Consider the following 69,364-nt stretch of genomic DNA (forward strand, 5'->3'; position numbering starts at 1 on the left):
ATACAATACCTGGTGTCAAAAGGCTATATAAATACAAAGCACATTAAGGTGACCTGAACGTGTCCCCGTATCAACAGTAGACATTAAAAGCATTACCCTCGAGCCACCTATTAATGAATCCCAGTTTATATGTCTACTGTCTACTAATTGTGCACTATTAAAAATATACACATCAATTGCTCGAATCCCATTGTTGCAAAGTAAAACTCTAATAAAACTCTAGTCTGACATCAACAGAGAAGACTTAGTGTATGTGCTACAAATACAGCATTAGGATTTCGAGTGGAAAGTGCACCTTGTGAACCATCAGAGGCTTATGACGCAACATATCTTCCAGTTGCTATTAGACAAGTTATAATTCTCGACCATTTTTCGGAACTGGTTTCTTGGGTCCGTGAGTAAATGCCAAATGAGATGATAGTCCTTAAGTAAGTTCCTGGCGATCCCATGTCACGCTCTTGCCCATCAGCCGGTGAACACTGAGACGGAACTCGATGAGAGCGATGTATTTTTTAAGTGCTCCGAATGTACTTCTAACAAGCGTGCGATTCACTTCGTGAGTAAACCGCAGCTGCAGCTGATTCAAACAGTCGAGCCAACTTTCTCTATCACAATATGCGTTTTGTAGTTAGTCGAGTTACCTTTTGTGTGGCGCAAGCACGGGTCGTTAGAGTCCAGCTGCCAGCTTATAGAGTCCTGTATTGACACAGACGTCAATACATCTCGATGTCATGCAACACACAAAGTCTGTCGCATACAGGTGGGTTAACACATGTACCATACCTTTTGTGTGGCGCATGCACGGGTCGTTAGCGTCCAGCTCCCGGCTTACAGAGAGTCCTGTATTGACACAGACGTCAATACATCTCGATGTCATGCAACACACAAAGACTGTCGCATACAGGTGGGTTAACACACATGTACGATGTGTGCGATGTCGCGCCGGTTTACAATGGGACACGACGATGATCATTGTTAACCAAACTCTTGTTTCTCACTACAGGTGGTAGCGTTGTCTCCTGCACCTGGTCTTCGTGCACAGAGGGTGTTGTAATGTGCTCGTCATAGTCGCGATCGTTGTCACTCGAATCCGTTGTTCTCACGACAGGTGGTAGCGTTGTCTCCTGCATGTTGTCTTCGCGTGCGGCAAGCGTTGTGCTGTGCTCGTTATAATGGTTGTCTTTGTACAAAGGGGGGTGTTGAATACTCCTTCGCGAGTAGTCTAGGAGGTGGTGTGATGGGACGTATCTCAGAGGCGTTATGTGAGCGTACCACCTTGGCCTGAGCAACTGCGACTACTGAGAGTACACCCAGTACAGACAGCGAGATAATTTTTTTTCTTGGGTTTTGTACGTGTGGGTACAGCCGCTTTAATGGCAGTGAGAGCAAGTGGTCAAATGTATTTATAGGTCACTAGCAGAAACTAAGGCACGTGGTCAGAGTGTAATCGTAACCACCGTAGCTCTTGTCATAATTTAATATACATAGTAATCAGAAACGGGCATGTCAGGATAGACATCGCGAGTGATAATGCGGCCAGCTGACTGAGCGCCTCCAGGAGAGAGGCCCAAGCAAGACGCACCCCGAGGAGCGTCTTTCCACGTGTCACCACTGGGTCTGACTGAGCGCCTCCAGGTGAGAGGCCCAAGCAAGACGCGCCCCGAGGAGCGTCTTGTCACATGTCAACACTGGATCTGACTGAGCGCCTCCAGGAGAGAGGCCCAAGCAAGACGCTCCCCGAGGAGCGTCTTGCCACATGTCAACACAGGGTCTGACTAAGCGCCTCCAGGAGAGAGGCCCAAGCAAGACGCGCCCCGAGGAGCGTCTTGCCACATGTCAACACTGGGTCTGACTGAGCGCCTCCAGGAGAGAGGCCCAAGCAAGACGCGCCCCGAGGAGCGTCTTGCCACATGTCAACAATGGGTCTGACTGAGGGCCTCCAGGAGAGAGGCCCAAGCAAGATGTGCCCCGAGGAGGGTCTTGACACATGTCACCTCTGGTTCTGACTGAGCGCCTCCAGGAGAGAGGCCCAAGCAAGACGCTCCCCGAGGAGCGTCTTGTCACATGTCAACACTGGGTCTGTCTGAGCGCCTCCAGGAGAGAAGCCCAAGCAAGACGCGCCCCGAGGAGCGTCTTGACACATGTCAACAATGGGTCTGACTGAGGGCCTCCAGGAGAGAAGCCCAAGCAAGACGCGCCCCGAGGAGCGTCTTGACACATGTCAACACTCGGTCTGACAGAGGGCCTCCACGAGAGAGGCCCAAGCAAGACGCGCCCCGAGGAGTGTCTTGCCACATGTCACCACTGGGTCTGACTGAGCGCCTCCAGGAGAGATGCCCAAGCAAGACGTGCCCCGAGGAGCGTCAGGCCACATGTCACTACTCAGTCTGACTGAGCGCCTCCAGGAGAGAGGCCCAAGCAAGACGCGCCCCGAGGAGTGTCTTGCCACATGTCACCACTGGGTCTGACTGAGCGCCTCCAGGAGAGAGGCCCCAGCAAGACGCGCCCCGAGGAGCGTCTTGCCTTATGTCAGCACTCGGTCTGACTGAGCGCCTCCAGGAGAGAGGCCCAAGCAAGACGCGCCCCGAGGAGCGTCTTGCCACATGTCAACAATGGGTCTGACTGAGGGCCTCCAGGAGAGAGGCCCAAGCAAGATGCGCCCGGAGGAGCGTCTTGCCACATGTCAACACTGGGTCTGACAGAGGGCCTCCAGGAGAGAGGCCCAAGCAAGACGCGCCCCGAGGACCGTCTTGCCACATGTCACCTCTGGTTCTGACTGAGCGCCTGCAGGAGAGAGGCCCAAGCAAGACGCGCCCCGAGGAACGTCTTGTCACATGTCAACACTGGGTCTTTCTGAGCGCCTCCAGGAGAGAAGCCCAAGCAAGACGTGGCCCGAGGAGCGTCTTGCCACATGTCAGCACTCGGTCTGACTGAGCGCCTCCAGGAGAGAGGCCCAAGCAAGACGCGCCCCGAGGAGCGTCTTGCCACATGTCAACAATGGGTCTGACTGAGGGCCTCCAGGAGAGAAGCCCAAGCAACACGAGGCCCGAGGAGCGTCTTGCCACATGTCAGCACTCTGTCTGACTGAGCGCCTCCAGGAGAGAGGCCCAAGCAAGACGCGCCCCGAGGAGCGTCTTGCCACATGCCAACAATGGGTCTGACTGAGGGCCTCCAGGAGAGAAGCCCAAGCAAGACGCGCCCCGAGGAGCGTCTTGACACATGTCAACACTGGGTATGACAGAGGGCCTCCAGGAGAGAGGCCCAAGCAAGACGCGCCCCGAGGAGTGTCTTGCCACATGTCACCACTTGGTCTGACTGAGCGCCTCCAGGAGAGAGGCCCAAGCAACACGCGCCCCGAGGAGCGTCAGGCCACATGTCACTACTCAGTCTGACTGAGCGCCTCCAGGAGAGAGGCACAAGCAAGACGCGCCCCGAGGAGCGTCTTGCCACATGTCAACAATGGGTCTTACTGAGGGCCTCCAGGAGAGAAGCCCAAGCAAGACGCGCCCCGAGGAGCTTCTTGCCACATGTCAGCACTCGGTCTGACTGAGCGCCTCCAGGAGAGAGGCCAAAGCAAGATGCGCCCCGGTGGAGCGTCTTGACCCATGTCAACACTGGGTCTGACAGAGGGCCTCCATGAGAGAGGCCCAAGCAAGACGCGCCCCGAGGAGTGTCTTGCCACATGTCAACACTGGGTCTGACTGAGCGGCTCCAGGAGAGAGGCCCAAGCAAGATGTGCCCCGAGGAGGGTCTTGACACATGTCACCTCTGGTTCTGACTGAGCGCCTCCAGGAGAGAGGCCCAAGCAAGACGCTCCCCGAGGAGCGTCTTGTCACATGTCAACACTGGGTCTGTCTGAGCGCCTCCAGGAGAGAAGCCCAAGCAAGACGCGCCCCGAGGAGCGTCTTGACACATGTCAACAATGGGTCTGACTGAGGGCCTCCAGGAGAGAAGCCCAAGCAAGACGCGCCCCGAGGAGCGTCTTGACACATGTCAACACTCGGTCTGACAGAGGGCCTCCACGAGAGAGGCCCAAGCAAGACGCGCCCCGAGGAGTGTCTTGCCACATGTCACCACTGGGTCTGACTGAGCGCCTCCAGGAGAGAGGCCCAAGCAAGACGTGCCCCGAGGAGCGTCAGGCCACATGTCACTACTCAGTCTGACTGAGCGCCTCCAGGAGAGAGGCCCAAGCAAGACGCGCCCCGAGGAGTGTCTTGCCACATGTCACCACTGGGTCTGACTGAGCGCCTCCAGGAGAGAGGCCCAAGCAAGACGCGCCCCGAGGAGCGTCTTGCCACATGTCACCTCTGGTTCTGACTGAGCGCCTGCAGGAGAGAGGCCCAAGCAAGACGCGCCCCGAGGAACGTCTTGTCACATGTCAACACTGGGTCTTTCTGAGCGCCTCCAGGAGAGAAGCCCAAGCAAGACGCGGCCCGAGGAGCGTCTTGCCACATGTCAGCACTCGGTCTGACTGAGCGCCTCCAGGAGAGAGGCCCAAGCAAGACGCGCCCCGAGGAGCGTCTTGCCACATGTCAACAATGGGTCTGACTGAGGGCCTCCAGGAGAGAAGCCCAAGCAACACGAGGCCCGAGGAGCGTCTTGCCACATGTCAGCACTCTGTCTGACTGAGCGCCTCCAGGAGAGAGGCCCAAGCAAGACGCGCCCCGAGGAGCGTCTTGCCACATGCCAACAATGGGTCTGACTGAGGGCCTCCAGGAGAGAAGCCCAAGCAAGACGCGCCCCGAGGAGCGTCTTGACACATGTCAACACTGGGTATGACAGAGGGCCTCCAGGAGAGAGGCCCAAGCAAGATGCGCCCCGAGGAGTGTCTTGCCACATGTCACCACTTGGTCTGACTGAGCGCCTCCAGGAGAGAGGCCCAAGCAACACGCGCCCCGAGGAGCGTCAGGCCACATGTCACTACTCAGTCTGACTGAGCGCCTCCAGGAGAGAGGCACAAGCAAGACGCGCCCCGAGGAGCGTCTTGCCACATGTCAACAATGGGTCTTACTGAGGGCCTCCAGGAGAGAAGCCCAAGCAAGACGCGCCCCGAGGAGCTTCTTGCCACATGTCAGCACTCGGTCTGACTGAGCGCCTCCAGGAGAGAGGCCAAAGCAAGATGCGCCCCGGTGGAGCGTCTTGACCCATGTCAACACTGGGTCTGACAGAGGGCCTCCATGAGAGAGGCCCAAGCAAGACGCGCCCCGAGGAGTGTCTTGCCACATGTCAACACTGGGTCTGACTGAGCGGCTCCAGGAGAGAGGCCCAAGCAAGACGCGCCCCGAGGAGTGTCTTGCCACATGTCAACACTGGGTCTGACTGAGCGGCTCCAGGAGAGAGGCCCAAGCAAGACGCGCCCCGAGGAGCGTCTTGCCACATGTGAACAATGGTTCTTACTGAGGGCCTCAAGGGAGATAAATCCAAGCAAAACGCGCCCCGAGGAGCTTCTTGCCACATGTCAGCACTCGGTCTGACTGAGCGCCTCCAGGAGAGAGGCCAAAGCAAGACGCCCCCCGAGGAGCGTCTTGACACATGTCAACACTGGGTCTGACAGAGGGCCTCCATGAGAGAGGCCCAAGCAAGACGCACCCCGAGGAGCGTCTTGCCACATGTCACTACTCGGTCTTACTGAGCGCCTCAGGGAGAGAGGTCCAAGCAAGACGCGCCCCGAGGAGCGTCTTGCCACATGTCAACACTGGGTCTGACAGAGTGCCTCCATGAGAGAAGCCCGAGCAAGACGCGCCCCGAGGAGCGTCTTGCCACATGTCACTACTCGGTCTGTTTGAGCGCCTCCAGGAGAGAGGCCCAAGCAAGAAGTGCCCCGAGGAGCGTCTATCCACATGTCAACAATGGGTCTGACTGAGGGCCTCCAGGAGAGAAGCCCAAGCAAGACGCGCCCCGAGGAGCGTCTTGCCACATGTCAACACTGGGTCTGACTGAGCGCCTCCAGGAGAGAGGCCCAAGCAAGACACGCCCCGAGGAGCGTCTTGACACATGTCAACACTGGGTCTGACTGAGGGCCTCCATGACAGAAGCCCAAGCAAGACGCGCCCCGAGGAGAGTCTTGCCACATGTGTACACTCGGTCTGACAGAGGGCATCCAGGAGAGAGGCCCAAGCAATATGCGCCCCGAGGAGCGTCTTGCCACTTAAACCCACAACCTAGCACTGAGGACAGAGGGACTTTATTTAAATTAGTACTTAATGGAAACGATACATAATGATACATAAGAGCCATGTCACACATTCAGCCTAGGAATAGTAGCATTGTGCACTATTAAAAATATACACATCAATTGCTCGAATCCCATTGTTGCAAAGTAAAACTCTAATAAAACTCTAGTCTGACATCAACAGAGAAGACTTAGTGTATGTACTACAAATACAGCATTAGGATTTCGAGTGGACCGTGCACCTTGTGAACCATCAGAGGCTTATGACGCAACATATCTTCCAGTTGCTATTAGACTATTTATAATTCTCGACCATTTTTCGGAACTGGTTTCTTGGGTCCGTGAGTAAATGCCAAATGAGATGATAGTCCTTAAGTAAGTTCCGGGCGATCCCATGTCACGCTCTTGCCCATCAGCCGGTGAACGCTGAGACGGAACTCGATGAGAGCGATGTATTTTTTAAGTGCTCCGAATGTACTTCTAACAAGCGTGCGATTCACTTCATGAGTAAACCGCAGCTGCAGCTGATTCAAACAGTCGAGCCAAATTTCTACATCACAATATTCGTTTTCTAGTTAGTCGAGTTACCTTTTGTGTGGGGCATGCACGGGTCATTAGCGTCCAGCTCCCAGCTTAGAGAGTCCTGTATTGACACAGACGTCAATACATCTCGATGTCATGCAACACACAAAGTCTGTCGCATACAGGTGGGTTAACACATGTACGATACCTTTTGTGTGTTGCATGCACGGGTCGTTAGCGTCCAGCTCCCGGCTTATAGAGAGTCCTGTATTGACACAGACGTCAATACATCTCGATGTCATGCAACAGACAAAGTCTCTCGCATACAGGTGGGTTAACACACATGTACGATGTGTGCGATGTCGCGCCGGTTTCCAATGGGACACGACGATGATCATTGTTAACCAAACTCTTGTTTCTCACGACAGGTGGTAGCGTTTTCTCCTGCACCTGGTCTTCGTGCACAGAGGGTGTTGTAATGTGCTCGTCATAGTCGCGATCGTTGTCACTCAAATCCGTTGTTCTCACGACAGGTGGTAGCGTTGTCTCCTGCATGTTGTCTTCGCGTGCGGCAAGCGTTGTGCCGTGCTCGTTATAATGGTTGTCTTCGTACAAAGGGGGTGTTGAATGCTCCTTCGCGAGTAGTCTAGGAGGTGGTGTGATGGGACGTATCTCAGAGGCGTTATGTGAGCGTACCACCATGGCCTGAGCAAATGCGACTACTGAGAGTACACCCAGTACAGACAGCGAGATCATTTTTTTTCTTGGGTGTTGTACGTGTGGGTACAGCCGCTTTAATGGCAGTGAGAGCAAGTGGTCAAATGTATTTATAGGTCACTAGCAGAAACTAAGGCACGTGGTCAGAGTGTAATTGTAACCACTGTAGCTCTTGTCATAATTTAATATACATAGAAATCAGAAACGGGCATGTCAGGATAGACATCGCGAGTGATAATGCGGCCAGTATCTGTGTGCACTTGAGAGCACCTTGTTGTTCTACTGTGGTGCCCACGCCGCCGGGTCTGTAAATGTCATCGACCTTCTTTATATACGCATACGCTAAAGACCGTAAATTCTCTATGGATTTGAACACGTCCTTTGTTTCGCGTAACGCTTGAGCTGTCTCGAGCGTGATGTTGTGAGTGTACGCCAGTGTTTCGCGTGCACCGAGGTCCGAAAGGGCGTGCGCTACAACTATTAACCTTGGTTTGGGAGTGTGGCGAAACGCTCGCTCCGCTGTAATGGGCAGATGCAATGTTATCACCTGGTACGTTTCGTTAGTCGGGTCGTAACACACCGGTCCATGACACGGACCGTCACATTGTATGGGGCACAGTAAGGACAACACGCCGCCGACCGTGACTTCGCACTCGACCGCGGTGGTGTTGTCGATTTGCAAAGGATCACATACGCCTCTCCAGTCGCAATGAGGCACATTGTAGTCGACGCGACCGTCGGTCACCATAGCTTTCGTCAGCCAACACACTCGATTGCCCTTCGAAACATCGGCGATCAACGTGAGCGTAGACGTCGCTGTCGCTTTACTGTACACCAGGATATCCGTGTGTGAGTGCACGCTCGACGTCGATTGACAACCGGTCATGTCAGACCTGATCAGACCTTCCGAACACATGACCATTAGTTGTTGTGCGGCCGAGAGTATCGCAATCATACCGTTGAGATGTGTAGACAGCACGTACACGCCAGCCTTCCACGTTTCCAAAGTTTCCAGCAGTCTAGAGGGACTTGTCTTAGCGCGCACGGCTGTGCTGAATTTGCGTTGGGTAGACACAACGGCTTCGACTTCGCTTAGGATCTTGTGGGCTCATGTACTCGTGGTAGGCCAAGACGTGTATAGTCGAGCGTCACACACCAGCTGCTTGCACGTTGGAAATACAATCGGTAGTAACTTCTTACTCCACTCTATGTTGAACTCGTATAGTATGTATATGGGCGGTTGTGGCGGTTTGCGCATTTTCTATCAACCCTTCGCTAATATGAATCTGTGGTCTGTCTCCTGAGAGACATTATTATGATCAACCTGTTGAATAGTATAATAACAATATTCCTGTAAAAGTCATTTAGTAATGAACAACCTCAGTTCTGTGAAAGAACATCATGTCTCTGATGTGTACACTGCAGGCCTGACCGGGGTTTGCACGCAAGGGCCTGTGTGTGTGTGTGTGTGTGTGTGTGTGTGTGTGTGTGTGTGTGTGTGTGTGTGTGTGTGTGTGTGTGTGTGTGTGTGTGTGTGTGTGTGTGTGTGTGTGTGTGTGTGTGTGTGTGTGTGTGTGTGTGTGTGTGTGTGTGTGTGTGAAACAAATAAAGATAAATATAGCTAGTGCGGCCACGAGCGGTCGTGCAGGGTAGAGGCTGCGCCAAAACGCCTCTAAAACAAGCGCGTGCCCACGCCCGATCCGTGGAAGCACGTAGAACTAGCAAACGTACTAGCAGAAATCAACGATCGCACACAGGTCTTTGAGTGTGTACAGGGTTCGTCTGCGTGTGTGGCATTGGGCAATCTAGCGGCAAAAGAGTGGCCTGAAGGCAGAACCGGCCAACCCGTCGCCCTCACCATCGTTGCGCTTCGAGATGAACTATTGCTAAAGATGATCGTCCTCATCAACCACGGCGCTACCAGAGTAGCTCGTAACGAAGACCCTCTCTGCGACCTCGTGGCCAGTGTGCGCAGTGTACAGCAAATGACAAACGATGTTGCGAGCGATATATCGGAAAAACTTTGCACTGACGCGACGGTCGCCACTGCAGGTTGTGTGAGTCTCGCGCAAAGTGCCATATCAAACGTGCACAAGCTAGTGACAAGCAACTTCACCAGATCCGTAGATTCTGCATACGCTCGGATACGAATGAAAGTATCGAGAGATAACACCGACACGAGTTGCGCGACGGCGCTGGCTGCAGTCGCTACAACACTGGATTTATTAATCAACGTAATTGTGATCGTAATGGCGTTTCGAGTGTGCACCAGAAACTACAACCAGTACTACAGAAAACTGGCATGAGGGTCGCGGTCTAATGTTATGTTGGTGTCTCGCATCGACCGTCGACGGCCGTTTGCCAGCGGCTGAAAATGGCACAGTTGACGAAATGGAAACGCCGACCGTCGATAGCGCTCTCTTAAGTACCAAACGCACCATCTCAGGAGACAGACCACAGAGTCATATTAGCGGAGGGTAGATAGAAAATGCGCAAACCGCCGCAACCGCCCATATACATACTATACGAGTTCAACATAGAGTGGAGTAAGAAGTTACTACCGATTGTATTTCCAACGTGCAAGCAGCTGGTGTGTGACGCTTTACTTGAGTATCACAGAGGTTGCGATGTCCTGTGTTCCACGAGCGCATGGAAACAAGTGAACGAACTTCTACGGACCGTACTGTTGGGGTATGAGCGAGCTGTAAAATCAATACACGCTAGACACGCGGACTTTGCCGCGTTACTGGACACGCATATCGCCACAACAAAACCGGGTAAGGTGTTCGGGGCGTCACCGCGCTCGACTATACACGTCTTGGCCTACCACGAGTACATGAGCCCACAGATCCTAAGCGAGGTCGAAGCCGTTGTGTCTACACAACGCAAATTCAGCACTGCCATGAGAGCTAAGACAAGTCCCTCTAGACTGCTGGAAACTTTGGAAACGTGGAAGGCTGGCATGTACGGACTTTCTACATATCTCAACGGTATGATCGCGATACTCTCAGCCGCACAACAACTAATGGTCATGTGTTCGGAAGGTCTGATCAGGTCTAACATGACCGGTTGTCAATCGACGTCGAGCGTGCACTCACACACGGATATCCTGGCATACAGTAAAGTGACGGCGACCTCTACGCTCACATTGATCGCCGATGTTTCGAAGGGCAATCGAGTGTGTTGGCTGACGAAAGCTATGGTGACCGACGGTCGCGTCGACTACAATGTGCCTCATTGTGACTGGAGAGGCATATGTGATCCTTTGCAAATCGACAACACCACCGCGGTCGAGTGCGAAGTCACGGTCGGCGGCGTGTTGTCCTTACTGTGCCCCATACAATGTGACGGTCCGTGTCACGGACCGGTGTGTTACGACCCGACTAACGAAACGTATCAGGTGATAACATTGCATCCGCCCATTACAGCGGAGCGAGCGTTTCGCCACACTCCCAAACCAAGGTTAATAGTTGTAGCGCACGCCCTATCGGACCTCGGTGCACGCGAAACACTGGCGTACACTCACAACATCAAGCTCGAGACAGCTCAAGCGTTACGCAAAACAGAGGACGTGTTCAAATCCATAGAGAATATACGGTCTTTAGCGTATGCGTATATAAAGAAGGTCGATGACATTTACAGACCCGGCGGCGTGGGCACCACAGTAGAACAACAAGGTGCTCTCAAGCGCACACAGATACTGGCTGCATTATCACTCGCGATGTCTATCCTGACATGCCCGTTTCTGATTTCTATGTATATTAAATTATGACAAGAGCTACGGTGGTTACGATTACACTCTGACCACGTGCCTTAGTTTCTGCTAGTGACCTATAAATACATTTGCCCACTTGCTCCCACTGCCATTAAAGCGGCTGTACCCACACGTACAACACCCAAGAAAAAAATGATCTCACTGTCTGTACTGGGTGTACTCTCAGTAGTCGCAGTTGCTCAGGCCATGGTGGTACGCTCACATAACGCCTCTGAGATACGTCCCATCACACCACCTCCTAGACTACTCGCGAAGGAGTATTCAACACCCCCTTTGTACGAAGACAACCATTATAACGAGCACAGCACAACGCTTGCCTCACGCGAAGACAACATGCAGGAGACAACGCTACCACCTGTCGTGAGAAACACGGATTCGAGTGACAACGATCGCGACTATGACGAGCACATTACAGCACCCTCTGTGCACGAAGACCAGGTGCAGGAGACAACGCTACCACCTGTCGTGAGAAACAAGAGTTTGGTTAACAATGATCATCGTCGTGTCCCATTGTAAACGGGTGCGCCATCGCACACATCGTACATGTGTGTTAACCCACCTGTATGCGACAGACTTTGTGTGTTGCATGACATCGAGATGTATTGACGTCTGTGTCAATACAGGACTCTCTATAAGCCGGGAGCTGGACGCTAACGACCCTTGCATGCGCCACACAAAAGGTATCGTACATGTGTTAACCCACCTGTATGCGACAGACTTTGTGTGTTGCATGACATCGAGATGTATTGACGTCTGTGTCTATACAGGACTCTTTAAGCTGGGAGCTGGACTCTAACGACCCGTGCTTGCGCCACACAAAAGGTAACTCGACTAACTACAAAACGCATATTGTGATGTAGAAAGTTGGCTCGACTCTTTGAATCAGCTGCAGCTGCGGTTTACTCACGAAGTGAATCGCACGCTTGTTAGAAGTACATTCGGAGCACTTAAAAAATACATCGCTCTCATCGAGTTCCGTCTCAGCGTTCACCGGCTGATGGGCAAGAGCGTGACATGGGATCACAAGGAACTTACTTAAGGACTATCATCTCATTTGGCATTTACTCACGGACCCAAGAAAAAAAGTTCCGAAAAATGGTCGAGAATTATAACTTGTCTAATAGCAACTGGAAGATATGTTGCGTCATAAGCCTCTGATGGTTCACAAGGTGCACGGTCCACTCGAAATCCTAATGCTGTATTTGTAGTGCATACACTAAGTCTTCTCTGTTGATGTCAGACGAGAGTTTTATTAGAGTTTTACTTTGCAACAATGGGATTCGAGCAATTGATGTGTATATTTTTAATAGTGCACAATGCTACTATTCCTCGGCTGAATGTATGACATGGCTCTTATGTATCATTATGTATCGTTTCCATTAAGTACTAATTTAAATAAAGTCCCTCTGTCCTCAGTGCTAGGTTGTGGGTTTAATACAAAAATTTTATGATCAACCTGTTGAATAGTATAATAACAATATTCCTGTAAAAGTCATTTAGTAATGAACAACCTCAGTTCTGTGAAAGAACATCATGTCTCTAATGTGTACACTGCAGGCCTGACCGGTCTTGCTGGGGCCTCTCTCCTGGAGGCGCTCAATCAGACCCAGTGGTGACACGTGGCAAGACGCTCCTCGGGGCGCGTCTTGCTTGGGCCTCTCTCCTGGAGGCGCTCAGTCAAACCCAGTGGTGACACGTGGCAAGAAGCTCCTCGGGGCGCGTCTTGCTTGGACCTCTCTCCTGGAGGCGCTCAGTCAGACCCAGTGTTGACATGTGGCAAGACACTCCTCGGGGCGCGTCTTGCTTGGGCCTCTCTCATGGAGGCCCTCTGTCGGACCCAGTGTTGACATGTGTCAAGACGCTCCTCGGGGCGCGTCTTGCTTTGGCCTCTCTCCTGGAGGCGCTCAGTCAGACCGAGTGCTGACATGTGGCAAGAAGCTCCTCGGGGCGCGTCTTGCTTGGGCTTCTCTCCTGGAGGCCCTCTGTCAGACCCAGTGTTGACATGTGTCAAGACGCTCCACGGGGCGCGTCTTGCTTGGGCTTCTCTCCTGGAGGCCCTCAGTCAGACCCATTGTTGACATGTTGCAAGACGCTCCTCGGGTGCGTCTTGCTTGGGCCTCTCTCCTGGAGGCGCTCAGTCAGAACCAGAGGTGACATGTGGCAAGACGCTCCTCGGGGCGCGTCTTGCTTGGGCCTCTCTCCTGGAGGCCCTCTGTCAGACCCAGTGTTGACATGTGGCAAGACGCTCCTCCGGGCGCATCTTGCTTGGGCCTCTCTCCTGGAGGCCCTCAGTAAGACCCATTGTTGACATGTGGCAAGACGCTCCTCGGGGTGCGTCTTGCTTGGGCCTCTCTCAAGAAGGCCCTCAATCAGACCCAGTGTTGACATGTGGCAAGACGCTCCTCGGGGCGCGTCTTGCTTGAGCCTCTCTCCTGGAGGCGCTCAGTCAGACTGAGTAGTGACATGTGGCCTGACGCTCCTCGGGGCGCGTGTTGCTTGGGCTTCTCTCCTGGAGGCCCTCAGTAAGACCCATTGTTGACATGTGGCAAGACGCTCCTCGGGGCGCGTCTTGCTTGGGCCTCTCTCTTGGAGGCGCTCAGTCAGACTGAGTAGTGACATGTGGCCTGACGCTCCTAGGGGCGCGTGTTGCTTGGGCCTCTCTCCTGGAGGCGCTCAGTCAGACCCATTGTTGACATGTTGCAAGACGCTCCTCGGGGCGCGTGTTGCTTGGGCCTCTCTCCTGGAGGCGCTCAGTCAGACCGAGTGCTGACATGTGGAAAGACGCTCCTCGGGGCGCGTCTTGCTTGGGCTTCTCTCCTGGAGGCGCTCAGAAAGACCCAGTGTTTACATGTGGATAGACGCTCCTCAGGGCGCGTCTTGGTTGGGCCTCTCTCCTGGAAAAGCTCAGTCAGACCCAGTGTTGACATGTGGCAAGACTCTCCTCGGGGCGCGTCTTGCTTGGGCTTCTCTCATGGAGGCCCTCAGTCAGACCCAGTGTTGACATGTGTCAAGACGCTCCTCGGGGCGTGTCTTGCTTGGGCCTCTCTCCTGGAGGCGCTCAGTCAGACCCAGTGTTGACATGTGGCAAGACGCTCCTCGGGGCGCGTCTTGCTTGGGCTTCTCTCCTGGAGGCCCTCAGTCAGACCCATTGTTGACATGTGGCAAGACGCTCCTCGGGGCACGTCTTGCTTGGGCCTCTCTCCTGGAGGCGCTCAAACAGACCGAGTAGTGACATGTGGCAAGACGCTCCTCGGGGCGCGTCTTGCAGGGGCTTCTCTCATGGAGGCACTCAGTCAGATCCAGTGTTGACATGTGGCAAGACGCTCCTCGGGGCGCGTCTTGCTTGGACCTCTCTCCCTGAGGCGCTCAGTCAGACCGAGTAGTGACATGTGGCAAGACGCTCCTCTGGGCGCGTCTTGCTTGGGCTTCTCTCCTGGAGGCCCTCAGTAAGACCCATTGTTGACATGTGGCAAGACGCTCCTCGGGGCGCGTCTTGCTTGGGCCTCTCTCCTGGAGGCGCTCAGTCAGACTGAGTAGTGACATGTGGCCTGACGCTCCTCGGGGCGCGTGTTGCTTGGGCCTCTCTCCTGGAGGCGCTCAGTGAGACCAAGTGGTGACATGTGGCAAGACGCTCCTCGGGGCGCGTCTTGCTTGGGCCTCTCTCCAGAAGGCCCTCAATCAGACCCAGTGTTGACACGTGGCAAGACGCTCCTCGGGGCGCGTCTTGCTTGGGCCTCTCTCCTGGAGGCGCTCAGTCAGAATGAGTAGTGACATGTGGCCTGACGCTCCTCAGGGCGCGTGTTGCTTGGGCCTCTCTCCTGGAGGCGCTCAGTCAGACCAAGTGGTGACATGTGGCAAGACACTTCTCGGGGCGCGTCTTGCTTGGGCCTCTCTCCTGGAGGCCCTCTGTCAGACCCAGTGTTGACATGTGGCAAGACACTCCTCGGGGCGCGTCTTGCTTGGGCCTCTCTCATGGAGGCCCTCTGTCAGACCCAGTGTTGACATGTGTCAAGACGCTCCTCAGGGCGCGTCTTGCTTTGGCCTCTCTCCTGGAGGCGCTCAGTAAGACCGAGTGCTGACATGTGGCAAGACGCTCCTCGGGCCGCGTGTTGCTTGGGCTTCTCTCCTGGAGGCCCTCAGTCAGACCCATTGTTGACATGTGGCAAGACGCTCCTCGGGGCGCGTCTTGCTTGGGCCTCTCTCCTGGAGGCGCTCAGTCAGACCGAGTGCTGACATGTGGCAAGACGCTCCTCGGGGCGCGTCTTGCTTGGGCTTCTCTCCTGGAGGCGCTCAGAAAGACCCAGTGTTGACATGTGACAAGACGCTCCTCGGGGCACGTCTTGCTTGGGCCTCTCTCCTGGAGGCGCTCAGTCAGAACCAGAGGTGACATGTGGCAAGACGCTCCTCGGGGCGCGTCTTGCTTGGGCCTCTCTCCTGGAGGCCCTCTGTCAGACCCAGTGTTGGCATGTGGCAAGACGCTCCTCAGGGCGCGTCTTGGTTGGGCCTCTCTCCTGGAGGCGCTAAGTCAGACCGAGAGCTGACATAAAGCAAGACGCTCCTCGGGGCACGTCTTGCTTGGGCCTCTCTCCTGGAGGCGCTCAGTAAGACCCAGTGTTGACATGTGGCAAGATGTTCCTCGGGGCGCGTCTTGCTGGGGCTTCTCTCATGGAGGCACTCAGTCAGACCCAGTGTTGACATGTGGCAAGACGCTCCTCGGGGCACGTCTTGCTTGGGCCTCTCTCCTGGAGGCCCTCTGTCAGACCCAGTGTTGACATGTGGCAAGACGCTCCTCCGGGCGCATCTTGCTTGGGCCTCTCTCCTGGAGGCGCTCAGTCAGACCCAGTGGTGACATGTGGCAAGACACTCCTCAAGCGCGTCTTGCTTGGGCCTCTCTCCTGGAGGCCCTATGTCAGACCCAGTGTTGGCATGTGGCAAGACGCTCCTCAGGGCGCGTCTTGGTTGGGCCTCTCTCCTGGAAGCGCTCAGTCAGACCCAGTGTTGACTTGTGGCAAGACTCTCCTCGGGGCGCGTCTTGCTTGGGCTTCTCTCATGGAGGCCCTCAGTCAGACCCAGTGTTGACATGTGTCAAGACGCTCCTCGGGGCGTGTCTTGCTTGGGCCTCTCTCCTGGAGGCGCTCAGTCAGACCCAGTGTTGACATGTGGCAAGACGCTCCTCGGGGCGCGTCTTGCTTGGGCTTCTCTCCTGGAGGCCCTCAGTCAGACCCATTGTTGACATGTGGCAAGACGCTCCTCGGGGCACGTCTTGCTTGGGCCTCTCTCCTGGAGGCGCTCAAACAGACCGAGTAGTGACATGTGGCAAGACGCTCCTCGGGGCGCGTCTTGCAGGGGCTTCTCTCATGGAGGCACTCAGTCAGATCCAGTGTTGACATGTGGCAAGACGCTCCTCGGGGCGCGTCTTGCTTGGACCTCTCTCCCTGAGGCGCTCAGTCAGACCGAGTAGTGACATGTGGCAAGACGCTCCTCGGGGCGCGTCTTGCTTGGACCTCTCTCCCTGAGGCGCTCAGTCAGACCCAGTGTTGACATTTGGCAAGACACTCCTCGGGGCGCGTCTTGCTTGGGCCTCTCTCATGGAGGCCCTCTGTCAGACCCAGTGTTGACATGTGTCAAGACGCTCCTCGGGGGGCGTCTTGCTTTGGCCTCTCTCCTGGAGGCACTCAGTCAGACCGAGTGCTGACATGTGGCAAGAAGCTCCTCGGGGCGCGTCTAGCTTGGGCCTCTCTCATGGAGGCCCTCTGTCAGACCCAGTGTTGACATGTGTCAAGACGCTCCTCGGGGCGCGTCTTGCTTTGGCCTCCTGGAGGCGCTCAGTCAGACCGAGTGCTGACATGTGGCAAGAAGCTCCTCGGGGCGCGTCTTGCTTGGGCTTCTCTCCTGGAGGCCCTCAGTAAGACCCATTGTTGACATGTGGCAAGACGCTCCTCGGGGCGCGTCTTGCTTGGGCCTCTCTCCAGAAGGCCCTCAATCAGACCCAGTGTTGACACGTGGCAAGACGCTCCTCGGGGCGCGTCTTGCTTGGGCCTCTCTCCTGGAGGCGCTCAGTCAGAATGAGTAGTGACATGTGGCCTGACGCTCCTCGGGGCGCGTGTTGCTTGGGCCTCTCTCCTGGAGGCGCTCAGTCAGACCAAGTGGTGACCTGTGGCAAGACACTTCTCGGGGCGCGTCTTGCTTGGGCCTCTCTCCTGGAGGCCCTCTGTCAGACCCAGTGTTGACATGTGGCAAGACACTCCTCGGGGCGCGTCTTGCTTGGGCCTCTCTCATGGAGGCCCTCTGTCAGACCCAGTGTTGACATGTGTCAAGACGCTCCTCAGGGCGCGTCTTGCTTTGGCCTCTCTCCTGGAGGCGCTCAGTCAGACCGAGTGCTGTCATGTGGCAAGACGCTCCTCGGGCCGCGTGTTGCTTGGGCTTCTCTCCTGGAGGCCCTCAGTCAGACCCATTGTTGACATGTGGCAAGACGCTCCTCGGGGCGCGTCTTGCTTGGGCCTCTCTCCTGGAGGCGCTCAGTCAGACCGAGTGCTGACATGTGGCAAGACGCTCCTCGGGGCGCGTCTTGCTTGGGCTTCTCTCCTGGAGGCGCTCAGAAAGACCCAGTGTTGACATGTGACAAGACGCTCCTCGGGGCACGTCTTGCTTGGGCCTCTCTCCTGGAGGCGCTCAGACAGAACCAGAGGTGACATGTGGCAAGACGCTCCTCGGGGCGCGTCTTGCTTGGGCCTCTCTCCTGGAGGCCCTCTGTCAGACCCAGTGTTGACATGTGGCAAGACGCTCCTCCGGGCGCATCTTGCTTGGGCCTCTCTCCTGGAGGCGCTCAGTCAGACCCAGTGGTGACATGTGGCAAGACACTCCTCGAGCGCGTCTTGCTTGGGCCTCTCTCCTGGAGGCCCTCTGTCAGACCCAGTGTTGGCATGTGGCAAGACGCTCCTCAGGGCGCGTCTTGGTTGGGCCTCTCTCCTGGAAGCGCTCAGTCAGACCCAGTGTTGACATGTGGCAAGACTCTCCTCGGGGCGCGTCTTGCTTGGGCTTCTCTCATGGAGGCCCTCAGTCAGACCCAGTGTTGACATGTGTCAAGACGCTCCTCGGGGCGTGTCTTGCTTGGGCCTCTCTCCTGGAGGCGCTCAGTCAGACCCAGTGTTGACATGTGGCAAGACGCTCCTCGGGGCGCGTCTTGCTTGGGCTTCTCTCCTGGAGGCCCTCAGTCAGACCCATTGTTGACATGTGGCAAGACGCTCCTCGGGGCACGTCTTGCTTGGGCCTCTCTCCTGGAGGCGCTCAAACAGACCGAGTAGTGACATGTGGCAAGACGCTCCTCGGGGCGCGTCTTGCAGGGGCTTCTCTCATGGAGGCACTCAGTCAGATCCAGTGTTGACATGTGGCAAGACACTCCTCGGGGCGCGTCTTGCTTGGACCTCTCTCCCTGAGGCGCTCAGTCAGACCGAGTAGTGACATGTGGCAAGACGCTCCTCGGGGCGCGTCTTGCTTGGACCTCTCTCCCTGAGGCGCTCAGTCAGACCCAGTGTTGACATTTGGCAAGACACTCCTCGGGGCGCGTCTTGCTTGGGCCTCTCTCATGGAGGCCCTCTGTCAGACCCAGTGTTGACATGTGTCAAGACGCTCCTCGGGGGGCGTCTTGCTTTGGCCTCTCTCCTGGAGGCGCTCAGTCAGACTGAGTGCTGACATGTGGCAAGAAGCTCCTCGGGGCGCGTCTAGCTTGGGCCTCTCTCATGGACGCCCTCTGTCAGACCCAGTGTTGACATGTGTCAAGACGCTCCTCGGGGCGCGTCTTGCTTTGGCCTCTCTCCTGGAGGCGCTCAGTCAGACCGAGTGCTGACATGTGGCAAGAAGCTCCTCGGGGCGCGTCTTGCTTGGGCTTCTCTCCTGGAGGCCCTCAGTAAGACCCATTGTTGACATGTGGCAAGACGCTCCTCGGGGCGCGTCTTGCTTGGGCCTCTCTCCTGGAGGCGCTCAGTCAGACTGAGTAGTGACATGTGGCCTGACGCTCCTCGGGGCGCGTGTTGCTTGGGCCTCTCTCCTGGAGGCGCTCAGTCAGACCAAGTGGTGACATGTGGCAAGACGCTCCTCGGGGCGCGTCTTGCTTGGGCCTCTCTCCAGAAGGCCCTCAATCAGACCCAGTGTTGACACGTGGCAAGACGCTCCTCGGGGCGCGTCTTGCTTGGGCCTCTCTCCTGGAGGCGCTCAGTCAGAATGAGTAGTGACATGTGGCCTGACACTCCTCGGGGCGCGTGTTGCTTGGGCCTCTCTCCTGGAGGTGCTCAGTCAGACCAAGTGGTGACATGTGGCAAGACACTTCTCGGGGCGCGTCTTGCTTGGGCCTCTCTCCTGGAGGCCCTCTGTCAGACCCAGTGTTGACATGTGGCAAGACACTCCTCGGGGCGCGTCTTGCTTGGGCCTCTCTCATGGAGGCCCTCTGTAAGACCCAGTGTTGACATGTGTCAAGACGCTTCTCAGGGCGCGTCTTGCTTTGGCCTCTCTCCTGGAGGCGCTCAGTCAGACCGAGTGCTGACATGTGGCAAGACGCTCCTCGGGCCGCGTGTTGCTTGGGCTTCTCTCCTGGAGGCCCTCAGTCAGACCCATTGTTTACATGTGGCAAGACACTCCTCGGGGCGCGTCTTGCTTGGGCCTCTCTCCTGGAGGCGCTCAGTCAGACCGAGTGCTGACATGTGGAGAGACGGTCCTCGGGGCGCGTCTTGCTTGGGCTTCTCTCCTGGAGGCGCTCAGAAAGACCCAGTGTTGACACGTGGCAAGACGCTCCTCGAGGCGCGTCTTGCTTGGGCCTCTCTCCTGGAGGCGCTCAGTCAGAATGAGTAGTGACATGTGGCCTGACGCTCCTCGGGGCGCGTGTTGCTTGGGCCTCTCTCCTGGAGGCGCTCAGTCAGACCAAGTGGTGACATGTGGCAAGACACTTCTCGGCGCGCGTCTTGCTTGGGCCTCTCTCCTGGAGGCCCTCTGTCAGACCCAGTGTTGACATGTGGCAAGACACTCCTCGGGGCGCGTCTTGCTTGGGCCTCTCTCATGGAGGCCCTCTGTAAGACCCAGTGTTGACATGTGTCAAGACGCTCCTCAGGGCGCGTCTTATTTTGGCCTCTCTCCTGGAGGCGCTCAGTCAAACCGAGTGCTGACATGTGGCAAGACGCTCCTCGGGCCGCGTGTTGCTTGGGCTTCTCTCCTGGAGGCCCTCAGTCAGACCCATTGTTTACATGTGGCAAGACACTCCTCGGGGCGCGTCTTGCTTGGGCCTCTCTCCTGGAGGCGCTCAGTCAGACCGAGTGCTGACATGTGGCAAGACGGTCCTCGGGGCGCGTCTTGCTTGGGCTTCTCTCCTGGAGGCGCTCAGAAAGACCCAGTGTTGACATGTGACAAGACGCTCCTCGGGGCACGTCTTGCTTGGGCATCTCTCCTGGAGGCGCTCAGTCAGAACCAGAGGTGACATGTGGCAAGACGCTCCTCGGGGCGCGTCTTGCTTGGGCCTCTCTCCTGGAGGCCCTCTGTCAGACCCAGTGTTGACATGTGGCAAGACGCTCCTCCGGGCGCATCTTGCTTGGGCCTCTCTCCTGGAGGCCCTCAGTCAGACCCATTGTTGACATGTGGCAAGACGCTCCTCGGGGCGCGTCTTGCTTGGTTCTCTCTCCTGGAGGCGCTCAGTCAGACCGAGTGCTGACATAAGGCAAGACGCTCCTCGGGGCGCGTCTTGCTGGGGCCTCTCTCCTGGAGGCGTTCAGTCAGACCCAGTGCTGACATGTGGCAAGACGCTTCTCGGGGCGCGTCTTACTTGGGCCTCTCTCCTGGAGGCGCTCAGTCAGACTGAGTAGTGACACGTGGCCTGACGCTCCTCGAGGCGCGTCTTGCTTGGGCATCTCTCCTGGAGGCGCTCAGTCAGACCCAGTGGTGACATGTGGCAAGACACTCCTCGGGGCGCGTCCTGCTTGGGCCTCTCTCCTGGAGGCCCTCTGTCAGACCCAGTGTTGACATGTGTCAAGACGCTCCTCGGGGCGCGTCTTGCTTGGGCTTCTCTCCTGGAGGCCCTCAGTCAGACCCATTGTTGACATGTGGCAAAACACTCCTCGGGCGCGTCTTGCTTGGGCTTCTCTCCTGGAGGCGCTCAGACAGACCCAGTGGTGACATGTGGCAAGACACTCCTCGGGGCGCGTCTTGCTTGGGCCTCTCTCCTGGAGGCCCTCTGTCAGACCCAGTGTTGACATGTGTCAAGACGCTCCTCCGGGCGCATCTTGCTTGGGCCTCTCTCCTGGAGGCCCTCAGTCAGACCAAGTGGTGACATGTGGCAAGACGCTCCTCGGGGCGCGTCTTGCTTGGGCCTCTCTCCAGAAGGCCCTCAATCAGACCCAGTGTTGACACGTGGCAAGACGCTCCTCGGGGCGCGTCTTGCTTGGGCCTCTCTCCTGGAGGCGCTCAGTCAGAATGAGTAGTGACATGTGGCCTGACGCTCCTCGGGGCGCGTCTTGCTTGGGCCTCTCTCCTGGAGGCCCTCTGTCAGACCCAGTGTTGACATGTGGCAAGACACTCCTCGGGGCGCGTCTTGCTTGGGCCTCTCTCATGGAGGCCCTCTGTCAGACCCATTGTTGACATGTGTCAAGACGCTCCTCAGGGCGCGTCTTGCTTTGGCCTCTCTCCTGGAGGCGCTCAGTCAGACCGAGTGCTGACATAAGGCAAGACACTCCTCGGGGCGCTTCTTGCTGGGGCCTCTCTCCTGGAGGCGCTCAGTCAGACCCAGTGCTGACATGTGGCAAGACGCTCCTCAGGGCGCGTCTTGCTTTGGCCTCTCTCCTGGAGGCGCTCAGTCAGACCCAGTGTTGACATGTGGCAAGACGCTCCTCGGGGCGCGTCTTGCTTGGGCCTCTCTCATGGAGGCCCTCTGTCAGACCCAGTGTTGACATGTGTCAAGACGCTCCTCGGGGCGCGTCTTGCTTTGGCCTCTCTCCTGGAGGCGCTCAGTCAGACCGAGTGCTGACATGTGCTAAGAAGCTCCTCGGGGCGCGTCTTGCTTGGGCTTCTCTCCTGGAGGCCCTCAGTAAGACCCATTGTTGACATGTGGCAAGACGCTCCTCGGGGCGCGTCTTGCTTGGGCTTCTCTCCTGGAGGCCCTCAGTAAGACCCATTGTTGACATGTGGCAAGACGCTCCTCGGGGCGCGTCTTGCTTGGGCCTCTCTCCTGGAGGCGCTCAGTCAGACCAAGTGGTGACATGTGGCAAGACGCTCCTCGGGGCGCGTCTTGCTTGGGCCTCTCTCCAGAAGGCCCTCAATCAGACCCAGTGTTGACACGTGGCAAGACGCTCCTCGGGGCGCGTCTTGCTTGGGCCTCTCTCCTGGAGGCGCTCAGTCAGAATGAGTAGTGACATGTGGCCTGACGCTCCTCGGGGCGCGTCTTGCTTGGGCCTCTCTCCTGGAGGCCCTCTGTCAGACCCAGTGTTGACATGTGGCAAGACACTCCTCGGGGCGCGTCTTGCTTGGGCCTCTCTCATGGAGGCCCTCTGTCAGACCCAGTGTTGACATGTGTCAAGACGCTCCTCAGGGCGCGTCTTGCTTTGGCCTCTCTCCTGGAGGCGCTCAGTCAGACCGAGTGCTGACATGTGGCAAGACGCTTCTAGGGCCGCGTGTTGCTTGGGCTTCTCTCCTGGAGGCCCTCAGTCAGACCCATTGTTGACATGTGGCAAAACGCTCCTCGGGGCCCATCTTGCTTGGGCCTCTCTCCTGGAGGCCCTCAGTCAGACCCATTGTTGACATGTGGCAAGACGCTCCTCGGGGCGCGTCTTGCTTGGGCCTCTCTCCTGGAGGCGCTCAGTCAGACCGAGTGCTGACAAAAGGCAAGACGCTCCTCGGGGCGCGTCTTGCTTGGGCCTCTCTCCTGGAGGCGCTCAGTCAGACCGAGTGCTGACATGTGGCAAGAAGCTCCTCGGGGCGTGTTTTGCTTGGGCTTCTCTCCTGGAGGCCCTCAGTCAGACCCATTGTTGACATGTGGCAAGACGCTCCTCGGGGCGCGTCTTGCTTGGGCCTCTCTCCTGGAGGCGCTCAGTCAGACCAAGTGGTGACATGTGGCAAAACGCTCCTCGGGGCGCGTCTTGCTTGGGCCTCTCTCCAGAAGGCCCTCAATCAGACCCAGTGTTGACACGTGGCAAGACGCTCCTCGGGGCGCGTCTTGCTTGGGCCTCTCTCCTGGAGGTGCTCAGTCAGACCGAGTGCTGACATGTGGCAAGAAGCTCCTCGGGGCGTGTCTTGCTTGAGCTTCTCTCCTGGAGGCCCTCAGTAAGACCCATTGTTGACATGTGGCAAGACGCTCCTCGGGGCGCGTCTTGCTTGGGCCTCTCTCCTGGAGGCGCTCAGTCAGACCAAGTGGTGACATGTGGCAAGACGCTCCTCGGGGCGCGTCTTGCTTGGGCCTCTCTCCAGAAGGCCCTCAATCAGACCCAGTGTTGACACGTGGCAAGACGCTCCTCGGGGCGCGTCTTGCTTGGGCCTCTCTCCTGGAGGCGCTCAGTCAGAATGAGTAGTGACATGTGGCCTGACGCTCCTCGGGGCGCGTCTTGCTTGGGCCTCTCTCCTGGAGGCCCTCTGTCAGACCCAGTGTTGACATGTGGCAAGACACTCCTCGGGGCGCGTCTTGCTTGGGCCTCTCTCATGGAGGCCCTCTGTCAGACCCAGTGTTGACATGTGTCAAGACGCTCCTCAGGGCGCGTCTTGCTTTGGCCTCTCTCCTGGAGGCGCTCAGTCAGACCGAGTGCTGACATGTGGCAAGACGCTCCTCGGGCCGCGTGTTGCTTGGGCTTCTCTCCTGGAGGCCCTCAGTCAGACCCATTGTTGACATGTGGCAAGACGCTCCTCGGGGCCCATCTTGCTTGGGCCTCTCTCCTGGAGGCCCTCAGTCAGACCCATTGTTGACATGTGGCAAGACGCTCCTCGGGGCGCGTCTTGCTTGGGCCTCTCTCCTGGAGGCGCTCAGTCAGACCGAGTGCTGACAAAAGGCAAGACGCTCCTCGGGGCGCGTCTTGCTGGGGCCTCTCTCCTGGAGGAGCTCAGTCAGAACCAGAGGTGACATCTGGCAAGACGCTCCGCGGGGCGCGTCTTGCTTGGGCCTCTCTCCTGGAGGCCCTCTGTCAGACCCAGTGTTGACATGTGGCAAGACGCTCCTCCGGGCGCATCTTGCTTGGGCCTCTCTCCTGGAGGCCCTCAGTCAGATCCATTGTTGACATGTGGCAAGACGCTCCTCGGGGCGCGTCTTGCTTGGGCCTCTCTCCTGGAGGCGCTCAGTCAGACCGAGTGCTGACATAAGGCAAGACGCTCCTCGGGGCGCGTCTTGCTGGGGCCTCTCTCCTGGAGGCGCTCAGTCAGACCCAGTGCTGACATGTGGCAAGACGCTCCTCGGGGCGCGTCTTGCTTGGGCCTCTCTCCTGGAGGCGCTCAGTCAGACCGAGTGCTGACATGTGGCAAGACACTCCTCGGGGCGCGTCTTGCTTGGGCTTCTCTCCTGGAGGCCCTCAGTAAGACCCATTGTTGACATGTGGCAAGACCCTCCTCGGGGCGCGTCTTGCTTGGGCCTCTCTCCTGGAGGCGCTCAGTCAGACTGAGTAGTGACATGTGGCCTGACGCTCCTCGGGGCGCGTGTTGCTTGGGCCTCTCTAATGGAGGTGGTCAGTCAGACCAAGTGGTGACATGTGGCAAGACGCTCCTCGGGGCGCGTCTTGCTTGGGCCTCTCTCCAGAAGGCCCTCAATCAGACCCAGTGTTGACACGTGGCAAGACGCTCCTCGGGGCGCGTCTTGCTTGGGCCTCTCTCCTGGAGGCGCTCAGTCAGAATGAGTAGTGACATGTGGCCTGACGCTCCTCCGGGCGCATCTTGCTTGGGCCTCTCTCCTGGAGGCGCTCAGTCAGACTCAGTGTTGACATGTGGCAAGACGCTCCTCGGGGCGCGTCTTGCTTGGGCATTCTCTCCTGGAGGCGCTCAGACAGACCCAGTGTTGACATGTGACAAGACGCTCCTCGGGGCGCGTCTTGCTTGGGCCTCTCTCCTGGAGGCGCTCAGTCAGAACCAGAGGATACATGTGGCAAGACGCTCCTCGGGGCGCGTCCTGCTTGGGCCTCTCTCCTGGAGGCCCTCTGTCAGTCCCAGTGTTGACATGTGGCAAGACGCTGCTCCGGGCGAATCTTGCTTGGGCCTCTCTCCTGGAGGCCCTCAGTCAGACCCATTGTTGACATGTGGCAAGACGCTCCTCGGGGCGCGTCTTGCTTGGGCCTCTCTCCTAGAGGCGCTCAGTCAGACCGAGTGCTGACATAAGGCAAGACGCTCCTCGGGGCGCGTCTTGCTGGGGCCTCTCTCCTGGAGGCCCTCTGTCAGACCCAGTGCTGACATGTGGCAAGACACTCCTCGGGCGCGTCTTGCTTGGGCTTCTCTCCTGGAGGCGCTCAGACGGACCCAGTGTTGACATGTGACAAGACGCTCCTCGGGGCGCGTCTTGCTTGGGCCTCTCTCCTGGAGGCCCTCTGTCAGACCCAGTGTTTACATGTGGCAAGACGCTCCTCCGGGCGCATCTTGCTTGGGCCTCTCTCCTGGAGGCCCTCAGTCAGACCCATTGTTGACATGTGGCAAGACGCTCCTCGGGGCGCGTCTTGCTTGGGCCTCTCTCCTGGAGGCGCTCAGTCAGACCGAGTGCTGACATAAGGCAAGACACTCCTCGGGGCGCGTCTTGCTGGGGCCTCTCTCCTGGAGGCGATCAGTCAGACCCAGTGCTGACATGTGGCAAGACGCTCCTCGGGGCGCGTCTTGCTTTGGCCTCTCTCCTGGAGGCGCTCAGTCAGACCCAGTGTTGACATGTGGCAAGACGCTCCTCGGGGCGCGTCTTGCTTGGGCTTCTCTCCTGGAGGCCCTCAGTAAGACCCATTGTTGACATGTGGCAAGACGCTCCTCGGGGCGCGTGTTGCTTGGGCCTCTCTCCTGGAGGCGCTCAGTCAGACCAAGTGGTGACATGTGGCAAGACGCTCCTCGGGGCGCGTCTTGCTTGGGCCTCTCTCCAGAAGGCCCTCAATCAGACCCAGTGTTGACACGTGGCAAGACGCTCCTCGGGGCGCGTCTTGCTTGGGCCTCTCTCCTGGAGGCGCTCAGTCAGAATGAGTAGTGACATGTGGCCTGACGCTCCTCGGGGCGCGTCTTGCTTGGGCCTCTCTCCTGGAGGCCCTCTGTCAGACCCAGTGTTGACATGTGGCAAGACACTCCTCGGGGCGCGTCTTGCTTGGGCCTCTCTCATGGAGGCCCTCTGTCAGACCCAGTGTTGACATGTGTCAAGACGCTCCTCAGGGCGCGTCTTGCTTTGGCCTCTCTCCTGGAGGCGCTCAGTCAGACCGAGTGCTGACATGTGGCAAGACGCTCCTCGGGCCGCGTGTTGCTTGGGCTTCTCTCCTGGAGGCCCTCAGTCAGACCCATTGTTGACATGTGGCAAGACGCTCCTCGGGGCCCATCTTGCTTGGGCCTCTCTCCTGGAGGCCCTCAGTCAGACCCATTGTTGACATGTGGCAAGACGCTCCTCGGGGCGCGTCTTGCTTGGGCCTCTCTCCTGGAGGCGCTCAGTCAGACCGAGTGCTGACAAAAGGCAAGACGCTCCTCGGGGCGCGTCTTGCTGGGGCCTCTCTCCTGGAGGAGCTCAGTCAGAACCAGAGGTGACATGTGGCAAGACGCTCCTCCGGGCGCATCTTGCTTGGGCCTCTCTCCTGGAGGCCCTCAGTCAGATCCATTGTTGACATGTGGCAAGACGCTCCTCGGGGCGCGTCTTGCTTGGGCCTCTCTCCTGGAGGCGCTCAGTCAGACCGAGTGCTGACATAAGGCAAGACGCTCCTCGGGGCGCGTCTTGCTGGGGCCTCTCTCCTGGAGGCGCTCAGTCAGACCCAGTGCTGACATGTGGCAAGACGCTCCTCGGGGCGCGTCTTGCTTGGGCCTCTCTCCTGGAGGCGCTCAGTCAGACCGAGTGCTGACATGTGGCAAGACACTCCTCGGGGCGCGTCTTGCTTGGGCTTCTCTCCTGGAGGCCCTCAGTAAGACCCATTGTTGACATGTGGCAAGACCCTCCTCGGGGCGCGTCTTGCTTGGGCCTCTCTCCTGGAGGCGCTCAGTCAGACTGAGTAGTGACATGTGGCCTGACGCTCCTCGGGGCGCGTGTTGCTTGGGCCTCTCTAATGGAGGTGGTCAGTCAGACCAAGTGGTGACATGTGGCAAGACGCTCCTCGGGGCGCGTCTTGCTTGGGCCTCTCTCCAGAAGGCCCTCAATCAGACCCAGTGTTGACACGTGGCAAGACGCTCCTCGGGGCGCGTCTTGCTTGGGCCTCTCTCCTGGAGGCGCTCAGTCAGAATGAGTAGTGACATGTGGCCTGACGCTCCTCCGGGCGCATCTTGCTTGGGCCTCTCTCCTGGAGGCGCTCAGTCAGACTCAGTGTTGACATGTGGCAAGACGCTCCTCGGGGCGCGTCTTGCTTGGGCATTCTCTCCTGGAGGCGCTCAGACAGACCCAGTGTTGACATGTGACAAGACGCTCCTCGGGGCGCGTCTTGCTTGGGCCTCTCTCCTGGAGGCGCTCAGTCAGAACCAGAGGATACATGTGGCAAGACGCTCCTCGGGGCGCGTCCTGCTTGGGCCTCTCTCTGGAGGCCCTCTGTCAGTCCCAGTGTTGACATGTGGCAAGACGCTGCTCCGGGCGAATCTTGCTTGGGCCTCTCTCCTGGAGGCCCTCAGTCAGACCCATTGTTGACATGTGGCAAGACGCTCCTCGGGGCGCGTCTTGCTTGGGCCTCTCTCCTAGAGGCGCTCAGTCAGACCGAGTGCTGACATAAGGCAAGACGCTCCTCGGGGCGCGTCTTGCTGGGGCCTCTCTCCTGGAGGCCCTCTGTCAGACCCAGTGCTGACATGTGGCAAGACACTCCTCGGGCGCGTCTTGCTTGGGCTTCTCTCCTGGAGGCGCTCAGACGGACCCAGTGTTGACATGTGACAAGACGCTCCTCGGGGCGCGTCTTGCTTGGGCCTCTCTCCTGGAGGCCCTCTGTCAGACCCAGTGTTTACATGTGGCAAGACGCTCCTCCGGGCGCATCTTGCTTGGGCCTCTCTCCTGGAGGCCCTCAGTCAGACCCATTGTTGACATGTGGCAAGACGCTCCTCGGGGCGCGTCTTGCTTGGGCCTCTCTCCTGGAGGCGCTCAGTCAGACCGAGTGCTGACATAAGGCAAGACACTCCTCGGGGCGCGTCTTGCTGGGGCCTCTCTCCTGGAGGCGATCAGTCAGACCCAGTGCTGACATGTGGCAAGACGCTCCTCGGGGCGCGTCTTGCTTTGGCCTCTCTCCTGGAGGCGCTCAGTCAGACCCAGTGTTGACATGTGGCAAGACGCTCCTCGGGGCGCGTCTTGCTTGGGCTTCTCTCCTGGAGGCCCTCAGTAAGACCCATTGTTGACATGTGGCAAGACGCTCCTCGGGGCGCGTGTTGCTTGGGCCTCTCTCCTGGAGGCGCTCAGTCAGACCAAGTGGTGACATGTGGCAAGACGCTCCTCGGGGCGCGTCTTGCTTGGGCCTCTCTCCAGAAGGCCCTCAATCAGACCCAGTGTTGACACGTGGCAAGACGCTCCTCGGGGCGCGTCTTGCTTGGGCCTCTCTCCTGGAGGCGCTCAGTCAGAATGAGTAGTGACATGTGGCCTGACGCTCCTCGGGGCGCGTCTTGCTTGGGCCTCTCTCCTGGAGGCCCTCTGTCAGACCCAGTGTTGACATGTGGCAAGACACTCCTCGGGGCGCGTCTTGCTTGGGCCTCTCTCATGGAGGCCCTCTGTCAGACCCAGTGTTGACATGTGTCAAGACGCTCCTCAGGGCGCGTCTTGCTTTGGCCTCTCTCCTGGAGGCGCTCAGTCAGACCGAGTGCTGACATGTGGCAAGACGCTCCTCGGGCCGCGTGTTGCTTGGGCTTCTCTCCTGGAGGCCCTCAGTCAGACCCATTGTTGACATGTGGCAAGACGCTCCTCGGGGCCCATCTTGCTTGGGCCTCTCTCCTGGAGGCCCTCAGTCAGACCCATTGTTGACATGTGGCAAGACGCTCCTCAGGGCGCGTCTTGCTTTGGCCTCTCTCCTGGAGGCGCTCAGTCAGACCGAGTGCTGACATAAGGCAAGACACTCCTCGGGGCGCTTCTTGCTGGGGCCTCTCTCCTGGAGGCGCTCAGTCAGACCCAGTGCTGACATGTGGCAAGACGCTCCTCAGGGCGCGTCTTGCTTTGGCCTCTCTCCTGGAGGCGCTCAGTCAGACCCAGTGTTGACATGTGGCAAGACGCTCCTCGGGGCGCGTCTTGCTTGGGCCTCTCTCATGGAGGCCCTCTGTCAGACCCAGTGTTGACATGTGTCAAGACGCTCCTCGGGGCGCGTCTTGCTTTGGCCTCTCTCCTGGAGGCGCTCAGTCAGACCGAGTGCTGACATGTGCTAAGAAGCTCCTCGGGGCGCGTCTTGCTTGGGCTTCTCTCCTGGAGGCCCTCAGTAAGACCCATTGTTGACATGTGGCAAGACGCTCCTCGGGGCGCGTCTTGCTTGGGCTTCTCTCCTGGAGGCCCTCAGTAAGACCCATTGTTGACATGTGGCAAGACGCTCCTCGGGGCGCGTCTTGCTTGGGCCTCTCTCCTGGAGGCGCTCAGTCAGACCAAGTGGTGACATGTGGCAAGACGCTCCTCGGGGCGCGTCTTGCTTGGGCCTCTCTCCAGAAGGCCCTCAATCAGACCCAGTGTTGACACGTGGCAAGACGCTCCTCGGGGCGCGTCTTGCTTGGGCCTCTCTCCTGGAGGCGCTCAGTCAGAATGAGTAGTGACATGTGGCCTGACGCTCCTCGGGGCGCGTCTTGCTTGGGCCTCTCTCCTGGAGGCCCTCTGTCAGACCCAGTGTTGACATGTGGCAAGACACTCCTCGGGGCGCGTCTTGCTTGGGCCTCTCTCATGGAGGCCCTCTGTCAGACCCAGTGTTGACATGTGTCAAGACGCTCCTCAGGGCGCGTCTTGCTTTGGCCTCTCTCCTGGAGGCGCTCAGTCAGACCGAGTGCTGACATGTGGCAAGACGCTTCTAGGGCCGCGTGTTGCTTGGGCTTCTCTCCTGGAGGCCCTCAGTCAGACCCATTGTTGACATGTGGCAAAACGCTCCTCGGGGCCCATCTTGCTTGGGCCTCTCTCCTGGAGGCCCTCAGTCAGACCCATTGTTGACATGTGGCAAGACGCTCCTCGGGGCGCGTCTTGCTTGGGCCTCTCTCCTGGAGGCGCTCAGTCAGACCGAGTGCTGACAAAAGGCAAGACGCTCCTCGGGGCGCGTCTTGCTTGGGCCTCTCTCCTGGAGGCGCTCAGTCAGACCGAGTGCTGACATGTGGCAAGAAGCTCCTCGGGGCGTGTTTTGCTTGGGCTTCTCTCCTGGAGGCCCTCAGTCAGACCCATTGTTGACATGTGGCAAGACGCTCCTCGGGGCGCGTCTTGCTTGGGCCTCTCTCCTGGAGGCGCTCAGTCAGACCAAGTGGTGACATGTGGCAAAACGCTCCTCGGGGCGCGTCTTGCTTGGGCCTCTCTCCAGAAGGCCCTCAATCAGACCCAGTGTTGACACGTGGCAAGACGCTCCTCGGGGCGCGTCTTGCTTGGGCCTCTCTCCTGGAGGTGCTCAGTCAGACCGAGTGCTGACATGTGGCAAGAAGCTCCTCGGGGCGTGTCTTGCTTGAGCTTCTCTCCTGGAGGCCCTCAGTAAGACCCATTGTTGACATGTGGCAAGACGCTCCTCGGGGCGCGTCTTGCTTGGGCCTCTCTCCTGGAGGCGCTCAGTCAGACCAAGTGGTGACATGTGGCAAGACGCTCCTCGGGGCGCGTCTTGCTTGGGCCTCTCTCCAGAAGGCCCTCAATCAGACCCAGTGTTGACACGTGGCAAGACGCTCCTCGGGGCGCGTCTTGCTTGGGCCTCTCTCCTGGAGGCGCTCAGTCAGAATGAGTAGTGACATGTGGCCTGACGCTCCTCGGGGCGCGTCTTGCTTGGGCCTCTCTCCTGGAGGCCCTCTGTCAGACCCAGTGTTGACATGTGGCAAGACACTCCTCGGGGCGCGTCTTGCTTGGGCCTCTCTCATGGAGGCCCTCTGTCAGACCCAGTGTTGACATGTGTCAAGACGCTCCTCAGGGCGCGTCTTGCTTTGGCCTCTCTCCTGGAGGCGCTCAGTCAGACCGAGTGCTGACATGTGGCAAGACGCTCCTCGGGCCGCGTGTTGCTTGGGCTTCTCTCCTGGAGGCCCTCAGTCAGACCCATTGTTGACATGTGGCAAGACGCTCCTCGGGGCCCATCTTGCTTGGGCCTCTCTCCTGGAGGCCCTCAGTCAGACCCATTGTTGACATGTGGCAAGACGCTCCTCGGGGCGCGTCTTGCTTGGGCCTCTCTCCTGGAGGCGCTCAGTCAGACCGAGTGCTGACAAAAGGCAAGACGCTCCTCGGGGCGCGTCTTGCTGGGGCCTCTCTCCTGGAGGAGCTCAGTCAGAACCAGAGGTGACATCTGGCAAGACGCTCCTCGGGGCGCGTCTTGCTTGGGCCTCTCTCCTGGAGGCCCTCTGTCAGACCCAGTGTTGACATGTGGCAAGACGCTCCTCCGGGCGCATCTTGCTTGGGCCTCTCTCCTGGAGGCCCTCAGTCAGATCCATTGTTGACATGTGGCAAGACGCTCCTCGGGGCGCGTCTTGCTTGGGCCTCTCTCCTGGAGGCGCTCAGTCAGACCGAGTGCTGACATAAGGCAAGACGCTCCTCGGGGCGCGTCTTGCTGGGGCCTCTCTCCTGGAGGCGCTCAGTCAGACCCAGTGCTGACATGTGGCAAGACGCTCCTCGGGGCGCGTCTTGCTTGGGCCTCTCTCCTGGAGGCGCTCAGTCAGACCGAGTGCTGACATGTGGCAAGACACTCCTCGGGGCGCGTCTTGCTTGGGCTTCTCTCCTGGAGGCCCTCAGTAAGACCCATTGTTGACATGTGGCAAGACCCTCCTCGGGGCGCGTCTTGCTTGGGCCTCTCTCCTGGAGGCGCTCAGTCAGACTGAGTAGTGACATGTGGCCTGACGCTCCTCGGGGCGCGTGTTGCTTGGGCCTCTCTAATGGAGGTGGTCAGTCAGACCAAGTGGTGACATGTGGCAAGACGCTCCTCGGGGCGCGTCTTGCTTGGGCCTCTCTCCAGAAGGCCCTCAATCAGACCCAGTGTTGACACGTGGCAAGACGCTCCTCGGGGCGCGTCTTGCTTGGGCCTCTCTCCTGGAGGCGCTCAGTCAGAATGAGTAGTGACATGTGGCCTGACGCTCCTCCGGGCGCATCTTGCTTGGGCCTCTCTCCTGGAGGCGCTCAGTCAGACTCAGTGTTGACATGTGGCAAGACGCTCCTCGGGGCGCGTCTTGCTTGGGCATTCTCTCCTGGAGGCGCTCAGACAGACCCAGTGTTGACATGTGACAAGACGCTCCTCGGGGCGCGTCTTGCTTGGGCCTCTCTCCTGGAGGCGCTCAGTCAGAACCAGAGGATACATGTGGCAAGACGCTCCTCGGGGCGCGTCCTGCTTGGGCCTCTCTCCTGGAGGCCCTCTGTCAGTCCCAGTGTTGACATGTGGCAAGACGCTGCTCCGGGCGAATCTTGCTTGGGCCTCTCTCCTGGAGGCCCTCAGTCAGACCCATTGTTGACATGTGGCAAGACGCTCCTCGGGGCGCGTCTTGCTTGGGCCTCTCTCCTAGAGGCGCTCAGTCAGACCGAGTGCTGACATAAGGCAAGACGCTCCTCGGGGCGCGTCTTGCTGGGGCCTCTCTCCTGGAGGCCCTCTGTCAGACCCAGTGCTGACATGTGGCAAGACACTCCTCGGGCGCGTCTTGCTTGGGCTTCTCTCCTGGAGGCGCTCAGACGGACCCAGTGTTGACATGTGACAAGACGCTCCTCGGGGCGCGTCTTGCTTGGGCCTCTCTCCTGGAGGCCCTCTGTCAGACCCAGTGTTTACATGTGGCAAGACGCTCCTCCGGGCGCATCTTGCTTGGGCCTCTCTCCTGGAGGCCCTCAGTCAGACCCATTGTTGACATGTGGCAAGACGCTCCTCGGGGCGCGTCTTGCTTGGGCCTCTCTCCTGGAGGCGCTCAGTCAGACCGAGTGCTGACATAAGGCAAGACACTCCTCGGGGCGCGTCTTGCTGGGGCCTCTCTCCTGGAGGCGATCAGTCAGACCCAGTGCTGACATGTGGCAAGACGCTCCTCGGGGCGCGTCTTGCTTTGGCCTCTCTCCTGGAGGCGCTCAGTCAGACCCAGTGTTGACATGTGGCAAGACGCTCCTCGGGGCGCGTCTTGCTTGGGCTTCTCTCCTGGAGGCCCTCAGTAAGACCCATTGTTGACATGTGGCAAGACGCTCCTCGGGGCGCGTGTTGCTTGGGCCTCTCTCCTGGAGGCGCTCAGTCAGACCAAGTGGTGACATGTGGCAAGACGCTCCTCGGGGCGCGTCTTGCTTGGGCCTCTCTCCAGAAGGCCCTCAATCAGACCCAGTGTTGACACGTGGCAAGACGCTCCTCGGGGCGCGTCTTGCTTGGGCCTCTCTCCTGGAGGCGCTCAGTCAGAATGAGTAGTGACATGTGGCCTGACGCTCCTCGGGGCGCGTCTTGCTTGGGCCTCTCTCCTGGAGGCCCTCTGTCAGACCCAGTGTTGACATGTGGCAAGACACTCCTCGGGGCGCGTCTTGCTTGGGCCTCTCTCATGGAGGCCCTCTGTCAGACCCAGTGTTGACATGTGTCAAGACGCTCCTCAGGGCGCGTCTTGCTTTGGCCTCTCTCCTGGAGGCGCTCAGTCAGACCGAGTGCTGACATGTGGCAAGACGCTCCTCGGGCCGCGTGTTGCTTGGGCTTCTCTCCTGGAGGCCCTCAGTCAGACCCATTGTTGACATGTGGCAAGACGCTCCTCGGGGCCCATCTTGCTTGGGCCTCTCTCCTGGAGGCCCTCAGTCAGACCCATTGTTGACATGTGGCAAGACGCTCCTCGGGGCGCGTCTTGCTTGGGCCTCTCTCCTGGAGGCGCTCAGTCAGACCGAGTGCTGACAAAAGGCAAGACGCTCCTCGGGGCGCGTCTTGCTGGGGCCTCTCTCCTGGAGGAGCTCAGTCAGAACCAGAGGTGACATGTGGCAAGACGCTCCTCCGGGCGCATCTTGCTTGGGCCTCTCTCCTGGAGGCCCTCAGTCAGATCCATTGTTGACATGTGGCAAGACGCTCCTCGGGGCGCGTCTTGCTTGGGCCTCTCTCCTGGAGGCGCTCAGTCAGACCGAGTGCTGACATAAGGCAAGACGCTCCTCGGGGCGCGTCTTGCTGGGGCCTCTCTCCTGGAGGCGCTCAGTCAGACCCAGTGCTGACATGTGGCAAGACGCTCCTCGGGGCGCGTCTTGCTTGGGCCTCTCTCCTGGAGGCGCTCAGTCAGACCGAGTGCTGACATGTGGCAAGACACTCCTCGGGGCGCGTCTTGCTTGGGCTTCTCTCCTGGAGGCCCTCAGTAAGACCCATTGTTGACATGTGGCAAGACCCTCCTCGGGGCGCGTCTTGCTTGGGCCTCTCTCCTGGAGGCGCTCAGTCAGACTGAGTAGTGACATGTGGCCTGACGCTCCTCGGGGCGCGTGTTGCTTGGGCCTCTCTAATGGAGGTGGTCAGTCAGACCAAGTGGTGACATGTGGCAAGACGCTCCTCGGGGCGCGTCTTGCTTGGGCCTCTCTCCAGAAGGCCCTCAATCAGACCCAGTGTTGACACGTGGCAAGACGCTCCTCGGGGCGCGTCTTGCTTGGGCCTCTCTCCTGGAGGCGCTCAGTCAGAATGAGTAGTGACATGTGGCCTGACGCTCCTCCGGGCGCATCTTGCTTGGGCCTCTCTCCTGGAGGCGCTCAGTCAGACTCAGTGTTGACATGTGGCAAGACGCTCCTCGGGGCGCGTCTTGCTTGGGCATTCTCTCCTGGAGGCGCTCAGACAGACCCAGTGTTGACATGTGACAAGACGCTCCTCGGGGCGCGTCTTGCTTGGGCCTCTCTCCTGGAGGCGCTCAGTCAGAACCAGAGGATACATGTGGCAAGACGCTCCTCGGGGCGCGTCCTGCTTGGGCCTCTCTCCTGGAGGCCCTCTGTCAGTCCCAGTGTTGACATGTGGCAAGACGCTGCTCCGGGCGAATCTTGCTTGGGCCTCTCTCCTGGAGGCCCTCAGTCAGACCCATTGTTGACATGTGGCAAGACGCTCCTCGGGGCGCGTCTTGCTTGGGCCTCTCTCCTAGAGGCGCTCAGTCAGACCGAGTGCTGACATAAGGCAAGACGCTCCTCGGGGCGCGTCTTGCTGGGGCCTCTCTCCTGGAGGCCCTCTGTCAGACCCAGTGCTGACATGTGGCAAGACACTCCTCGGGCGCGTCTTGCTTGGGCTTCTCTCCTGGAGGCGCTCAGACGGACCCAGTGTTGACATGTGACAAGACGCTCCTCGGGGCGCGTCTTGCTTGGGCCTCTCTCCTGGAGGCCCTCTGTCAGACCCAGTGTTTACATGTGGCAAGACGCTCCTCCGGGCGCATCTTGCTTGGGCCTCTCTCCTGGAGGCCCTCAGTCAGACCCATTGTTGACATGTGGCAAGACGCTCCTCGGGGCGCGTCTTGCTTGGGCCTCTCTCCTGGAGGCGCTCAGTCAGACCGAGTGCTGACATAAGGCAAGACACTCCTCGGGGCGCGTCTTGCTGGGGCCTCTCTCCTGGAGGCGATCAGTCAGACCCAGTGCTGACATGTGGCAAGACGCTCCTCGGGGCGCGTCTTGCTTTGGCCTCTCTCCTGGAGGCGCTCAGTCAGACCCAGTGTTGACATGTGGCAAGACGCTCCTCGGGGCGCGTCTTGCTTGGGCTTCTCTCCTGGAGGCCCTCAGTAAGACCCATTGTTGACATGTGGCAAGACGCTCCTCGGGGCGCGTGTTGCTTGGGCCTCTCTCCTGGAGGCGCTCAGTCAGACCAAGTGGTGACATGTGGCAAGACGCTCCTCGGGGCGCGTCTTGCTTGGGCCTCTCTCCAGAAGGCCCTCAATCAGACCCAGTGTTGACACGTGGCAAGACGCTCCTCGGGGCGCGTCTTGCTTGGGCCTCTCTCCTGGAGGCGCTCAGTCAGAATGAGTAGTGACATGTGGCCTGACGCTCCTCGGGGCGCGTCTTGCTTGGGCCTCTCTCCTGGAGGCCCTCTGTCAGACCCAGTGTTGACATGTGGCAAGACACTCCTCGGGGCGCGTCTTGCTTGGGCCTCTCTCATGGAGGCCCTCTGTCAGACCCAGTGTTGACATGTGTCAAGACGCTCCTCAGGGCGCGTCTTGCTTTGGCCTCTCTCCTGGAGGCGCTCAGTCAGACCGAGTGCTGACATGTGGCAAGACGCTCCTCGGGCCGCGTGTTGCTTGGGCTTCTCTCCTGGAGGCCCTCAGTCAGACCCATTGTTGACATGTGGCAAGACGCTCCTCGGGGCCCATCTTGCTTGGGCCTCTCTCCTGGAGGCCCTCAGTCAGACCCATTGTTGACATGTGGCAAGACGCTCCTCGGGGCGCGTCTTGCTTGGGCCTCTCTCCTGGAGGCGCTCAGTCAGACCGAGTGCTGACAAAAGGCAAGACGCTCCTCGGGGCGCGTCTTGCTGGGGCCTCTCTCCTGGAGGAGCTCAGTCAGAACCAGAGGTGACATGTGGCAAGACGCTCCTCCGGGCGCATCTTGCTTGGGCCTCTCTCCTGGAGGCCCTCAGTCAGATCCATTGTTGACATGTGGCAAGACGCTCCTCGGGGCGCGTCTTGCTTGGGCCTCTCTCCTGGAGGCGCTCAGTCAGACCGAGTGCTGACATAAGGCAAGACGCTCCTCGGGGCGCGTCTTGCTGGGGCCTCTCTCCTGGAGGCGCTCAGTCAGACCCAGTGCTGACATGTGGCAAGACGCTCCTCGGGGCGCGTCTTGCTTGGGCCTCTCTCCTGGAGGCGCTCAGTCAGACCCAGTGTTGACATGTGGCAAGACGCTCCTCGGGGCGCGTCTTGCTTTGGCCTCTCTCCTGGAGGCGCTCAGTCAGACCGAGTGCTGACATGTGGCAAGACACTCCTCGGGGCGCGTCTTGCTTGGGCTTCTCTCCTGGAGGCCCTCAGTAAGACCCATTGTTGACATGTGGCAAGACCCTCCTCGGGGCGCATCTTGCTTGGGCCTCTCTCCTGGAGGCGCTCAGTCAGACTGAGTAGTGACATGTGGCCTGACGCTCCTCGGGGCGCGTGTTGCTTGGGCCTCTCTAATGGAGGTGGTCAGTCAGACCAAGTGGTGACATGTGGCAAGACGCTCCTCGGGGCGCGTCTTGCTTGGGCCTCTCTCCAGAAGGCCCTCAATCAGACCCAGTGTTGACACGTGGCAAGACGCTCCTCGGGGCGCGTCTTGCTTGGGCCTCTCTCCTGGAGGCGCTCAGTCAGAATGAGTAGTGACATGTGGCCTGACGCTCCTCCGGGCGCATCTACCTTGGGCCTCTCTCCTGGAGGCGCTCAGTCAGACCCAGTGTTGACATGTGGCAAGACGCTCCTCGGGGCGCGTCTTGCTTGGGCATTCTCTCCTGGAGGCGCTCAGACAGACCCAGTGTTGACATGTGACAAGACGCTCCTCGGGGCGCGTCTTGCTTGGGCCTCTCTCCTGGAGGCACTCAGTCAGAACCAGAGGTGACATGTGGCAAGACGCTCCTCGGGGCGCGTCCTGCTTGGGCCTCTCTCCTGGAGGCCCTCTGTCAGACCCAGTGTTGACATGTGGCAAGACGCTGCTCCGGGCGAATCTTGCTTGGGCCTCTCTCCTGGAGGCCCTCAGTCAGACCCATTGTTGACATGTGGCAAGACGCTCCTCGGGGCGCGTCTTGCTTGGGCCTCTCTCCTAGAGGCGCTCAGTCAGACCGAGTGCTGACATAAGGCAAGACGCTCCTCGGGGCGCGTCTTGCTGGGGCCTCTCTCGTGGAGGCGCTCAGTCAGACCCAGTGCTGACATTTGGCAAGACGCTCCTCGGGGCGCATCTTGCTTGGGCCTCTCTCCTGGAGGCCCTCAGTCAGACCCATTGTTGACATGTGGCAAGACGCTCCTCGGGGCGCGTCTTGCTTGGGCCTCTCTCCTGGAGGCGCTCAGTCAGACCGAGTGCTGACATAAGGCAAGACACTCCTCGGGGCGCGTCTTGCTGGGGCCTCTCTCCTGGAGGCGCTCAGTCAGACCCAGTGCTGACATGTGGCAAGACACTCCTCGGGCGCGTCTTGCTTGGGCTTCTCTCCTGGAGGCGCTCAGACGGACCCAGTGTTGACATGTGACAAGACGCTCCTCGGGGCGCGTCTTGCTTGGGCCTCTCTCCTGGAGGCCCTCTGTCAGACCCAGTGTTTACATGTGGCAAGACGCTCCTCCGGGCGCATCTTGCTTGGGCCTCTCTCCTGGAGGCCCTCAGTCAGACCCATTGTTGACATGTGGCAAGACGCTCCTCGGGGCGCGTCTTGCTTGGGCCTCTCTCCTGGAGGCGCTCAGTCAGACCGAGTGCTGACATAAGGCAAGACACTCCTCGGGGCGCGTCTTGCTGGGGCCTCTCTCCTGGAGGCGATCAGTCAGACCCAGTGCTGACATGTGGCAAGACGCTCCTCGGGGCGCGTCTTGCTTTGGCCTCTCTCCTGGAGGCGCTCAGTCAGACCCAGTGTTGACATGTGGCAAGACGCTCCTCGGGGCGCGTCTTGCTTGGGCCTCTCTCATGGAGGCCCTCTGTCAGACCCAGTGTTGACATGTGTCAAGACGCTCCTCGGGGCGCGTCTTGCTTTGGCCTCTCTCCTGGAGGCGCTCAGTCAGACCGAGTGCTGACATGTGGCAAGAAGCTCCTCGGGGCGCGTCTTGCTTGGGCTTCTCTCCTGGAGGCCCTCAGTAAGACCCATTGTTGACATGTGGCAAGACGCTCCTCGGGGCGCATCTTGCTTGGGCCTCTCTCCTGGAGGCGCTCAGTCAGACCAAGTGGTGACATGTGGCAAAACGCTCCTCGGGGCGCGTCTTGCTTGGGCCTCTCTCCAGAAGGCCCTCAATCAGACCCAGTGTTGACACGTGGCAAGACGCTCCTCGGGGCGCGTCTTGCTTGGGCCTCTCTGCTGGAGGCGCTCAGTCAGACCGAGTGCTGACATGTGGCAAGAAGCTCCTCGGGGCGTGTCTTGCTTGGGCTTCTCTCCTGGAGGCCCTCAGTAAGACCCATTGTTGACATGTGGCAAGACGCTCCTCGGGGCGCGTCTTGCTTGGGCCTCTCTCCTGGAGGCGCTCAGTCAGAATGAGTAGTGACATGTGAACTGACGCACCTCGGGGCGTGTCTTGCTTGGGCCTCTCTCCTGGAGGCCCTCTGTCAGACCCAGTGTTGACATGTGGCAAGACACTCCTCGGGGCGCGTCTTGCTTGGGCCTCTCTCATGGAGGCCCTCTGTCAGACCCAGTGTTGACATGTGTCAAGACGCTCCTCAGGGCGCGTCTTGCTTTGGCCTCTCTCCTGGAGGCGCTCAGTCAGACCGAGTGCTGACATGTGGCAAGACGCTCCTCGGGCCGCGTGTTGCTTGGGCTTCTCTCCTGGAGGCCCTCAGTCAGACCCATTGTTGACATGTGGCAAAACGCTCCTCGGGGCCCATCTTGCTTGGGCCTCTCTCCTGGAGGCCCTCAGTCAGACCCATTGTTGACATGTGGCAAGACGCTCCTCGGGGCGCGTCTTGCTTGGGCCTCTCTCCTGGAGGCGCTCAGTCAGACCGAGTGCTGACAAAAGGCAAGACGCTCCTCGGGGCGCGTCTTGCTTGGGCCTCTCTCCTGGAGGCGCTCAGTCAGACCGAGTGCTGACATGTGGCAAGACGCTCCTCGGGGCGCGTCTTGCTTGGGCCTCTCTCCTGGAGGCGCTCAGTCAGACCAAGTGGTGACAAGTGGCAAAACGCTCCTCGGGGCGCGTCTTGCTTGGGCCTCTCTCCAGAAGGCCCTCAATCAGACCCAGTGTTGACACGTGGCAAGACGCTCCTCGGGGCGCGTCTTCCTTGGGCCTCTCTCCTGGAGGCGCTCAGTCAGACCGAGTGCTGACATGTGGCAGGAAGCTCATCGGGGCGTGTCTTGCTTGGGCTTCTCTCCTGGAGGCCCTCAGTAAGACCCATTGTTGACATGTGGCAAGACGCTCCTCGGGGCGCGTCTTGCTTGGGCCTCTCTCCTGGAGGCGTTCAGTCAGACCAAGTGGTGACATGTGGCAAGACGCTCCTCGGGGTGCGTCTTGCTTGGGCCTCTCTCCTGGAGGCGCTCAGTCAGAATGAGTAGTGACATGTGGCCTGACGCTCCTCGGGGCGCGTCTTGCTTGGGCCTCTCTCCTGGAGGCCCTCTGTCAGACCCAGTGTTGACATGTGGCAAGACACTCCTCGGGGCGCGTCTTGCTTGGGCCTCTCTCATGGAGGCCCTCTGTCAGACCCAGTGTTGACATGTGTCAAGACGCTCCTCAGGGCGCGTCTTGCTTTGGCCTCTCTCCTGGAGGCGCTCAGTCAGACCGAGTGCTGACATGTGGCAAGACGCTCCTCGGGCCGTGTGTTGCTTGGGCTTCTCTCCTGGAGGCCCTCAGTCAGACCCATTGTTGACATGTGGCAAGACGCTCCTCGGGGCCCATCTTGCTTGGGCCTCTCTCCTGGAGGCCCTCAGTCAGACCCATTGTTGACATGTGGCAAGACGCTCCTCGGGGCGCGTCTTGCTTGGGCCTCTCTCCTGGAGGCGCTCAGTCAGACCGAGTGCTGACAAAAGGCAAGACGCTCCTCTGGGCGCGTCTTGCTGGGGCCTCTCTCCTGGAGGAGCTCAGTCAGAACCAGAGGTGACATGTGGCAAGACGCTCCTCGGGGCGCGTCTTGCTTGGGCCTCTCTCCTGGAGGCCCTCTGTCAGACCCAGTGTTGACATGTGGCAAGACGCTCCTCCGGGCCCATCTTGCTTGGGCCTCTCTCCTGGAGGCCCTCAGTCAGACCCATTGTTGACATGTGGCAAGACGCTCCTCGGGGCGCGTCTTGCTGGGGCCTCTCTCCTGGAGGCGCTCAGTCAGACCCAGTGCTGACATGTGGCAAGACGCTCCTTGGGGCGCGTCTTGCTTGGGCCTCTCTCCTGGAGGCGCTCAGTCAGACCCAGTGTTGACATGTGGCAAGACGCTCCTCGGGGCGCGTCTTGCTTTGGCCTCTCTCCTGGAGGCGCTCAGTCAGACCGAGTGCTGACATGTGGCAAGACACTCCTCGGGGCGCGTCTTGCTTGGGCTTCTCTCCTGGAGGCCCTCAGTAAGACCCATTGTTGACATGTGGCAAGACGCTCCTCGGGGCGCGTCTTGCTTGGGCCTCTCTCCTGGAGGCGCTCAGTCAGACTGAGTAGTGACATGTGGCCTGACGCTCCTCGGGGCGCGTGTTGCTTGGGCCTCTCTAATGGAGGTGGTCAGTCAGACCAAGTGGTGACATGTGGCAAGACGCTCCTCGGGGCGCGTCTTGCTTGGGCCTCTCTCCAGAAGGCCCTCAATCAGACCCAGTGTTGACACGTGGCAAGACGCTCCTCGGGGCGCGTCTTGCTTGGGCCTCTCTCCTGGAGGCGCTCAGTCAGAATGAGTAGTGACATGTGGCCTGACGCTCCTCCGGGCGCATCTTGCTTGGGCCTCTCTCCTGGAGGCGCTCAGTCAGACCCAGTTTTGACATGTGGCAAGACGCTCCTCGGGGCGCGTCTTGCTTTGGCATTCTCTCCTGGAGGCGCTCAGACAGACCCAGTGTTGACATGTGACAAGACGCTCCTCGGGGCGCGTCTTGCTTGGGCCTCTCTCCTGGAGGCGCTCAGTCAGAACCAGAGGTGACATGTGGCAAGACGCTCCTCGGGGCGCGTCTTGCTTGGGCCTCTCTCCTGGAGGCCCTCTGTCAGACCCAGTGTTGACATGTGGCAAGACGCTGCTCCGGGCGCATCTTGCTTGGGCCTCTCTCCTGGAGGCCCTCAGTCAGACCCATTGTTGACATGTGGCAAGACGCTCCTCGGGGCGCGTCTTGCTTGGGCCTCTCTCCTGGAGGCGCTCAGTCAGACCGAGTGCTGACATAAGGCAAGAAGCTCCTCGGGGCGCGTCTTGCTGGGGCCTCTCTCGTGGAGGCGCTCAGTCAGACCCAGTGCTGACATATGGCAAGATGCTCCTCGGGGCGCGTCTTGCTTGGGCCTCTCTCCTGGAGGCGCTAAGTCAGACCCAGTGTTGACATGTGGCAAGACGCTCCTCGGGGCGCGTATTGCTTGGGCCTCTCTCCTGAATGCCCTCTGTCAGACCGAGTGTTGACATGTGGCAAGACGCTCCTCTGGGCGAGTCTTGCTTGGGCTTTTCTCCTGGAGGCCCTCAGTCAGACCCATTGTTGACATGTGGCAAGATGCTCCTCGGGGCGCGTCTTGCTTGGGCTTCTCTCCTGGAGGCGCTCAGTCAGAAACAGAGGTGACATGTGGCAAGACGCTCCTCGGGGCGCGTCTTGCTTGGGCCTCTCTCCTGGAGGCCCTCTGTCAGACCCAGTGTTGACATGTGGCAAGACGCTCCTCGGGGCGCATCTTGCTTGGGCCTCTCTCCTGAAGGCCCTCAGTCAGACCCATTGTTGACATGTGGCAAGACGCTCCTCGGGGCGCGTCTTGCTTGGGCCTCTCTCCTGGAGGCGCTCAGTCAGACCGAGTGCTGACATAAGGCAAGACGCTCCTCGGGGCGCGTCTTGCTGGGGCCTCTCTCGTGGAGGCGCTCAGTCAGACCCAGTGCTGACATGTGGCAAGACGCTCCTCGGGGCGCGTCTTGCTTGGGCCTCTCACCTGGAGGCGCTCAGTCAGACCCAGTGTTGACATGTGGCAAGACTCTCCTCGGGGCGCGTCTTGCTTGGGCTTCTCTCATGGAGGCCCTCAGTCCGACCCAGTGTTGACATGTGTCAAGACGCTCCTCGGGGCGTGTCTTTCTTGGGCCTCTGTCCTGGAGGCGCTCAGTCAGTCCCAGTGTTGACATGTGGCAAGACGCTCCTCTGGGCGAGTCTTGCTTGGGCTTCTCTCCTGGAGGCCCTCAGTCAGACCCATTGTTGACATGTGGCAAGACGCTCCTCGGGGCACGTCTTGCTTGGGCCTCTCTCCTGGAGGCGCTCAGTCACACCGAGTAGTGACATGTGGCAAGACGCTCCTCGGGGCGCGTCTTGCTTGGACCTCCCTCCTGGAGGTGCTCAGTCAGACCGAGTAGTGACATTCGGCAAGACGCTCCTCGGGGCGCGTCTTGCTTGGACCTCTCTACTGGAGGCGATCAGTTAGACCGAGTAGTGACATGTGGCAAGACGCTCCTCGTGCGCGTCTTGCTTGGGCCTCTCTCCTGGAGGCGCTCAGTCAGACCGAGTGCTGACATAAGGCAAGACGCTCCTAGGGGCGCGTCTTGCTGGGGCCTCTCTCCTGGAGGTGCTCAATCAGACCCAGTGGTGACACGTGGCAAGACGCTCCTCTGGGCTCATCTTGCTTGGGCCTCTCTCCTGGAGGAGCTAAGTCAGACCCAGTGTTGACACGTGGCAAAACGCTCCTCGGGGCGCGTCTTGCTTGGGCCTCTCTCCTGGAGGCGCTCAGTCAGACACAGTGTTGACATGTGGCAAGACACTCCTCGGGGCGCGTCTTGCTTTGGCTTCTCTCCTGGAGGCCCTCAGTCAGACCCATTGTTGACATGTGGCAAAACGCTCCTCGGGGCGTGTATTGCTTGGGCCTCTCTCCTGGATGCCCTCTGTCAGACCCAGTGTTGACATGTGGCAAGACTCCCCTCGGGGCGCGACTTGCTTGGGCTTCTCTAATGGTGGCCCTCAGTCAGACCCAGTGTTGACATGTGTCAAGACTTTCCTCGGGGCGTGTCTTGCTTGGGCCTCTCTCCTGGAGGCGCTCAGTCAGACCCAGTGTTGACATGTGGCAAGACGCTCCTCGTGGCGCTTCTTGCTTGGGCTTCTCTCCTGGAGGCCCTCAGTCAGACCCATTGTTGACATGTGGCAAGACGCTCCTCGGGCACGTCTTGCTTGGGCCTCTCTCCTGGAGGCGCTCAGTCAGACCGAGTAGTGACATGTGGCAAGACGCTCCTCGGGGCGCGTGTTGCTTGGACCTCTCTCCTGGAGGCGCTCAGTCAGACCAAGTAGTGACTTGTGGCTAGACGCTCCTCGGGGTGCGTCTTGCTTGGGCCTCTCTCCTGGAGGCGCTCAATCAGACCCAGTGTTGACATGTGGCAAGACGCTCCTCGGGGCGCGTCTTGCTTGGGCTTCTCTCCTGGAGGCCCTCAGTCAGACCCATTGTTGACATGTGGCAAGAAGCTCCTCGGGGCGCTTCTTGCTTGGGCCTCTCTCCTGGAGGCGCTCAGTCAGAACCAGAGGTGACATGTGGCAAGACGCTCCTCGGGCGCGTCTTGCTTGGGCTTCTCTCCTGGAGGCGCTCAGACAGACCCAGTGTTGACATGTGACAAGACGCTCCTCGGGGCGCGTCTTGCTTGGGCCTCTCTCCTGGAGGCCCTCTGTCAGACCCAGTGTTGACATGTGGCAAGACGCTCCTCCGGGCGCATCTTGCTTGGGCCTCTCTCCTGGAGGCCCTCAGTCAGACCCATTGTTGACATGTGGCAAGACGCTCCTCGGGGCGCGTCTTGCTTGGGCCTCTCTCCTGGAGGCGCTCAGTCAGACCGAGTGCTGACATAAGGCAAGACACTCCTCGGGGCGCGTCTTGCTGGGGCCTCTCTGCTGGAGGCGATCAGTCAGACCCAGTGCTGACATGTGGCAAGACGCTCCTCGGGGCGCGTCTTGCTTTGGCCTCTCTCCTGGAGGCGCTCAGTCAGACCCAGTGTTGACATGTGGCAAGACGCTCCTCGGGCCGCGTCTTGCTTGGGCCTCTCTCATGGAGGCCCTCTGTCAGACCCAGTGTTGACATGTGTCAAGACGCTCCTCGGGGCGCGTCTTGCTTTGGCCTCTCTCCTGGAGGCGCTCAGTCAGACCGAGTGCTGACATGTGGCAAGAAGCTCCTCGGGGCGCGTCTTGCTTGGGCTTCTCTCCTGGAGGCCCTCAGTAAGACCCATTGTTGACATGTGGCAAGACGCTCCTCGGGGCGCATCTTGCTTGGGCCTCTCTCCTGGAGGCGCTCAGTCAGACCAAGTGGTGACATGTGGCAAAACGCTCCTCGGGGCGCGTCTTGCTTGGGCCTCTCTCCAGAAGGCCCTCAATCAGACCCAGTGTTGACACGTGGCAAGACGCTCCTCGGGGCGCGTCTTGCTTGGGCCTCTCTGCTGGAGGCGCTCAGTCAGACCGAGTGCTGACATGTGGCAAGAAGCTCCTCGGGGCGTGTCTTGCTTGGGCTTCTCTCCTGGAGGCCCTCAGTAAGACCCATTGTTGACATGTGGCAAGACGCTCCTCGGGGCGCGTCTTGCTTGGGCCTCTCTCCTGGAGGCGCTCAGTCAGACCAAGTGGTGACATGTGGCAAGACGCTCCTCGGGGCGCGTCTTGCTTGGGCCTCTCTCCAGAAGGCCCTCAATCAGACCCAGTGTTGACACGTGGCAAGACGCTCCTCGGGGCGCGTCTTGCTTGGGCCTCTCTCCTGGAGGCGCTCAGTCAGAATGAGTAGTGACATGTGGCCTGACGCTCCTCGGGGCGTGTCTTGCTTGGGCCTCTCTCCTGGAGGCCCTCTGTCAGACCCAGTGTTGACATGTGGCAAGACACTCCTCGGGGCGCGTCTTGCTTGGGCCTCTCTCATGGAGGCCCTCTGTCAGACCCAGTGTTGACATGTGTCAAGACGCTCCTCAGGGCGCGTCTTGCTTTGGCCTCTCTCCTGGAGGCGCTCAGTCAGACCGAGTGCTGACATGTGGCAAGACGCTCCTCGGGCCGCGTGTTGCTTGGGCTTCTCTCCTGGAGGCCCTCAGTCAGACCCATTGTTGACATGTGGCAAAACGCTCCTCGGGGCCCATCTTGCTTGGGCCTCTCTCCTGGAGGCCCTCAGTCAGACCCATTGTTGACATGTGGCAAGACGCTCCTCGGGGCGCGTCTTGCTTTGGCCTCTCTCCTGGAGGCGCTCAGTCAGACCGAGTGCTGACAAAAGGCAAGACGCTCCTCGGGGCGCGTCTTGCTTGGGCCTCTCTCCTGGAGGCGCTCAGTCAGACCGAGTGCTGACATGTGGCAAGAAGCTCCTCGGGGCGTGTCTTGCTTGGGCTTCTCTCCTGGAGGCCCTCAGTCAGACCCATTGTTGACATGTGGCAAGACGCTCCTCGGGGCGCGTCTTGCTTGGGCCTCTCTCCTGGAGGGGCTCAGTCAGACCAAGTGGTGACAAGTGGCAAAACGCTCCTCGGGGCGCGTCTTGCTTGGGCCTCTCTCCAGAAGGCCCTCAATCAGACCCAGTGTTGACACGTGGCAAGACGCTCCTCGGGGCGCGTCTTGCTTGGGCCTCTCTCCTGGAGGCGCTCAGTCAGACCGAGTGCTGACATGTGGCAGGAAGCTCATCGGGGCGTGTCTTGCTTGGGCTTCTCTCCTGGAGGCCCTCAGTAAGACCCATTGTGCACATGTGGCAAGACGCTCCTCAAAGGCGTCTTGCTGGGGCCTCTCTCCTGGAGGAGCTCAGTCAGAACCAGAGGCTACATTTGGCAAGACGCTCCTCGGGGCGCGTCTTGCTTGGGCCTCTCTCCTGGAGGCCCTCTGTCAGACCCAGTGTTGACATGTGGCAAGACGCTCCTCCTGGCGCATCTTGCTTGGGCCTCTCTCCTGGAGGCCCTCAGTCAGACCCATTGTTGACATGTGGCAAGACTCTCCTCGGGGCGCGTCTTGCTGGGGCCTCTCTCCTGGAGGCGCTCAGTCAGACCCAGTGCTGACATGTGGCAAGACGCTCCTTGGGGGGCGCCTTGCTTGGGCCTCTCTCCTGGAGGCGCTCAGTCAGACCCAGTGTTGACATGTGGCAAGACACTCCTCGGGGCGCGTCTTGCTTTGGCCTCTCTCCTGGAGGCGCTCAGTCAGACCGAGTGCTGACATGTGGCAAGACACTCCTCGGGGCGCGTCTTGCTTGGGCCTCTCTCCAGAAGGCCCTCAATCAGACCCATTGTTGACATGTGGCAAGACGCTCCTCGGGGCGCGTCTTGCTTGGGCCTCTCTCCTGGAGGCGCTCAGTCAGAATGAGTAGTGACATGTGGCCTGACGCTCCTCCGGGCGCTTCTTGCTTGGGCCTCTCTCCTGGAGGCGCTCAGTCAGACCCAGTTTTGACATGTGGCCTGACGCTCCTCCGGGCGCATCTTGCTTGGGCCTCTCTCCTGGAGGCGCTCAGTCAGACCCAGTTTTGACATGTGGCAAGACGCTCCTCGGGGCGCGTCTTGCTTGGGCCTCTCTCCTGGAGGCGCTCAGTCAGAATGAGTAGTGACATGTGGCCTGACGCTCCTCCGGGCGCATCTTGCTTGGGCCTCTCTCCAGAAGGCCCTCAATCAGACCCAGTGTTGACACGTGGCAAGACGCTCCTCGGGGCGCGTCTTGCTTGGGCCTCTCTCCTGGAGGCGCTCAGTCAGAATGAGTAGTGACATGTGGCCTGACGCTCCTCCGGGCGCATCTTGCTTGGGCCTCTCTCCTGGAGGCGCTCAGACAGACCCAGTGTTGACATGTGGCAAGACGCTCCTCGGGGCGCGTCTTGCTTGGGCCTCTCTCCTGGAGGCGCTCAGTCAGACTGAGTAGTGACATGTGGCCTGACGCTCCTCGGGGCGCGTGTTGCTTGGGCCTCTCTAATGGAGGTGGTCAGTCAGACCAAGTGGTGACATGTGGCAAGACGCTCCTCGGGGCGCGTCTTGCTTGGGCCTCTCTCCAGAAGGCCCTCAATCAGACCCAGTGTTGACACGTGGCAAGACGCTCCTCGGGGCGCGTCTTGCTTGGGCCTCTCTCCTGGAGGCGCTCAGTCAGACTGAGTAGTGACATGTGGCCTGACGCTCCTCGGGGCGCGTGTTGCTTGGGCCTCTCTAATGGAGGTGGTCAGTCAGACCAAGTGGTGACATGTGGCAAGACGCTCCTCGGGGCGCGTCTTGCTTGGGCCTCTCTCCAGAAGGCCCTCAATCAGACCCAGTGTTGACACGTGGCAAGACGCTCCTCGGGGCGCGTCTTGCTTGGGCCTCTCTCCTGGAGGCGCTCAGTCAGAATGAGTAGTGACATGTGGCCTGACGCTCCTCCGGGCACATCTTGCTTGGGCCTCTCTCCTGGAGGCCCTCAGTAAGACCCATTGTTGACATGTGGCAAGACGCTCCTCTGGGCGCGTCTTGCTGGGGCCTCTCTCCTGGAGGAGCTCAGTCAGAACCAGAGGCTACATGTGGCAAGACGCTCCTCGGGGCGCGTCTTGCTTGGGCCTCTCTCCTGGAGGCCCTCTGTCAGACCCAGTGTTGACATGTGGCAAGACGCTCCTCCGGGCGCATCTTGCTTGGGCCTCTCTCCTGGAGGCCCTCAGTCAGACCCATTGTTGACATGTGGCAAGACTCTCCTCGGGGAGCGTCTTGCTGGGACCTCTCTCCTGGAGGCGCTCAGTCAGACCCAGTGCTGACATGTGGCAAGACGCTCCTTGGGGCGCGCCTTGCTTGGGCCTCTCTCCTGGAGGCGCTCAGTCAGACCCAGTGTTGACATGTGGCAAGACACTCCTCGGGGCGCGTCTTGCTTTGGCCTCTCTCCTGGAGGCGCTCAGTCAGACCGAGTGCTGACATGTGGCAAGACACTCCTCGGGGCGCGTCTTGCTTGGGCTTCTCTCCTGGAGGCCCTCAGTAAGACCCATTGTTGACATGTGGCAAGACGCTCCTCGGGGCGCGTCTTGCTTGGGCCTCTCTCCTGGAGGCGCTCAGTCAGACTGAGTAGTGACATGTGGCCTGACGCTCCTCGGGGCGCGTGTTGCTTGGGCCTCTCTAATGGAGGTGGTCAGTCAGACCAAGTGGTGACATGTGGCAAGACGCTCCTCGGGGCGCGTCTTGCTTGGGCCTCTCTCCAGAAGGCCCTCAATCAGACCCAGTGTTGACACGTGGCAAGACGCTCCTCGGGGCGCGTCTTGCTTGGGCCTCTCTCCTGGAGGAGCTCAGTCAGAATGAGTAGTGACATGTGGCCTGACGCTCCTCCGGGCGCATCTTGCTTGGGCCTCTCTCCTGGAGGCGCTCAGTCAGACCCAGTTTTGACATGTGGCAAGACGCTCCTCGGGGCGCGTCTTGCTTGGGCATTCTCTCCTGGAGGCGCTCAGACAGACCCAGTGTTGACATGTGACAAGACGCTCCTCGGGGCGCGTCTTGCTTGGGCCTCTCTCCTGGAGGCGCTCAGTCAGAACCAGAGGTGACATGTGGCAAGACGCTCCTCGGGGCACGTCTTGCTTGGGCCTCTCTCCTGGAGGCCCTCTGTCAGACCCAGTGTTGACATGTGGCAAGACGCTCCTCAGGGCGCGTCTTGCTTTGGCCTCTCTCCTGGAGGCGCTCAGTCAGACCGAGTGCTGACATGTGGCAAGACGCTCCTCGGGCCGCGTGTTGCTTGGGCTTCTCTCCTGGAGGCCCTCAGTCAGACCCATTGTTGACATGTGGCAAGACGCTCCTCGGGGCCCATCTTGCTTGGGCCTCTCTCCTGGAGGCCCTCAGTCAGACCCATTGTTGACATGTGGCAAGACGCTCCTCGGGGCGCGTCTTGCTTGGGCCTCTCTCCTGGAGGCGCTCAGTCAGACCGAGTGCTGACAAAAGGCAAGACGCTCCTCTGGGCGCGTCTTGCTGGGGCCTCTCTCCTGGAGGAGCTCAGTCAGAACCAGAGGTGACATGTGGCAAGACGCTCCTCGGGGCGCGTCTTGCTTGGGCCTCTCTCCTGGAGGCCCTCTGTCAGACCCAGTGTTGACATGTGGCAAGACGCTCCTCCGGGCGCATCTTGCTTGGGCCTGTCTCCTGGAGGCCCTCAGTCAGACCCATTGTTGACATGTGGCAAGACGCTCCTCGGGGCGCGTCTTGCTGGGGCCTCTCTCCTGGAGGCGCTCAGTCAGACCCAGTGCTGACATGTGGCAAGACGCTCCTTGGGGCGCGTCTTGCTTGGGCCTCTCTCCTGGAGGCGCTCAGTCAGACCCAGTGTTGACATGTGGCAAGACACTCCTCGGGGCGCGTCTTGCTTTGGCCTCTCTCCTGGAGGCGCTCAGTCAGACCGAGTGCTGACATGTGGCAAGACACTCCTCGGGGCGCGTCTTGCTTGGGCTTCTCTCCTGGAGGCCCTCAGTAAGACCCATTGTTGACATGTGGCAAGACGCTCCTCGGGGCGCGTCTTGCTTGGGCCTCTCTCCTGGAGGCGCTCAGTCAGACTGAGTAGTGACATGTGGCCTGACGCTCCTCGGGGCGCGTGTTGCTTGGGCCTCTCTAATGGAGGTGGTCAGTCAGACCAAGTGGTGACATGTGGCAAGACGCTCCTCGGGGCGCGTCTTGCTTGGGCCTCTCTCCAGAAGGCCCTCAATCAGACCCAGTGTTGACACGTGGCAAGACGCTCCTCGGGGCGCGTCTTGCTTGGGCCTCTCTCCTGGAGGCGCTCAGTCAGAATGAGTAGTGACATGTGGCCTGACGCTCCTCCGGCCGCATCTTGCTTGGGCCTCTCTCCTGGAGGCGCTCAGTCAGACCCAGTTTTGACATGTGGCAAGACGCTCCTCGGGGCGCGTCTTGCTTGGGCATTCTCTCCTGGAGGCGCTCAGACAGACCCAGTGTTGACATGTGACAAGACGCTCCTCGGGGCGCGTCTTGCTTGGGCCTCTCTCCTGGAGGAGCTCAGTCAGAACCAGAGGTGACATGTGGCAAGACGCTCCTCGGGGCGCGTCTTGCTTGGGCCTCTCTCCTGGAGGCCCTCTGTCAGACCCAGTGTTGACATGTGGCAAGACGCTCCTCCGGGCGCATCTTGCTTGGGCCTGTCTCCTGGAGGCCCTCAGTCAGACCCATTGTTGACATGTGGCAAGACGCTCCTCGGGGCGCGTCTTGCTGGGGCCTCTCTCCTGGAGGCGCTCAGTCAGACCCAGTGCTGACATGTGGCAAGACGCTCCTTGGGGCGCGTCTTGCTTGGGCCTCTCTCCTGGAGGCGCTCAGTCAGACCCAGTGTTGACATGTGGCAAGACACTCCTTGGGGCGCGTCTTGCTTTGGCCTCTCTCCTGGAGGCGCTCAGTCAGACCGAGTGCTGACATGTGGCAAGACACTCCTCGGGGCGCGTCTTGCTTGGGCTTCTCTCCTGGAGGCCCTCAGTAAGACCCATTGTTGACATGTGGCAAGACGCTCCTCGGGGCGCGTCTTGCTTGGGCCTCTCTCCTGGAGGCGCTCAGTCAGACTGAGTAGTGACATGTGGCCTGACGCTCCTCGGGGCGCGTGTTGCTTGGGCCTCTCTAATGGAGGTGGTCAGTCAGACCAAGTGGTGACATGTGGCAAGACGCTCCTCGGGGCGCGTCTTGCTTGGGCCTCTCTCGAAAGGCCCTCAATCAGACCCAGTGTTGACACGTGGCAAGACGCTCCTCGGGGCGCGTCTTGCTTGGGCCTCTCTCCTGGAGGCGCTCAGTCAGAATGAGTAGTGACATGTGGCCTGACGCTCCTCCGGCCGCATCTTGCTTGGGCCTCTCTCCTGGAGGCGCTCAGTCAGACCCAGTTTTGACATGTGGCAAGACGCTCCTCGGGGCGCGTCTTGCTTGGGCATTCTCTCCTGGAGGCGCTCAGACAGACCCAGTGTTGACATGTGACAAGACGCTCCTCGGGGCGCGTCTTGCTTGGGCCTCTCTCCTGGAGGCGCTCAGTCAGAACCAGAGGTGACATGTGGCAAGACGCTCCTCGGGGCGCGTCTTGCTTGGGCCTCTCTCCTGGAGGCCCTCTGTCAGACCCAGTGTTGACATGTGGCAAGACGCTGCTCCGGGCGCATCTTGCTTGGGCCTCTCTCCTGGAGGCGCTCAGTCAGACCGAGTGCTGACATAAGGCAAGAAGCTCCTCGGGGCGCGTCTTGCTGGGGCCTCTCTCGTGGAGGCGCTCAGTCAGACCCAGTGCTGACATGTGGCAAGATGCTCCTCGGGGCGCGTCTTGCTTGGGCCTCTCTCCTGGAGGCGATAAGTCAGACCCAGTGTTGACATGTGGCAAGACGCTCCTCGGGGCGCGTATTGCTTGGGCCTCTCTCCTGAATGCCCTCTGTCAGACCGAGTGTTGACATGTGGCAAGACTCTCCTCGGGGCGCGTCTTGCTTGGGCTTCTCTCATGGAGGCCCTCAGTCCGACCCAGTGTTGACATGTGTCAAGAAGCTCCTCGGGGCGTGTCTTGCTTCGGCCTCTCTCCTGGAGGCGCTCAGTCAGACCCAGTGTTGACATGTGGCAAGACGCTCCTCTGGGCGAGTCTTGCTTGGGCTTTTCTCCTGGAGGCCCTCAGTCAGACCCATTGTTGACATGTGGCAAGATGCTCCTCGGGGCGCGTCTTGCTTGGGCCTCTCTCCTGGAGGCGCTCAGTCAGAAACAGAGGTGACATGTGGCAAGACGCTCCTCGGGGCGCATCTTGCTTGGGCCTCTCTCCTGGAGGCCCTCTGTCAGACCCAGTGTTGACATGTGGCAAGACGCTCCTCCGGGCGCATCTTGCTTGGGCCTCTCTCCTGAAGGCTCTCAGTCAGACCCATTGTTGACATGTAGCAAGACGCTCCTCGGGGCGCGTCTTGCTTGGGCCTCTCTCCTGGAGGCGCTCAGTCAGACCGAGTGCTGACATAAGGCAAGACGCTCCTCGGGGCGCGTCTTGCTGGGGCCTCTCTCGTGGAGGCGCTCAGTCAGACCCAGTGCTGACATGTGGCAAGACGCTCCTCGGGGCGCGTCTTGCTTGGGCCTCTCTCCTGGAGGCGCTCAGTCAGACCCAGTGTTGACATGTGGCAAGACTCTCCTCGGGGCGCGTCTTGCTTGGGCTTCTCTCATGGATGCCCTCAGTCCGACCCAGTGTTGACATGTGTCAAGACGCTCCTCGGGGCGTGTCTTGCTTGGGCCTCTGTCCTGGAGGCCCTCTGTCAGACCCAGTGTTGACATGTGGCAAGACGCTCCTCCGGGCGCATCTTGCTTGGGCCTCTCTCCTGGAGGCCCTCAGTCAGACCCATTGTTGACATGTGGCAAGACGCTCCTCGGGGCGCGTCTTGCTGAGGCCTCTCTCCTGGAGGCGCTCAGTCAGACCCAGTGCTGACATGTGGCAAGACGCTCCTTGGGGCGCGTCTTGCTTGGGCCTCTCTCCTGGAGGCGCTCAGTCAGACCCAGTGTTGACATGTGGCAAGACACTCCTCGGGGCGCGTCTTGCTTTGGCCTCTCTCCTGGAGGCGCTCAGTCAGACCGAGTGCTGACATGTGGCAAGACACTCCTCGGGGCGCGTCTTGCTTGGGCTTCTCTCCTGGAGGCCCTCAGTAAGACCCATTGTTGACATGTGGCAAGACGCTCCTCGGGGCGCGTCTTGCTTGGGCCTCTCTCCTGGAGGCGCTCAGTCAGACTGAGTAGTGACATGTGGCCTGACGCTCCTCGGGGCGCGTGTTGCTTGGGCCTCTCTAATGGAGGTGGTCAGTCAGACCAAGTGGTGACATGTGGCAAGACGCTCCTCGGGGCGCGTCTTGCTTGGGCCTCTCTCCAGAAGGCCCTCAATCAGACCCAGTGTTGACACGTGGCAAGACGCTCCTCGGGGCGCGTCTTGCTTGGGCCTCTCTCCTGGAGGCGCTCAGTCAGAATGAGTAGTGACATGTGGCCTGACGCTCCTCCGGGCGCATCTTGCTTGGGCCTCTCTCCTGGAGGCGCTCAGTCAGACCCAGTTTTGACATGTGGCAAGACGCTCCTCGGGGCGCGTCTTGCTTGGGCCTCTCTCCTGGAGGCGCTCAGTCAGAACCAGAGGTGACATGTGGCAAGACGCTCCTCGGGGCGCGTCTTGCTTGGGCCTCTCTCCTGGAGGCCCTCTGTCAGACCCAGTGTTGACATGTGGCAAGACGCTCCTCAGGGCGCGTCTTGCTTTGGCCTCTCTCCTGGAGGCGCTCAGTCAGAACGAGTGCAGACATGTGGCAAGACGCTCCTCGGGCCGCGTGTTGCTTGGGCTTCTCTCCTGGAGGCCCTCAGTCAGACCCATTGTTGACATGTGGCAAGACGCTCCTCGGGGCCCATCTTGCTTGGGCCTCTCTCCTGGAGGCCCTCAGTCAGACCCATTGTTGACATGTGGCAAGACGCTCCTCGGGGCGCGTCTTGCTTGGGCCTCTCTCCTGGAGGCGCTCAGTCAGACCGAGTGCTGACAAAAGGCAAGACGCTCCTCTGGGCGCGTCTTGCTGGGGCCTCTCTCCTGGAGGAGCTCAGTCAGAACCAGAGGTGACATGTGGCAAGACGCTCCTCGGGGCGCGTCTTGCTTGGGCCTCTCTCCTGGAGGCCCTCTGTCAGACCCAGTGTTGACATGTGGCAAGACGCTCCTCCGGGCGCATCTTGCTTGGGCCTCTCTCCTGGAGGCCCTCAGTCAGACCCATTGTTGACATGTGGCAAGACGCTCCTCGGGGCGCGTCTTGCTGGGGCCTCTCTCCTGGAGGCGCTCAGTCAGACCCAGTGCTGACATGTGGCAAGACGCTCCTTGGGGCGCGTCTTGCTTGGGCCTCTCTCCTGGAGGCCCTCTGTCAGACCCAGTGTTGACATGTGGCAAGACGCTCCTCCGGGCGCATCTTGCTTGGGCCTCTCTCCTGAAGGCCCTCAGTCAGACCCATTGTTGACATGTGGCAAGACGCTCCTCGGGGCGCGTCTTGCTTGGGCCTCTCTCCTGGAGGCGCTCAGTCAGACCGAGTGCTGACATAAGGCAAGACGCTCCTCGGGGCGCGTCTTGCTGGGGCCTCTCTCGTGGAGGCGCTCAGTCAGACCCAGTGCTGACATGTGGCAAGACGCTCCTCGGGGCGCGTCTTGCTTGGGCCTCTCTCCTGGAGGCGCTCAGTCAGACCCAGTGTTGACATGTGGCAAGACTCTCCTCGGGGCGCGTCTTGCTTGGGCTTCTCTCATGGAGGCCCTCAGTCCGACCCAGTGTTGACATGTGTCAAGACGCTCCTCGGGGCGTGTCTTGCTTGGGCCTCTGTCCTGGAGGCCCTCTGTCAGACCCAGTGTTGACATGTGGCAAGACGCTCCTCCGGGCGCATCTTGCTTGGGCCTCTCTCCTGGAGGCCCTCAGTCAGACCCATTGTTGACATGTGGCAAGACGCTCCTCGGGGCGCGTCTTGCTGGGGCCTCTCTCCTGGAGGCGCTCAGTCAGACCCAGTGCTGACATGTGGCAAGACGCTCCTTGGGGCGCGTCTTGCTTGGGCCTCTCTCCTGGAGGCACTCAGTCAGACCCAGTGTTGACATGTGGCAAGACACTCCTCGGGGCGCGTCTTGCTTTGGCCTCTCTCCTGGAGGCGCTCAGTCAGACCGAGTGCTGACATGTGGCAAGACACTCCTCGGGGCGCGTCTTGCTTGGGCTTCTCTCCTGGAGGCCCTCAGTAAGACCCATTGTTGACATGTGGCAAGACGCTCCTCGGGGCGCGTCTTGCTGGGGCCTCTCTCCTGGAGGCGCTCAGTCAGACCCAGTGCTGACATGTGGCAAGACGCTCCTTGGGGCGCGTCTTGCTTGGGCCTCTCTCCTGGAGGCCCTCTGTCAGACCCAGTGTTGACATGTGGCAAGACGCTCCTCCGGGCGCATCTTGCTTGGGCCTCTCTCCTGAAGGCCCTCAGTCAGACCCATTGTTGACATGTGGCAAGACGCTCCTCGGGGCGCGTCTTGCTTGGGCCTCTCTCCTGGAGGCGCTCAGTCAGACCGAGTGCTGACATAAGGCAAGACGCTCCTCGGGGCGCGTCTTGCTGGGGCCTCTCTCGTGGAGGCGCTCAGTCAGACCCAGTGCTGACATGTGGCAAGACGCTCCTCGGGGCGCGTCTTGCTTGGGCCTCTCTCCTGGAGGCGCTCAGTCAGACCCAGTGTTGACATGTGGCAAGACTCTCCTCGGGGCGCGTCTTGCTTGGGCTTCTCTCATGGAGGCCCTCAGTCCGACCCAGTGTTGACATGTGTCAAGACGCTCCTCGGGGCGTGTCTTGCTTGGGCCTCTGTCCTGGAGGCCCTCTGTCAGACCCAGTGTTGACATGTGGCAAGACGCTCCTCCGGGCGCATCTTGCTTGGGCCTCTCTCCTGGAGGCCCTCAGTCAGACCCATTGTTGACATGTGGCAAGACGCTCCTCGGGGCGCGTCTTGCTGGGGCCTCTCTCCTGGAGGCGCTCAGTCAGACCCAGTGCTGACATGTGGCAAGACGCTCCTTGGGGCGCGTCTTGCTTGGGCCTCTCTCCTGGAGGCACTCAGTCAGACCCAGTGTTGACATGTGGCAAGACACTCCTCGGGGCGCGTCTTGCTTTGGCCTCTCTCCTGGAGGCGCTCAGTCAGACCGAGTGCTGACATGTGGCAAGACACTCCTCGGGGCGCGTCTTGCTTGGGCTTCTCTCCTGGAGGCCCTCAGTAAGACCCATTGTTGACATGTGGCAAGACGCTCCTCGGGGCGCGTCTTGCTTGGGCCTCTCTCCTGGAGGCGCTCAGTCAGACTGAGTAGTGACATGTGGCCTGACGCTCCTCGGGGCGCGTGTTGCTTGGGCCTCTCTAATGGAGGTGGTCAGTCAGACCAAGTGGTGACATGTGGCAAGACGCTCCTCGGGGCGCGTCTTGCTTGGGCCTCTCTCCAGAAGGCCCTCAATCAGACCCAGTGTTGACACGTGGCAAGACACTCCTCGGGGCGCGTCTTGCTTGGGCCTCTCTCCTGGAGGCGCTCAGTCAGAATGAGTAGTGACATGTGGCCTGACGCTCCTCCGGGCGCATCTTGCTTGGGCCTCTCTCCTGGAGGCGCTCAGTCAGACCCAGTTTTGACATGTGGCAAGACGCTCCTCGGGGCGCGTCTTGCTTGGGCATTCTCTCCTGGAGGCGCTCAGACAGACCCAGTGTTGACATGTGACAAGACGCTCCTCGGGGCGCGTCTTGCTTGGGCCTCTCTCCTGGAGGCGCTCAGTCAGAACCAGAGGTGACATGTGGCAAGACGCTCCTCGGGGCGCGTCTTGCTTGGGCCTCTCTCCTGGAGGCCCTCTGTCAGACCCAGTGTTGACATGTGGCAAGACGCTCCTCAGGGCGCGTCTTGCTTTGGCCTCTCTCCTGGAGGCGCTCAGTCAGAACGAGTGCTGACATGTGGCAAGACGCTCCTCGGGCCGCGTGTTGCTTGGGCTTCTCTCCTGGAGGCCCTCAGTCAGACCCATTGTTGACATGTGGCAAGACGCTCCTCGGGGCCCATCTTGCTTGGGCCTCTCTCCTGGAGGCCCTCAGTCAGACCCATTGTTGACATGTGGCAAGACGCTCCTCGGGGCGCGTCTTGCTTGGGCCTCTCTCCTGGAGGCGCTCAGTCAGACCGAGTGCTGACAAAAGGCAAGACGCTCCTCTGGGCGCGTCTTGCTGGGGCCTCTCTCCTGGAGGAGCTCAGTCAGAACCAGAGGTGACATGTGGCAAGACGCTCCTCGGGGCGCGTCTTGCTTGGGCCTCTCTTCTGGAGGCCCTCTGTCAGACCCAGTGTTGACATGTGGCAAGACGCTCCTCCGGGCGCATCTTGCTTGGGCCTCTCTCCTGGAGGCCCTCAGTCAGACCCATTGTTGACATGTGGCAAGACGCTCCTCGGGGCGCGTCTTGCTGGGGCCTCTCTCCTGGAGGCGCTCAGTCAGACCCAGTGCTGACATGTGGCAAGACGCTCCTTGGGGCGCGTCTTGCTTGGGCCTCTCTCCTGGAGGCGCTCAGTCAGACCCAGTGTTGACATGTGGCAAGACACTCCTCGGGGCGCGTCTTGCTTTGGCCTCTCTCCTGGAGGCGCTCAGTCAGACCGAGTGCTGACATGTGGCAAGACACTCCTCGGGGCGCGTCTTGCTTGGGCTTCTCTCCTGGAGGCCCTCAGTAAGACCCATTGTTGACATGTGGCAAGACGCTCCTCGGGGCGCGTCTTGCTTGGGCCTCTCTCCTGGAGGCGCTCAGTCAGACTGAGTAGTGACATGTGGCCTGACGCTCCTCGGGGCGCGTGTTGCTTGGGCCTCTCTAATGGAGGTGGTCAGTCAGACCAAGTGGTGACATGTGGCAAGACGCTCCTCGGGGCGCGTCTTGCTTGGGCCTCTCTCCAGAAGGCCCTCAATCAGACCCAGTGTTGACACGTGGCAAGACGCTCCTCGGGGCGCGTCTTGCTTGGGCCTCTCTCCTGGAGGCGCTCAGTCAGAATGAGTAGTGACATGTGGCCTGACGCTCCTCCGGGCGCATCTTGCTTGGGCCTCTCTCCTGGAGGCGCTCAGTCAGACCCAGTTTTGACATGTGGCAAGACGCTCCTCGGGGCGCGTCTTGCTTGGGCATTCTCTCCTGGAGGCGCTCAGACAGACCCAGTGTTGACATGTGACAAGACGCTCCTCGGGGCGCGTCTTGCTTGGGCCTCTCTCCTGGAGGCGCTCAGTCAGAACCAGAGGTGACATGTGGCAAGACGCTCCTCGGGGCGCGTCTTGCTTGGGCCTCTCTCCTGGTGGCCCTCTGTCAGACCCAGTGTTGACATGTGGCAAGACGCTGCTCCGGGCGCATCTTGCTTGGGCCTCTCTCCTGGAGGCGCTCAGTCAGACCGAGTGCTGACATAAGGCAAGAAGCTCCTCGGGGCGCGTCTTGCTGGGGCCTCTCTCGTGGAGGCGCTCAGTCAGACGCAGTGCTGACATGTGGCAAGACGCTCCTCGGGGCGCGTCTTGCTTGGGCCTCTCTCCTGGAGGCGCTAAGTCAGACCCAGTGTTGACATGTGGCAAGACGCTCCTCGGGGCGCGTATTGCTTGGGCCTCTCTCCTGAATGCCCTCTGTCAGACCGAGTGTTGACATGTGGCAAGACTCTCCTCGGGGCGCGTCTTGCTTGGGCTTCTCTCATGGAGGCCCTCAGTTCGACCCAGTGTTGACATGTGTCAAGACGCTCCTCGGGGCGTGTCTTGCTTCGGCCTCTCTCCTGGAGGCGCTCAGTCAGACCCAGTGTTGACATGTGGCAAGACGCTCCTCTGGGCGAGTCTTGCTTGGGCTTTTCTCCTGGAGGCCCTCAGTCAGACCCATTGTTGACATGTGGCAAGATGCTCCTCGGGGCGCGTCTTGCTTGGGCCTCTCTCCTGGAGGCGCTCAGTCAGAAACAGAGGTGACATGTGGCAAGACGCTCCTCGGGGCGCGTCTTGCTTGGGCCTCTCTCCTGGAGGCCCTCTGTCAGACCCAGTGTTGACATGTGGCAAGACGCTCCTCCGGGCGCATCTTGCTTGGGCCTCTCTCCTGAAGGCCCTCAGTCAGACCCATTGTTGACATGTGGCAAGACGCTCCTCGGGGCGCGTCTTGCTTGGGCCTCTCTCCTGGAGGCGCTCAGTCAGACCGAGTGCTGACATAAGGCAAGACGCTCCTCGGGGCGCGTCTTGCTGGGGCCTCTCTCGTGGAGGCGCTCAGTCAGACCCAGTGCTGACATGTGGCAAGACGCTCCTCGGGGCGCGTCTTGCTTGGGCCTCTCTCCTGGAGGCGCTCAGTCAGACCCAGTGTTGACATGTGGCAAGACTCTCCTCGGGGCGCGTCTTGCTTGGGCTTCTCTCATGGAGGCCCTCAGTCCGACCCAGTGTTGACATGTGTCAAGACGCTCCTCGGGGCGTGTCTTGCTTGGGCCTCTGTCCTGGAGGCGCTCAGTCAGTCCCAGTGTTATTATGTGGCAAGACGCTCCTCTGGGCGAGTCTTGCTTGGGCTTCTCTCCTGGAGGCCCTCAGTCAGACCCATTGTTGACATGTGGCAAGACGCTCCTCGGGGCACGTCTTGCTTGGGCCTCTCTCCTGGAGGCGCTCAGTCACACCGAGTAGTGACATGTGGCAAGACGCTCCTCGGGGCGCGTCTTGCTTGGACCTCTCTACTGGAGGCGCTCAGTTAGACCGAGTAGTGACATGTGGCAAGACGCTCCTCGGGGCGCGTCTTGCTTGGGCCTCTCTCCTGGAGGCGCTCAGTCAGACCGAGTGCTGACATAAGGCAAGACGCTCCTAGGGGCGCGTCTTGCTGGGGCCTCTCTCCTGGAGGTGCTCAATCAGACCCAGTGGTGACACGTGGCAAGACGCTCCTCTGGGCGCATCTTGCCTAGGCCTCTCTCCTGGAGGAGCTAAGTCAGACCCAGTGTTGACACGTGGCAAGACGCTCCTCGGGGCGCGTCTTGCTTGGGCCTCTCTCCTGGAGGCGCTCAGTCAGACACAGTGTTGACATGTGGCAAGACACTCCTCGGGGCGCGTCTTGCTTGGGCCTCTCTCCTGGATGCCCTCTGTCAGACCCTATGTTGTTGACATGTGGCAAGACTCCCCTCGGGGCGCGACTTGCTTGGGCTTCTCTAATGGTGGCCCTCAGTCAGACCCAGTGTTGACATGTGTCAAGACTTTCCTCGGGGCGTGTCTTGCTTGGGCCTCTCTCCTGGAGGCGCTCAGTCAGACCCAGTGTTGACATGTGGCAAGACGCTCCTCGTGGTGCTTCTTGCTTGGGCTTCTCTCCTGGAGGCCCTCAGTCAGACCCATTGTTGACATGTGGCAAGACGCTCCTCGGGCACGTCTTGCTTGGGCCTCTCTCCTGGAGGCGCTCAGTCAGACCGAGTAGTGACATGTGGCAAGACGCTCCTCGGGGCGCGTGTTGCTTGGACCTCTCTCCTGGAGGCAATCAGTCAGACCGAGTAGTGACTTGTGGCTAGACGCTCCTCGGGGTGCCTCTTGCTTGGGCCTCTCTCCTGGAGGCGCTCAATCAGACCCAGTGTTGACATGTGGCATGACGCTCCTCGGGGCGCGTCTTACTTGGGCTTCTCTCCTGGAGGCCCTCAGTCAGACCCATTGTTGACATGTGGCAAGAAGCTCCTCGGGGCGCTTCTTGCTTGGGCCGCTCTCCTGGAGGCGCTCAGTCAGACCGAGTGCTGACATGTGGCAAGATGCTCCTCGGGGCGCGTCTTGCTGGGGCCTCTCTCCTGTAGGCGCTCAGTCAAACCCAGTGTTGACAAGTGTCAAGACGCTCCTCGGGCGTTTCTTGCTTGCGCCTCTCTCCTGGAGGCGCTCAGTCAGACCCAGAGGTGACATGTGGCAAGATGCTCCTCGGGCCTCTCTCCTGGAGGCGCTCAGTCAGACCCAGTGTTGACATGTGGCAAGACGCTCCTCGGGGCGCGTCTTGCTTGGGCCTCTCTCCTGGAGGTGCTCAGTCAGACCCAGTGTTGACATGTGGCAAGACGCTCCTCGGGGCACGTCTTGCTTGGGCCTCTTTCCTGGAGGCGCTCATTCAGACCGAGTGCTGACATGTTGCAAGACGCTCCTCGGGGCACATCTTGCTTGGGCTTCTCTCCTGGAGGCCCTCAGTCAGACCCAGTGTTGACATGTGGCAAGACGCTCCTCGGGGCGCGTCTTATTTGGGCCTCTCTCCTCGAGGCCCTCAGTCAGACCCAGTGTTGACATGTGGCAAGACGCTCCTCGGGGCGCGTCTTGCTTGGGCTTCTCTCCTGGAGGCCCTCAGTCAGACCCAGTGTTGACATGTGGCAAGACGCTCCTCGGGGCACGTCTTGCTTGGGCCTCTTTCCTGGAGGCGCTCATTCAGACCGAGTGCTGACATGTTGCAAGACGCTCTTCGGGGCACATCTTGCTTGGGCTTCTCTCCTGGAGGCCCTCAGTCAGACCCAGTGTTGACATGTGGCAAGACGCTCCTCGGGGCGCGTCTTATTTGGGCCTCTCTCCTCGAGGCCCTCAGTCAGACCCAGTGTTGACATGTGGCAAGACGCTCCTCGGGGCGCGTCTTGCTTGGGCTTCTCTCCTGGAGGCCCTCAGTCAGACCCATTGTTGACATGTGGCAAGACGCTCCTCGGGGCGCGTCTTGCTTGGGCCTCTCTCCAGAAGGCCCTCAATCAGACTCAGTGTTGACATGTGGCAAGACGCTCCTCCGGGCGCGTCTTGCTTGGGCTTCTGTCCTGGAGGCCTTCAGTCAGACCCATTGTTGACATGTGGCAAGACGCTCCTCGGGGCACGTCTTGCTTGGGCCTCTCTCCTGGAGGCCCTCTGTCAGACCCAGTGTTGACATGTGTCAAGACGCTCCTCGGGGCGCGTCTTGCTTGGGCTTCTCTCCTGGAGGCCCTCAGTCATACCCATTGTTGACATGTGGCAAGACGCTCCTCGGGGCGCGTCTTGCTTTGGCCACTCTCCTGGAGGCGCTCAGTCAGACCGAGTGCTGACATGTGGAAAGACGCTCCTCGGGGCGCGTCTTACTTGGGCTTCTCTCCTGGAGGCGCTCAGAAAGACCCTGTGTTAACATGTGACAAGACGCTCCTCGGGGCGCGTCTTGCTTGGGCCTCACTCCCGGAGGCGCTCAGTCAGACCCAGTGGTGACATGTGGCAAGACACTCCTCGGGGCGCGTCTTGCTTGGGCCTCTCTCCTGGAGGCCCTCTGTCAGACCCAGTGTTGGCATGTGGCAAGACGCTCCTCAGGGCGCGTCTTGGTTGGGCCTCTCTCCTGGAGGCGCTCAGTCAGACCCAGTGGTGACATGTGGCAAGACGCTCCTCGGGGCGTATATTGCTTGGGCCTCTCTCCTGGATGCCCTCTGTCAGACCGAGTGTTGACATGTGGCAAGACTCTCCTCGGGGCGCGTCTTGCTTGGGCTTCTCTCATGGAGGCCCTCAGTCAGACCCAGTGTTGACATGTGTCAAGACGCTCCTCGGGGCGTGTCTTGCTTGGGCCTCTCTCCTGGAGGCGCTCAGTCAGACCCAGTGTTGACATGTGGCAAGACGCTCCTCGGGGCGCGTCTTGCTTGGGCTTCTCTCCTGGAGGCCCTCAGTCAGACCCATTGTTGACATGTGGCAAGACTTTCCTCGGGGCACGTCTTGCTTGGGCCTCTCTCCTGGAGGCGCTCAAACAGACCGAGTAGTGACATGTGGCCAGACGCTCCTCGGGGCGCGTCTTGCTGGGGCTTCTCTCATGGAGGCACTCAGTCAGACCCAGTGTTGACATGTGGCAAGACGCTCCTCGGGGCGCGTCTTGCTTGGACCTCTCTCCCTGAGGCGCTCAGTCAGACCGAGTAGTGACATTTGGCAAGACACTCCTCGGGGCGCGTCTTGCTTGGGCCTCTCTCATGGAGGCCCTCTGTCAGACCCAGTGTTGACATGTGTCAAGACGCTCCTCGGGGGGCGTCTTGCTTTGGCCACTCTCCTGGAAGCGCTCAGTCAGACCGAGTGCTGACATGTGGCAAGAAGCTTCTCGGGGCGCGTCTTGCTTGGGCTTCTCTCCCGGAGGCCCTCAGTAAGAACCATTGTTGACATGTGGCAAGACGCTCCTCGGGGCGCGTCTTGCTTGGGCATCTCTCCTGGAGGCGCTCAGTCAGACTGAGTAGTGACATGTGGCCTGACGCTCCTCGGGGCGCGTGTTGCTTGGGCCTCTCTCCTGGAGGCGCTCAGTCAGACCAAGTGGTGACATGTGGCAAGACAATCCTCGGGGCGCGTCTTGCTTGGGCCTCTCTCCTGGAGGCCCTCTGTCAGACCCAGTGTTCACATGTGGCAAGACGCTCCTCGGGGCGCGTCTTGCTTGGGCCTCTCTCCAGAAGGCCCTCAATCAGACTCAGTATTGACACGTGGCAAGACGCTCCTCGGGGCGCGTATTACTTGGGCCTCTCTCCTGGAGGCGCTCAGTCAGACTGAGTATTGACATTTGGCCTGACGCTCCTCGGGGCGCGTGTTGCTTGGGCCTCTCTCCTGGAGGCGCTCAGTCAGACCGAGTGCTGACATGTGGAAAGACGCTCCTCGGGGCGCGTCTTGCTTGGGCTTCTCTCCTGGAGGCGCTCAGAAAGACCCAGTGTTGACATGTGACAAGACGCTCCTCGGGGCGCGTCTCGCTTGGGCCTCTCTCCTGGAGGCGCTCAGTCAGAACCAGTGGTGACTTGTGGCAAGACACTCCTCGGGGCGCGTCTTGCTTGGGCCTCTCTCCTGGAGGCCCTCTGTCAGACCCAGTGTTGGCATGTGGCAAGACGCTCCTCAGGGCGCGTCTTGGTTGGGCCTTTCTCCTGGAGGCGCTCAGTCAGACCCAGTGGTGACATGTGGCAAGACGCTCCTCGGGTCGCGTATTGCTTGGGCCTCTCTCCTGGATGCCCTCTGTCAGACCGAGTGTTGACATGTGGCAAGACTCTCCTCAGGGCGCGTCTTGCTTGGGCTTCTCTCATGGAGGCCCTCAGTAAGACCCAGTGTTGACATGTGTCAAGACGCTCCTCGGGGCATGTCTTGCTTGGGCCTCTCTCCTGGAGGCGCTCAGTCAGACCCAGTGTTGACATGTGGCAAGACGCTCCTCGGGGCACGTCTTTCTTTGGCCTCTCTCCTGGAGGCGCTCAAACAGACCGAGTAGTGACATGAGGCAAGACGCTCCTCGGGGCGCGTCTTGCTGGGGCTTCTCTCATGGAGGCCCTCAGTCAGACCCAGTGTTGACATGTGGCAAGATGCTCCTCGGGGCGCGTCTTGCTTGGACCTCTCTCCCTGAGGCGCTCAGTCAGACCCAGTGTTGACATTTGGCAAGACACTCCTCGGGGCGCGTCTTGCTTGGGCCTCTCTCATGGAGGCCCTCTGTCAGACCCATTGTTGACATGTGTCATGAAGCTCCTCGTGGGGAGTCTTGCTTTGGCCTCTCTCCTGGAGGCGCTCAGTCAGACCGAGTGCTGACATGTGGCAAGAAGCTCCTCGGGGCGCGTCTTGCTTGGGCTTCTCTCCCGGAGGCCCTCAGTAAGAACCATTGTTGACATGTGGCAAGACGCTCCTCGGGGCGCGTCTTGCTTGGGCCTCTCTACAGAAGGCCCTCAATCAGACCCAGTGTTGACACGTGGCAAGACGCTCCTCGGGGCGCATCTTGCTTGGGCCTCTCTCCTGGAGGTGCTCAGTCAGACTGAGTAGTGACATGTGGCCTGACGCTCCTCGGGGCGCGTCTTGCTTGGGCCTCTCTCCTGGAGGCGCTCAGTCGAACCAAGTGGTGACATGTGGCAAGACAATTCTCGGGGCGCGTCTTGCTTGGGCCTCTCTCCTGGAGGCCCTCTGTCAGACCCAGTGTTGACATGTGGCAAGACACTCCTCGGGGCGCGTCTTGCTTGGGCCTCTCTCATGGAGGCCCTCTGTCAGACCCAGTGTTGACATGTGTCAAGACGCTCCTCGGGGCGCGTCTTGCTTTGGCCTCTCTCCTGGAGGCGCTCAGTCAGACCGAGTGCTGACATGTGGCAAGAAGCTCCTCAGGGTGCGTCTTGCTTGGGCTTCTCTCCTGGATGCCCTCAGTAAGACCCATTGTTTACATGTGGCAAGACGCTCCTCGGGGCGCATCTTGCTTGGGCCTCTCACCTGGAGGCGCTCAGTCAGACTGAGTAGTGACATGTGGCCTGACGCTCCTCGGGGCGCGTGTTGCTTGGGCCTCTCTCCTGGAGGCGCTCAGTCAGACCAAGTGGTGACATGTGGCAAGACACTCCTTGGGGCGCGTCTTGCTTGGGCCTCTCTCCTGGAGGCCCTCTGTCAGACCCAGTGTTCACATGTGTCAAGACGCTCCTCGGGGCGCATCTTGCTTGGGCCTCTCTCCTGGAGGCGCTCAGTCAGACCGAGTGCTGACATGTGGCAAGACGCTCCTCAGGCCGCGTGTTGCTTGGGCTTCTCTCCTGGAGGCCCTCAGTTAGACCCATTGTTGACATGTGGCAAGACGCTCCTCGGGGCGCGTGTTGCTTGGGCCTCTCTCCTGGAGGCGCTCAGTCAGACCGAGTGCTGACATGTGGCAAGACGCTCCTCGGGGCACGTCTTGCTTGGGCTTCTCTCCTGGAGGCGCTCAGAAAGACCCAGTGTTGACATGTGACAAGACGCTCCTCGGGGCGCGTCTTGCTTGGGCCTCTCTCCTTTAAGCGCTCAGTCAGAACCAGAGGTGACATGTGGCAAGACGCTCCTCGGGGCGCGTCTTGCTTGGGCCTCTCTCCTGGAGGCCCTCTGTCAGACCCAGTGTTGACATGTGGAAAGACGCTCCTCGGGGCGCATCTTGCTTGGGCCTCTCTCCTGGAGGCCCTCAGTCAGACCCAGTGTTGACATGTGGCAAGACGCTCCTCGGGGCGCGTCTTGCTTGGGCTTCTCTCCTGGAGGCGCTAAGTCAGACCGAGTGCTGACATAAGGCAAGACGCTCCTCGGGGCGCGTCTTGCTGGGGCCTCTCTCCTGGAGGCGCTCAGTCAGACCCAGTGCTGACATGTGGCAAGACGCTCCTCGGGGCGCGTCTTGCTTGGGCCTCTCTCCTGGACGCGCTCAGTCAGACCCAGTGGTGACATGTGGGAAGACACTCCTCGGGGCGCGTCTTGCTTGGGCTTCTCTCGTGGAGGCTCTCTGTCAGACCCAGTGTTGACATGTGTCAAGACGCTCCTCGGGGCGCGTCTTGCTTGGGCTTCTCTCCTGGAGACCCTCAGTCAGACCCATTGTTGACATGTGGCAAGACGCTCCTCGGGGCACGTCTTGCTTGGGCCTCTCTCCTGGAGGCGCTCAGTCAGACCGAGTAGTGACATGTGGCGAGACGCTCCTCGGGGCGCGTCTTGCTTGGGCCTCTCTCCAGAAGGCCCTCAATCAGACTCAGTGTTGACACGTGGCAAGACGCTCCTCGGGGCGCGTCTTACTTGGGCCTCTCTCCTGGAGGCGCTCAGTCAGACTGAGTAGTGACATGTGGCCTGACGCTCCTCGGGGCGCGTGTTGCTTGGGCCTCTCTCCTGGAGGCGCTCAGTCAGACCGAGTGCTGACATGTGGAAAGACGCTCCTCGGGGCGCGTCTTGCTTGGGCCTCTCTCCTGGAGGCGCTCAGAAAGACCCAGTGTTGACATGTGACAAGACGCTCCTCGGGGCGCGTCTTGCTTGGGCCTCTCTCCTGGAGGCGCTCAGTCAGAACCAGTGGTGACTTGTGGCAAGACACTCCTCGGGGCGCGTCTTGCTTGGGCCTCTCTCCTGGAGGCCCTCTGTCAGACCCAGTGTTGGCATGTGGCAAGACGCTCCTCAGGGTGCGTCTTGGTTGGGCCTCTCTCCTGGAGGCGCTCAGTCAGACCCAGTGGTGACATGTGGCAAGACGCTCCTCGGGGCGCGTATTGCTTGGGCCTCTCTCCTGGATGCCCTCTGTCAGACCGAGTGTTGACATGTGGCAAGACTCTCCTCGGGGCGCGTCTTGCTTGGGCTTCTCTCATGGAGGCCCTCAGTAAGACCCAGTGTAGACATGTGTCAAGACGCTCCTCGGGGCATGTCTTGCTTGGGCCTCTCTCCTGGAGGCGCTCAGTCAGACCCAGTGTTGACATGTGGCAAGACGCTCCTCGGGGCGCGTCTTGCTTGGGCTTCTCTCCTGGAGGCCCTCAGTCAGACCCATTGTTGACATGTGGCAAGACGCTCCTCGGGGCACGTCTTTCTTTGGCCTCTCTCCTGGAGGCGGTCAAACAGACCGAGTAGTGACATGAGGCAAGACGCTCCTCGGGGCGCGTCTTGCTGGGTCTTCTCTCATGGAGGCACTCAGTCAGACCCAGTGTTGACATGTGGCAAGACGCTCCTCGGGGCGCGTCTTGCTTGGACCTCTCTCCCTGAGGCGCTCAGTCAGACCCAGTGTTGACATTTGGCAAGACACTCCTCGGGGCGCGTCTTGCTTGGGCCTCTCTCATGGAGGCCCTCTGTCAGACCCAGTGTTGACATGTGTCATGAAGCTCCTCGGGGGGCGTCTTGCTTTGGCCTCTCTCCTGGAGGCGCTCAGTCAGACCGAGTGCTGACATGTGGCAAGAAGCTCCTCGGGGCGCGTCTTGCTTGGGCTTCTCTCCCGGAGGCCCTCAGTAAGAACCATTGTTGACATGTGGCAAGACGCTCCTCGGGGCGCGTCTTGCTTGGGCCTCTCTCCAGAAGGCCCTCAATCAGACCCAGTGTTGACACGTGGCAAGACGCTCCTCGGGGCGCGTCTTGCTTGGGCCTCTCTCCAGAAGGCCCTCAATCAGACCCAGTGTTGACATGTGTCATGAAGCTCCTCGGGGGGCGTCTTGCTTTGGCCTCTCTCCTGGAGGCGCTCAGTCAGACTGAGTGCTGACATGTGGCAAGAAGCTCCTCGGGGCGCGTCTTGCTTGGGCTTCTCTCCTGGAGGCCCTCAGTAAGACCCATTGTTGACATTTGGCAAGACGCTCCTCGGGACGCGTCTTGCTTGGGCCTCTCTCCTGGAGGCGCTCAGTCAGACTGAGTAGTGACGTGTGGCCTGACGCTACTCGGGGCGCGTGTTGCTTGGGCCTCTCTCCTGGAGGCGCTCAGTCAGACCAAGTGGTGACATGTGGCAAGACACTCCTCGGGGCGCGTCTTGCTTGGGCCTCTCTCCTGGAGGCCCTCTGTCAGACCCAGTGTTGACATGTGTCAAGACGCTCCTCGGGGCGCGTCTTGCTTGGGCCTCTCTCCTGGAGGCGCTCAGTCAGACCGAGTGCTGACATGTGGCAAGACGCTCCTCGGGCCGCGTGTTGCTTGGGCTTCTCTCCTGGAGGCCCTCAGTCAGACCCATTGTTGACATGTGGCAAGACGCTCCTCGGGGCGCGTCTTGCTTGGGCCTCTCTCCTGGAGGCGCTCACTCAGACCGAGTGCTGACATGTGGCAAGACGCTCCTCGGGCCGCGTCTTGCTTGGGCTTCTCTCCTGGAGGCCCTCAGTCAGACCCATTGTTGACATGTGGCAAGACGCTCCTCGGGGCGCGTCTTGCTTGGGCCTCTCTCCTGGAGGCGCTCAGTCAGACCGAGTGCTGACATGTGGCATGACCCTCCTCGGGGCGCGTCTTGCTTGGGATTCTCTCCTGGAGGCGCTCAGAAAGACCCAGTGTTGACATGTGACAAGACGCTCCTCGGGGCGCGTCTAGCTTGGGCCTCTCTCCTGGAGGCGCTCAGTCAGAACCAGAGGTGACATGTGGCAAGACGCTCCTCGGGGCGCGTCTTGCTTGGGCCTCTCTCCTGGAGGCCCTCTGTCAGACCCAGTGTTGACATGTGGAAAGACGCTCCTCCGGGCGCATCTTGCTTGGGCCTCTCTCCTGGAGGCCCTCAGTCAGACCCATTGTTGACATGTGGCAAGACGCTCCTCGGGGCGCGTCTTGCTTGGGCTTCTCTCCTGGAGGCGCTAAGTCAGAC

This window comes from Nothobranchius furzeri, chromosome 1 (genome assembly GCF_043380555.1).
Source record: "Nothobranchius furzeri strain GRZ-AD chromosome 1, NfurGRZ-RIMD1, whole genome shotgun sequence".
Classification (NCBI taxonomy): domain Eukaryota; kingdom Metazoa; phylum Chordata; class Actinopteri; order Cyprinodontiformes; family Nothobranchiidae; genus Nothobranchius; species Nothobranchius furzeri.